Genomic DNA, 55775 nt, shown 5'->3' with positions numbered 1-55775 from the left:
CTTGGTCTATTAAAATGTGTAATGTGAACTGTTTCTAACTAGCTGTACATGAACCTGACTATCATCTTCTCTCCCCAGTCAGACATGCTGGGAATGATCAGCATTTTGGTCTGGTCTTCGAAATGTCTGAAGGATTTTATGGAGGAATGAGACTGTGAGCCTGTCTCTACGAGAAATTCGACCGATTGCGAAGCAGCTGGTTACGGCCTTTGCAGCTCTGAAATCAATGGGTGTGATCCACACAGACCTAAAGCCAGACAATGTAATGCTGGTGGACTGTGTGGACCAGCCATTGAAAGTCAAGCTAATTGACTTTGGTCTGGCCGTCCCCACCTCGGAAGTGAAACCTTGTGAAACCTTTCAGGCGCTTTGCTACAGGTATGTTCTATTGAGAGTTTCGGAGCACTACAAATGAGTAGTTGAGGATCTGTCATTCCTCTGTAGCTACTAGGAAAAATGTTGAATTTGACTGTAATTGACAGTTGGTGTCAATGTTTAGCTGACATAGTGTGGTCCTGTGTCTGGATTGGTACCATGTCAGATGTTGTATTCTTGCTCTTCAAATCTCAGTAACATTTCTTCTGTTTGGCTCTTGTCTTCCACCCTCAGGTCTCCAGAGGTCCTCTTGGGGATCCCAGTCACCGAGGCCATCGACATGTGGGCCCTCGGGTGCGTCGTGGCCTTCATGTTCCTGGGCAATGACCTCTTCAATCCACACAGTGCATATGATGCAGTAAGTAACGTAATATACCTATATTTGATTGCGCAGTTACTCTAAGTTACTTGACTCTGAGCAGGTTATTTTTTTTCCAACAATCCTTTTAAAATTGTTAAAAAAAACTCATGAAGAAGTATCTCATATATATATATTCTGCGTTTCTTTAGAAACCAAAGGAGTTCACCAGCGAAACCAGAATCAAGTCCAGAGACAGCAGGACTCACATGGTGGATGAGCTGTCTGATTTGATACATGTAAGTGGCCCCTGTTTTCTTGTATGAAAAAGAATTAACTAGTAATGGTTCAGTTTTCTTTAGAAAAGGTCAAGAATTCAAAGCAATTGAATGAAAGAAATGGAAAGCTGACATCAAGTTTTATGGCTCCTACAGTTGCTTGGCAATTACTAACGGTGGCTAGGGTACAACTACTAGTACTAGTAGTTGTAGTAGCAGTATTAGCAGTAGTAGTAATAGTAGTAGACTAGTACTCATAGGAGACACAGGGAGACAGGGATAAGGTTAAAAGGTAGTTTATTGTAGATGATGATGAGGGGATGGTGATGAGGGGAATGGTGAGGAGAGGCTGAGCAGGCTTGGATTGTGGGGGGAGCGAGGCTGGGGAACAAGGATTGGCTGAGGCTAGGGAGAGAGGCTGGGTGAACAGGCGAGGACACGATGAGACACGAGGGATCCAAGGGCAGGACTGGAGTCAGTGTGGCAGGCAGAACTGCAGGAACACAGACAGGCAGGTTAGACAGGGAAACGGGTACAAGGAACTGAATAGCAAAGTACAGGAACTAGGAATAGCTGGAAGCGTAGTGCACTGACGGGTAGCAGAGTCTACGATCTGGCGAAGACTGGATGGTGAAGCATGGCTTATGAAGAGGGCTGATTAGGATGCAGAACAGCTGTGGAGACCAGGAGCCTGACTCCAGCACACCTGAATACAATCACTCACTCAAGCACTCACACACACAAACAGGAGAAAACACTTGGAGACAGGTTAGACTGGGGCTGAAGCTGAGGTGGAGGGGACTGAGCCAGGCACCATAACAGTTCATTTCATTCGTTTTGTTTGTTAAGCCTACTAGATACTCATCATATATGTTTAAGTGGAAAAGGTTATGATAAAAAGAAAGCCATGCCTTCACTCAGCATGACCAGGTCAGCATTAACAGTTAAACTCAAGCATTGGAAAATAAACAATGGATAACCGTAGCCTATCTTAAGCACTTATTACTCTGATTACATTCCATTCACTATTATAGCCTAACCCTAACTCTGGTAAAATAAAAAAGGCTATAAAAAAAAGTCTGTGTTTAAGAGGCTTCATCTCACAGTAAAGGCCCATTCACATCTAGAACGATAACTATAAAGATAACTATAGCTATAAAAAGATTTCAATCGTTATAAGTAGTCAATGGAATGTCCGTGTTCACACTACAACTATAATTATAATAAACGACGCTTTTTGACAAAGACCATCGGCTCTAAAAATGTTAGAGTGTTAGTGTATAATCTACATATACGTATGTATAAATATACTTAAAATAAATTCTATTAAAATATTTCTAGGTTTCTGTTGTGACTATGTTCATTAGTATCGCTAGTTCTAATGCAATGTAAAATGAAACATGCTTGCATTCTCAAGTATCTTGTAAAATTTACAATATTCAAATTTATTTCATTTGAAATATAAATAACAGTGATATTACTTCAAAATATGAGAGATTCTAACCATTTTCATTAGACAAATATGCTGCCACAAATTCCAATGGCTGTAATTTTGGAGCATACAATGTAACATACTTGAAAACATCTGTGAACTGCTTTGAGAAGGTACTATTGACTTCTAAAGGTGCACTGTTAAATAAAGGCTAAGAACACGTCTTTTCCCCCAAAAAAGATGACATGCTTCCTCCAATCAAAATCAAGGTCATTTTTCTTTATTTTTTCAAACTGATGGAGAGGAGGGTGAAGCCTGGTGGTAATGGCTGACAGAGAGGAGAGTGGAGCCTGGTGTTACTGGCTGGTGGAAAGGAGAGTGAAGCCTAGTGGTATTGGCTGATGTTGAGGAGAGTGAAGCCTGGTGTTACTGGCTGGTGAAGAGGAGAGTGGAGCCTGGCGTTACTGGCTGATGGAGAGGAGAGTGGAGCCTGGTGTTACTGGCTGGTGGAGAGGAGAGTGGAGCCTAGTGTTACTGACTGATGGAGAGGAGAGTGGAGCCTGGTGTTACTGGCTGGTGAAGAGGAGAATGAAGCCTGGTGTTACTGGCTGGTGGAGAGGAGAGTGGAGCCTGGTGTTACTGGCTGGTGGAGAGGAGAGTGGAGCCTGGTGTTACTGGCTGATGGAGAGGAGAGTGAAGCCTGGTGTTACTGGCTGGTGAAGAGGAGAGTGAAGCCTGGTGTTACTGGCTGGTGAAGAGGAGAGTGGAGCCTGGTGTTACTGGCTGATGGAGAGGAGAGTGGAGCCTGGTGTTATTGGCTGGTGGAGAGGAGAGTGGAGCCTAGTGTTACTGGCTGATGGAGAGGAGAGTGGAGCCTGGTGTTACTGGCTGGTGGAGAGGAGAGTGAAGCCTGGTGGTATTGGCTGATGGAGAGGAGAGTGAAGCCTGGTGTTACTGGCTGGTGGAGAGGAGAGTGAAGCCTGGTGGTATTGGCTGATGGAGAGGAGAGTGAAGCCTGGTGTTACTGGCTGGTGGAGAGGAGAGTGAAGCCTGGTGGTATTGGCTAATGCAGAGGAGAGGACTCCAGCTACCATATCTATATATAATTCCAAAAACGTATTCGAGAATCTAAAATCGTAGGAGGCTGCAGCTGCTGCTCTGAGCTAATAGGACGGCTGGCAGTGCTGGCATGGAACAGCACACTCAGCAGATCAGAAACCGGATTGTATCAACAATTATAGGCTAAAGGGACGGCTGACTCTGCTAGCTTGAGATGGCCCGCTCAGCAGATCAGAAACCGAACTGTATCAACAAACAATTACACCAAGACCTGAGAACAGTGTATCACAACTCAACCCAGCTACCATATCTGCTATGAAATAAAACTTATTTAATGACTTACCTACTTACTTACCATTTACAGTTAATACAGTAGCTGGCTTGAGACAGCCCGCTCAGCAGATCAGAAACCAAATTATATCAACAAACAATCATACCGAGATCTGAGGACAGTGTATCGCCAGCTACCAAATCTCTAAAAACCTGTTTATGTCTAAAACTCTACTATTTACAGTACCTAGAGTCAGAGTCTCAGGTGTCTCTTGGGAGGAGGGGGGCTGCTGCTGCTGTCATCGCTGCTAGCCTTCCTCTTCCTCCGACTCTGACGCATCGGCACGTCTCTGGGCCTGAGGAAGGTACAGAAGGGACAGCTAAAGGGATGGCTGACTCTGCTGGCTTGAGACAGCCCACTCAGCAGATCAGAAACTGAATTGTATCAACAAACAATCAAACCTGGGGAAGGTACAGAAGACGGACAGCAGCATGCGGCCCTCTGGACTGTAGTCAGTCAGCCTCCACCGACCCTTCAGCTCCCCTCTCACACGGCAGCAGACTGGGGAGATGACCCTGATGAAACGGCTGCCCGCCACCTTGGAAATAAGACCACATTGGAAATAAGAGTTTTGTGTAACACTTTCATGTGCCATCCTCTGGGTTCAATGTAAGTCTTTTAACATGTTTGATTATCTTTTTGCCCATAACAAATTCAATCAATCACCTCCATAGGGCAGACGTGGTTCCTGGGGTCTGCCTTCAGGGCTGCTGGCTCGACCTTGTCAGGGTGGCTTGGAGTCACAAGGGAGCGAGCTGAAGACCTGGAGGCTGCTGTGGACATGATCACAGCTGCCGGTGCTTCCATCACAGGACCTAAAGATGGGACAATATATTGAAATTCAATATATTGCAATACAAAAATGTGATAATATGTATCGTGGGCCAGAAAAATTTATCGCAATATCAGCTATATCTTACTCTGCTGTAGTAATCACAAATGAGAAGGCTTGCCCATCACAACTTGTATCGTGTAATAAGCATATCGTCCCATCCCTACCTAGTGGTGTGTTCTCCATGTGGTCCTGGGATGGATAGACGAATGGGGTAGTCAGCAGGTCCGCTTCAAAGGCCCCCTCATGGTGAATCCAAGAATAGTCAGTGGACTGTCCGGTGAGGAGGCGGAAGAGGGTGGGGACCACCTGACCGATGGCAAAGATGTTGTCCCTAGTCAGAGGACGGTTCCTCAGGTTGGTCACATTCATCAGTACCCCGACAACTGTTAGCAGCCCATCTAAATGGAAAACACGAGTCATGAATTACTTTATGTAAATGTAAAATAATGTAAAAATAGGAAATTTCTTTAGTGATTCAGGAAAAATGAAAGATGTGAAAATATATCTAAGCTCAAATATTCAGCACTGTTGAAAAAGAAATCCATGCTCAAGCAACAAAAGGGAGCAATGCAACCGTATCAAACACATGAATAAGTATATGTACAGTACATTGAGTTAGATGCTGGGCTATTTCAGAAATGGTACAAAAATTTCTCTGACAGTGGGACTGAATTGGCAAAGTCTTCCAGAGAAAGCTTAAACAGCTTGCATAAATCTACATACACCTAAATCCACATCTGTCACAACTACAGTTCCATCCACCAGAGGGCGCCAAACTGGACGTCCAACTACCAGCCTGATCTCCACCTGCACACCTGATTCCATTCTTCTTATCAGTCTACACACCTGATCCTCATCACTCCCCTACATATATATACCTGTTGCCCCAGTTAATCAGTGCTTGCAATTTGAGTCTGTCTCGTGTACTTAGCTGTTAGGCTATCTGTTGTTGCCAGTTTATCTGCCTGTCTGTATCCTGTACCTGCCTGCCTGCCTGCTTGCTGGAGTAAATCAGCATTGTTTACTCCTACTTGTAGTCTCCGCTTCTGCTCTTGGGTCCTATTTGCTTGCCTTACAACATCACTCTTTGTGATTATCTGCCCAATAAGCAAATTCTGTCTGGGAAAGGTCTTAATTTTGTTTCAGCCACACATTATAATGCTTTTGAAACATATATTGACTTTGAAATATTTTGTAGAGTAAGACTAGAATTCTTTGGGTCTAATGATGGGTGCCCTAATGAGATACCCACTGAGATGCGCTATACAAATAAAATGTATTATTATGATTCTTTTTTTTTTTTTAACATGCCGAGTTTTCCTGGGATTTGCCTGGACATGCTTTACTAATAAACTGCACTCCAATGTCAATATCTAAGAATTATAGAGGAGTGTCAATTAGAAAATCTTGTTTGATATCAAATTTCTCTATGTAAAACACTTGAACTAAGATCAAGCCTCTATTTAAATTGTAAAGAGGCACAATTACATTATCTAACACCAAAATCCACCCATTTGCTAATGTTCATAACAATAAAATAAATGACTCCCACCGGGAACTGCATGTTTTTACATATCAATTTACTTAGTATGTCCTTTGAGACATGCTTGTAATAAAGGGCTATATAAACAAACAAACTTGATTTGCCTAAACTGGCAACACATAACGCTAGCTAGCCAGCATCCAATTCACAGCCAACGCTAATTGAAAACGGCACATTTTCACTGTTTTTAGAAATCGTTTTTAGCTAACATTACGCTAGCTAAACAGTAACAGCTAGCTAACATCAAACCTAAGCTAACGTTAGCTTGCAGTGGTAATTTTTTTTTTTTTTTTAAATAATTGACCAACCCTTTGGCTGGTAAAATATCGGAGGTTACAACGGTAAAATAAAAAAAACATTAATTGTTTTTCTAAGGCTCATATTTTAACGAATCGTCTCCGTTTTCATCCAAGTTACGGGATGTAAGCTAGCTAACGTTAGGCGAGCTAAAGTTAACTTGGCTAACTTTGACTCGTCTTATTTTGCCTACCATGTTTTGTCATGTTTTTATTTTTTAACCAAACCCACATTTTGAAATTTGGTCATGTTGAATCAATACGCATTTCTCAGCGAGTGTTTCACGTTTAATTGTGTGTCATTTTTGCGGTTAAACAATATGTTTTCCATGTTGGACAAACTTAGCATTAAGCTAGTTTACCGCCGCGACCCGCGGCTGTTAACAGTTTATTACGGCCTGCTGGGTCGCTGGGCGCTAAGTTAGGGCAGTTTAAGTAGGCTACCTGGATGGTCCTGCTCTGAGCGGGGGATGAAACTGGAAATGAACTCGTACTTCTCACGTTGCATTGCACTAGCCATTATTTGGACAGTCTCCGACAAAAGCTGAAGTGCAGAATGATAATTCGGAGTGTTCGGGTCTGCTTTTATACACGTTCCATCGCCCTGGAGACGGAACCTTGGAGACGGAACATGAGCCTTCTGCCTCTATTATGACAGGTGAGGTACACTGAATGTCCAAATATCAGGGACACTAGTGTTTTCATGAAGTACACTGAATAGGTGAATCCAGGTGGAAGCCATTATGCCTTATTGATTTCCCCTATTAAATCGATACTAATCACAATAGAATCTTTGAGCCTATTGCTTGTCCAAAAAGCATCATTTCATTATAGGCTGATATGGTGTAAATCAGTCTCAATTAAGTGCATTCCATACTTTTAGCAGAGCCACAATTTGTACCGAATAATTGCGACAAATTCAAGGCGTTAAGCCGTTAGACTGGGTGTCACAGGGTTATAAAATAATTATGCGTTATGGCTTCGTGGCGCACGGAGCGCATTGGAGACGCCGGGGGCGCACAGCCATCCTCTACAGCCGCACCCACTGTCTGATACCCGGAGTCAGAAAATGAGAATAAAGAACTTTTCCAGTCTGTTCTTAATACATCTGTAATGCTTTTTCCATTCAAATCAAATGAATGTGAAATGTTGAATGCATGGTTAGGTTCACTCTTTCCAAAAAACAAAAGGCACATTTAGGAAACCTGGGCCAGTCGCAGCAGTCTCATCTTCCTCTCCCTCTTTTTCTAACACTACGCAGGGTTTTCCCCGTGATGAAGGTGAGACATCAGTCAGGGGAGAGCTCCGGTGTCCCATCGCGCCGCCAGTGGCACAGGTATTATATGTTCTGATACAAATAACTCGGCAAGACTTACTTGGCTAGAGCCTGATGCTGGTTGTGCAATATCAAGGTACACTGGTTGAGGTGTGCGTAATTGCGCAGCGCTTTGGAAATGCGCACCACATATCGTTCAAATTAGAGGCTGCAGGTGGAACGCACATAACTGCCGAGCCGCCTTTGGATGGATACAGCGATTTCACCAACTGAAATATATCATACAAGCTGTTGGATGACAGATATTGGTAAGAATAACGCCATAATTTACCCCAGTACAGACCACAATTACCTTTTACCGTCATCCATCAATGAGATCTATCCATCGATGGATGACATGAGGATGGATTGATGGAGTGCAGTTAGAGTTATAGTTATAGTCTAGGTGTAAATGGGCCTCAACACCCGCTTGCTCATAAAACAAACTTTTCTGTCATCCTACTGTGATGCTCTTATTAGACAATAACAAAACAAACATCTCTGACTGGTAAAGGCAAATTGAACTCAGAATAGATGAGGAATGAATGGAATGGAATGCTAGTACTAGTAGAAATAGTAGCAGCTGCAGTAGAAGTAGTAACAGTAGTTGTACTAGTAGTATCAGCAGTAGTAGTAGCAGTAGTTGTGGTACTACTATCAGCATAACAACTGTAGTAGTAGTAGCAGTAGTAGTCCAGTGTTTCTGTATGTGTGTGTATGTGAGCAGCACATCAAGGCCAGTATTGATTTGGTATTCATAGTTTAAATGTTACAAGACTTGTAAAGTGCCAAATGAAAAGAAGGAAGGAAGGAAGAAAGGAAGGAAGGAAGAAAGAAAGAAAGGAAAGAAGGAAGAAAAGAAAGAAGGAAGGAAGGAAAGAAAGAAGGAAGGAAGGAAGGACAGACGGATGATGGACAGAGACAGACTAACCCTTTCTTCCTTCCTTTCATTTGGCAAACATGTAAAAAACAGTGGGTTTGAAATAGCAGGTTGGCCATCCATTAGTCAACAGTGAAAAGTATTAGATAAGTGGAACCAAGTAACTTAACATCAGTTTTATGGGAAACAAACACATGAGACACACACATTCAAATGGGATAGATATAAAACTGTGAGTTGATTTTGGTTGGAAAATCAAACACAAAATGAAATCCAAAGTAAAAAGAAAAGAAAAAAAATCGAACCCTAACCCTAGCCTGCCGTCCCACCATAATCATGATATATTAAACATAAGCAGTTATGCTAATGAGGACATTAAGCTAAATACTTTTACGCACCCTTTCATCTTACAAGCCTTACATCACTTTGGTTTTGGTGAAAAGTTTGTTGGTATCATCTGCATGCTATATAAGGATATAAACAGTTGCGTGTCCTGCCTCAAGGTACCTGTTATTTTTGTTTTGGGGAGCGGGGAATAAGACAAGGTTGTGGGATCTCCCCTCTAGTTTTTTTTTTATTGTGGTGGAACTGTTGGCCATTTTACTAAAAAATTATAACATTGATGGCCTAGAGGCCTTGGGCAACAAATTCTTGATAGGTCAACTTGCGGATGATACCACTCTTTAAAAAAAAAAAAAAAAAAAATTCTCAAATTCCTTTGGCCCTTAAGTCAATTGCTTTTTTCACTAAAGCTTCAGGTTTAACACTAAATATAAATAAATGCGAACTTTTGGCTATACAGGATCACCCTTTTTGTATCCCAGTTAAAATTGAAGTTAAATACTTAGGCATTAATGTAAAAACCAAGAATCAAGAGAAGAGATTAATATTCAGAAGATTAATGAAAAATGTAAAGCTATACTAAAGTACTCATTGGCTATCTTGTCAAGAATGATTAAATCTATAAACCAAACTAATTTCAATTTTACTTGGAAGAGCAAGTGTCATTATATCAGGAAAAGTGACCTCTTAAAAAGCTAACCAGTAGATGTCAGTCCAGCCCGAAAAGTAGTCTCTGTGTTTGGTCTCCCTTTAAATGAAATGTCACGGTGTGGCTCAGGCTGGCAAAGCAATGTCTGCCAATGCAACAGACACACACTCAATCATAAATCTAACACCACTAGCCTAACTTCGTATCAATAAATATCATTTGATTTGAGTGGCATAACTGATTGTGTCATATTCCTCGTCATATGCCTCTTAAAAGTTCCATCCTCTACAGCAGTGATTCTCAACCTTTTTCATATCAAGGACCCCTAATTTAGTCCACATTAGGGCCATGGACCCCCATTTGATGAGATTTTGTCTCTCAGTCCCAAATCTGAGAATATTTTAGTTGTTAGATATGATTTTATGCAGAATTCCATGACTATATGTATTGTAGGAGAAATAACAGTGAAACTATGATCAAAATGGTCATTCTTCTACATTCTCTAGTTGTGTTAACGTCTTGTAAATGAAATAATGGTGGAGTTTAACAATTCATCAGTTTGCTGGGGACCCCCTGGAACCCCCTCAAGGACCCCACATTGAGAACCACTGCTCTACAGCACCTCTATCATCTTACTTTTTGGCACAATGAATGTCATTACCAAAATATGCTGTGTCAATTCAAATGTGTGTAAAGCCTGACATCTAAAGGTAAAAAGCATACTGCTACCATTAGATGTCAGGCTTTACACAGATTTGGGTTTGGTGTTTGAAGTGACAATTCGCCACATGAAACATAAACACAAATTCTCCCCAAATATGAAATCACAATGTTAACGCCTTCCTGGGGTTATTTCAAACATGATGGACTTACTGCTAATGTGCCTTCAGGAAGCCATTCGTACAAATAACCCATGCCACACACATCTGAAACATATTCACAGACAGTTTTTTATTTTTGATTGAAATTATTTCACATCATAGTTGTTATTTTTCCTGTTGAAGATCTTTTTGTATTTTTATTACAACAGCCACAGAGCAGCAGCAGCAGCAATAATAACCCAGCAGGAGAAGCAGATCGACGCGGAGAAAGACTGAAAGAGAGAGAAACATGATGGGGCGCCCTTTTTTCCAGCTGCCAAAAAAAAATATTTTACGACAAGGAATCATGGTAAATAGAGATTTTTTTTTTTTTTCCCCCAAAATCGGTCAGGACTGCAGCAGCGGGTGGCGCCACATCCGAAAACCCCCGCCCCCCTTCCGTTAACAACCGTTAAGACTCTCGCGCATGTCGGACGCAAATTTTTTAAATGGTAGAAAGTCTTTACGAATTCAGAGGAAGAAGCCGATCTCGGGCTTCTAATATGAACTTATAGAGAGATAACTGACAGGTGGCATGAGGAGAGAGGGTGGGGGGAATTGGGGGGGGGGGGATTAGGATTTGAATATGAACCAAAAGCAAAGCAACAGTGAGCTCCACAGGATACGGAGATGTGACAAAACAAAAAATCGTTTGTATTTAACTATCACATGTCCTCCAAACAGTATTACAAAACTTTCCCCATGCCATTCATGGCGACATCTGGGGCACAACAAAGCTAGATTCAGACTGATGTCAGTCTGCTGATATGTCAGAGCGATATTGGCCTTTTATTAAAAATCAGATATCGGGCCGGTCAGCGTGATATGATGGAGGTTCCTCCCTGATCACAGCGAGTCAATATGTTTCAATCCAAAAAATACCGGTATTGGTATCAGGCTTCAGAAATCTCTGAACACAGGACACAGTCAGATGGGATCTCTCCGTTTCAGTCCTTAACCTCGGTGAGATAGTGATCGGACCCTTTTCATATTTCAAACCATTTGTAAAACAAATAAGCAAAAAAATTACAAAATAAAAAGACCGGATGATGCAGCAACATGTACATGCAAAAAAAACAAAAACAACTTACCAACAAAAACACAGGAGACGCTTGATTAAAGTGATCAAATCAACCAAGTTGGAAACAAAAATAATTAAAAGACATTACCCATTGAAAACATAATAGATGACAATTTTTTAGATTACAGTGCACTTTGTGGGAAACAAAAATAAAAATAAACATAATAATGACCACACGCACACGTTTGTTAAGATGAAGGCAACGCTAGCCCCGCCCGCGAAGGGAGGGCAAGAGAAAGACAGAGAGGAAGAAGAAGAAGAGAAAAGAGGAATCGAGGGTTGCAAAAATGGGGGCAAAGAGAGTTCAGGGAGGAGACAATTATATACACTTGTATATACATTATACAGGATATGAAAGAGAGCACGAGGTCCTAAAGCCAGACCGAACATGGCCGTACACAATGAAGTCTACAACGCCAGCCAGAAAACTGCCATGGCACCCGATGAATAGGAAACAAAGCGTCAATTCATAACTCATAGCGGACGGCGTTCCAAACTTTGTCTTCTGTTCCACCTTCTGCCTCAACCCAACAAAAATCTGGAGCATTCTGGAAGTCAAAAAAAAAAAGAAAAAAAATGGATGGACGCAGTCAGAAATGGGCTGACTGAAAAAAGGGTAGAAATGTGTGTCGTCTGCGTATTGTGTGAGTGTGTGTGTGTGTGTGTGTGTGTGTTTGTGCAATACCCAAAAGAGGGCCACTGATACAAGACAAACCAACCCAAACCACGTCTAGACAGAGAGAGAAGAGAGAGGCTGCTGACAGACTTGCAGTGTGTCAGGGCCGTTACCACATAACTTGAAATGTTGCCACAATAAACGGGCAACATTTTGAGGGAATGTAGACGGGCAATTTTTGTTGCAGTCCTGATCTTTTGTCCCTTATAGCCCGTTCTGATATATACAACAATTTTGTCCCGTTGGCCAATTCCCATCCCTGCTGAGGACAATAGTATTCATCGATACAGCCTGAAAATGTCACCCGTGTATTACGGCCTATAAATACATCAAAACAATTCAAAACAGGTGGTTTGACAGGTAAAAAGGTAATAGGCAAATATTAACTCGTCCACAGTTTCCCATGTAAACAGAAAAGGCTGTGATTAGAAGGATTTACAGTATGCAACAGATTGTCAGCCCCACTGGAGGCACTTCGACCCTCCGTCCTCGCCCCCGAGCGGGAAGGCAGGGACGCGGCTCCGGACGTCAGTGTCTCTCAAACGGCGGGGGGGGGGGGGGGGGGTCGCCGTCCACGTTTTGGGCCGCGAGACGCTCGGACAGAGTCAAAAGGTTCTATTTCCATTTCACACGCCCCGCACGCCGCTCGGCGCCGACTCGGCCGGCGGCGTCGCTTCGATTAGCGACCGAACGGACGTCGGCCTGAAGAAGTGCACGAAACAAAAGGAAACTGAATGAATGCGTTTGGCAAATGTCCTTTCTCGAAAGCGATCGTTTCCCGGACCCGTCTGTGCAACAGAGCCAAAATAGCAAGAGGATTTGAAAATATACAAACTTTCAGCTGGTGATGTGTCTTGTTTACAGGTCCACTTAGTAAATTACCACAGTCAGCTTTAGGGATCTACGGTACCACCTGCATGGTAGAGAGATCCACGCCCTCTTGGTTGGCTTGATTGTGTCGTGAAAAAAGACAACAGGGCCTCTATACTTCATTATTGTCATGACAAAATCCAGGAGAGACAGAGTAAAGGAGATTTTAAAGACAGAACTTATAAATAGAAGGCAGTCCCAGACCACCGAGCTACTGCTACACAACTGTCCTATTAAATAGTATGGGAGTTCATCATTATGTACACTGATAACAAATTCAAAAGGAAAAAAATGTCGCCATTTAACTGTTTTTTTTTCCTCTACAGAGCAGAGCTCCCGAAATGTCTGCTTCTTGTTTTTCTTTTTTTTTTTTTAAATGTCATCGTTGGGGAATATTTTCATATATATGTTTTATATATAAACACACAATATATGAAAGCACAGATGTCTGGAAAAATATGTTCATTCAAGTTGATAAAAATCAAATTTTTTTTTTTTTTTTAGTGTGTGAACGTGTCGTTATGTGAGGAATAGGCACAGTCTCGCAACTTTTCTTTTCTCAAGAGGTAGCACCTCGTTCCCAATGCAGGACTTGAAAAGGCCAGAATCTGAACCTGAAAAATACAAGCCAAGACCAACGACCAGAATAATGAGTTGAACACGTCTTTTAGAGAGCTACATCGTGGATCGGATCGGAGGCAATATCAAAAAAGTACTGGAATGTGACCTGCTTTGTCCAGCCTTCATCACACAAGGGTATGAGAGAGAGAGAGCGAGAGAGAGAGAGAGAGCAGGAGAGAGAGAGAGAGAGAGACAGGAAGGCTCTGAGGGCAGGAGATCAATTCAGGGTTTCCTCAGTGTCCTCATATGACACGTGAACACACAGAGGAGGGGACGACGGCTGGACAGCTGGATTTTAGCTCGCATACGAAAACGGAGCGACCATGTATGAAAGAAGGGGGGTGAGGGATGAAGACACGGAGATAAAGAAAGGGGTTAGGGTTCGGGTTAGAAAGGGTCCCTCATGTCATAAGGTGGCGGGGTCCTTGCGTGTCCTTTGACGACTTCACTAAAAACAAGGTCCTTGGAATACCGATGACAGAAGAGAGGGAAGTGACAAGGTCCTTAAAGATGTTCTCGTCTAGAAAAAAAGTGATTTTGACGCTGACCGGAGAGTTCCTTCCTGTTGTTGTTGTTGTTGTTGTTGTTGTCGATGACGACCACGTCTGAGGACGATGAAGGCTCCTCGTCCGACTTAACCATGTCCGAGACGACGCTTTCCGGTTGTATGAAGCAATCCTCACGTTAGGATGATGTCAGAGTTCCTGGTCTGATGATGATGATGATGATGACGATGACGATGATGACATCACCACACAATTTCATGTGTGTATCCGAGGGTGTGTACGCATGCGTGTGTGTGCATGTATGAATGTGTGTGTGTAGTTATGCGTGAATATGTGCGAACGTGGTCGATCACCAGGCCTCTGTGTACCGGACGTCAACATCTTTCAGATTGGGCAGTTTGGCCTAAGGGAGAAAAAGAGAGAAAGGGTTTGTTTACACAAACAGCAACGTACAGAGGCTTTGTAACGGAGTCACAAATCTGCCGCAATCTTGGAGGTCCACTGGGGAGTTGGCTGTGTGCAAATAACTAACAGTGAATCATCTGCTAAAGTAGATTTGTTTCCAAATGTAGGTTACTGTGACACAGTAAACTGTCTTGTCTTTAGCTCTAGTCTCTACTGAGTTGTAGCTTGAGAAGACTCAGCTCAGTTAACCTGAAATAACTGTTAGCTAGCTGACTAGCCAGCAGGCTCATTTAGCAAAGCAACCAATATTAGTTAAGAGGTGACTACAAGTCACTAGTAGCTAACTTGATATGTTAGCTAGTGCACAAATCAGATGTGTTAACAAGACAGTGATGGTTAGCTGACCAGGAAGCTAGCTAACAAGCTGACATTATCTAAACATAAAATCAGTCAGATGGTGAAATGATGAGTTCCTAGTCAGAAATAGCACAGGCAAATATTGTACTGGCATTTGACTAAAACTAAAAGATATTGGCCTGTCAGAATTTCATTAGTATGGGTTTCAGTGGAGAGTTTTAGTGTCCCATGATGAGCTAAATGCTGTTTCAGAGGCTTTTCCACCCTGACAAGAATAACATTCCGGAGGGAAGCACTGAGTACACTGGCATCAAAATGGATAAATTTAAAGATATGGACAAACCTCATATGGGTCTAAACCTAGTGGATATGGAATATTTCCAGCCTCCATAACACATTATATTTGGTAGTACTTTGTTAATCCCCGAGGGGAATGTTTCCTCATATGCAGATCCCACAGTGATTAGTTTTTCTATTTTCTAAATGATAATAAGGATAACCTGTATCATGTCCTCCATCACACATTTGGCTGTTGCTCTTGTTAAACAAGTATATGGGCATTTCTGACTGGAACTGGAAAGGACAACCTGTTTCGCAGAGTGTGACTTCACAGGGAAGTTCGTGACATGAGACAAACGTGAGTTGAATGATAGGAAATAGCTGTCAACTTGTTCACCCACTGGTCCTACATTCATGATGACTGTAAAAATCATTGAATGGAAGTGTCTTTTGGCAGTTGGCGTTACCTTGAGGTCCTCATATGTGTCGGCCGTCAGCTTGGTGCTGTTCATGTTCAGACTGCACAGGCTCTTCATGGCTGCAACAGGGAGACAATTACAATTAGCTACAATTAGGGAATCAGCTTTTATCCAGAACGACTTTTCCATGCTTGCTCTGTGGTTGTCATGGCACCCAGGCTTGCTTGGTTACTTAACCCGTTGCCTTTTTGCTATTTTCGCTGGCTTTCTGCTGGGTTTGAAGACATCGCAACTGAGTTCCTGCCTAATGAAACTGTGAATATGGAGTATGCAATCTTAGTTCTCTGAATGGAAGAAGACTAATGACTACAGAACACACCCTGCTGCATTAAATATATGCATAGTGAATGCATGCAAGCAGAATTTACAGCTGAAATTCATGGCTGTGAGATATGACTTGTACTATCAGAGGTTGCTGCTGAGTGGCAGAATTTTACTCAGGACTTTTTTGGGGAAGTGATGAAATTGCAGCCTCATTTTGCAAAAGGTCCATTTAAATGGGCTGCACTGCTTAGAGTAGATATGTAGTGGTTGAGGACTAAATTTAGGATTAGGGAATTAATTTTACCAAAGGTCCTTACATAGGATTACATGGCCCTGATGTAAAATTCCATGACTTCCCATAATGAACTAGGAACGCTTCCATGACCTAAAAATCTCACTCCTTCCTGGTTTGTACATGTTGTTTTTCAGCTCAGAAAAATTCTAATATGGTAAACATTCTGGTTTCTACTCCAGTTGGGCTTGCTGTGGAGATAAACAGCTGATCCATTTGTAAAATTCTCTGACTTCCCCAGATAATTTATCAAATTCTCTTTTTTGGGAACCCTGCTCTATGTGTGTGTGTGTGTGTGCGTGCGCTCTTACAGCTGAGGGCCAGCAAGCCAGCGTCGGTGACGGGCGTCTCGCAGAGGTTCAACACCTGAAGACAGGCCAGATGCTCAGAGAGCAACCGCAACCCTGCGTCCCCAAACTGACCGACGGATGGACAGATGGATGTGAAGGAAAGAAAGAAAGAGAGAAAAAAGATCAACCAGCGAACAGACAGCGATATACGTACAGAAAGGCGTCGAAATCAAGAGACAGAGGGAAGAGAGATTACATACTCATTACACATCTATTAAATCATTATCTGTGTGTGCATGTGTGTTTCTGCGGTGGTTCATAGTTAGTGTTGGTGCTGTTTCCAGTGTGCCTGTACCTGTGTGGACCAGAGGTTGAGCTGTTTGAGTGAAGGCAGCTTGATGAGCTGCTCGGCACAGGCACTGGTGACGTTGGTGAAGGCCAGACTGAGGTTCTCCAAGTTCCCAAAGGAACCCGAACTCAACAGGCGAGCCAGGTCCGCATCCTTCATATGTGTTGGGGGGAGGGGTCAAGAGAACGTCTGATTAGCCGTTTTTAATGTCACAATGTTTAAAAAAAAAACCCACTTATGTATAATGTGGGCCCGGAAATGAAAGGGTTAAAACTGTTTACGATCAAACCGAGCTAAGAGTAACTCCTCACACAGCTGAGTCCTAAAGCAATGAGCGTAAATGTAATCTCACCGTGGACTTTGAGGGAAGAGTCAGGCGGGTGGGGCCTCCTTTTCTTTGCTGAGGAAGAGATAGAGAGAGAGAAAAAAAGATGGCGTCTGAGCACAAGGCCTTGCAGATCCCTTTTAAGACAGTAGATGGTGTCTGTGAGCAGCTACAGACTTGTGCTGCACTCGTGTCACAGCTGGTGAATACTAGTAGAAAACACTGTTCACCTCAGCTTTCAGGTGGTAAATACTACTAGAAAATACAGTTCACTCAGCTTTTACATGGTAAATACTACTAGAAAATACAGTTCACTCAGCTTTTACATGGTAAATACTACTAGAAAATACTGTTCTCTCAGCTTTCAGGTGGTAAATACTACTAGAAAATACTGTTCTCTCAGCTTTCAGGTGGTAAATACTACTAGAAAATACTGTTCACTCAGCTTTCAGGTGGTAAATACTACTAGAAAAATATGTTCACTCAGCTTTCAGGTGGTAAATACTACCAGAAAATACTGTTCACTCAGCTTTCAGGTGGTTAATACGGCTAGAAAAATATGTTCACTCAGATTTCAGATAGTAAATACTACTTAAGAACTTAAGATTTCTCAGAAAATTCTGACATCATCATCAAGGAAATACCTGTAGTCGATGTATTCATTTCATATAACCAGTTCAAACAAGCAAAATGAACAATTTTCAATACATACAGTATGTCATTTTGTACATGTATGCCTCGTGCATGTACGTGTCAACACTTACTGTATATACTTGTTTACGTATCTTCATATGATTTCTATTCTCTATGTGCTATGGTAAGTGTGTATGAGTTGTCTTTGTATATGCGCGAGTTATCTGCGCTATCTATGTTTATGTACAGTATACACTCAGTGGCCACTTCCTTAGCTATACCTCCCCATTTCCTCCAGACAGCGAGTCAAGTGGCTGTGACTCAGTAAATGAGGCACGCAGACAGGGTGGAGAGGCTCAGATACAGTCACTGTCCGACTAAACATTGGGCAAGACGCATCTCAGAACCAGCCGACCTCCTGGGTTTTCTACACTGCGGTGTCTGGAGTTTACCGAGAACGATGAGATAAGCAAAAAAACACCCGGTCTTGGTTGACGACTGAAGACCAGCTAAAGTTACCGGGCCACAGATATGCAAGTAACATCTTGGTACAGCAGTGATGTGCAGAAGGGCATCTCAGAAGGTACAACCAGTCGAAACCTTGAGACAGTTCTAGGAACATGGCAGTAGGTTATCATCAAATCCAAGAACGCCAAGAAAGATACTTGGCGTGAAGAATGTGCTCAAGTTGTCTTGGAGAGAACGCACTTCTCAAGCACAATTGTGTGTTGAATGTGGAAATAACTTGAGGAAACAACTGACTATCGCACTGTTCGGACGTGACGCATCATTCTCGCAATGAATCTTGGGGCTTTTCATTCATTCTTGTTGGCCAAGTTGCCGTCCGACGCATCCTCGGCCGGCAAGTAAACTTCTGGGATCTTGAGTCGTCCTTGGCGCTCCTGAATTGTGCGTACACCGTTCGATATTACGTCAAATGCGTCACGGTGGACCCAAGGACGCGTTTTGAGAAAGACCCACTCCACAGTCCTCAGATCTCAACCCAAGAGAGATCTTTGGAAGAAGGCCAAACAGGATGTTTGTAACATGAATGTACCGTCAACATGGACCAAGATCCCTGTGGAACGTTTAAGCACCTTGGTGAATCCAGGCCTCAAAGAATTCAGGCTGTTCTGGAGGAAAATGAGGTCTTACACGGTACAAGCTAACTATACCTAATAAAGTGGGTACATGGTGTATGTGTGTGTGTGTGTGTGTGTGTGTGTGTGTGTCAGAGCAGTAACTCACCAGTTCTTTGAGCTCTCTCTGTCGGTCACAGAGCTGTTCGTACATGCGCAGGCCCACCTGGGTGCTCTCCAGGGTGGAGATGATCTGCAGCTGGGTGTCCTTGTTCTCTATGATGTTGTACTCCAGCATCAGGCACAGGATCTGGACACACACACACACACACACATACACACACACGCACAGTTTAGCACTTACCTACAAACAGTTTACAAATTGCTTCACATAAAAACAGAATAAATAGCACAACATAACATATTAAAATAGGGACCAAAAGAAATAAGCAATAATAAAAAATGTCCTCACTTTTCCTCAAACGGTTCTCACTCGTGAATTCACAAGTTAAACTGTCACAAGTATTAATAAAGTACAAACACACACACCTCCACCATTGTCTGGTTTCCACGCAAGGCCAGCAGCATGCAGGGACCCAGCTTGTTCTCAGCCAGAGAGAGGAGAAACTTCTTGGTCTTATAGCAGGAGCCCATTAAGATATGAACCTGGAGAGGAGGAGGGGGAGGAGGAGAGGAGAGGAGATCAGATCAGTCTGATCTTATGGCAATTAGTTGTTGCTAATACTTGTATGCAAAGGAAAGGCATGCTGTGACATCTGGAATGGACTGATACTAAATTCCCTGGAACCCCAACCACATATTACTTGGCAATGATTGATAAGGCTTGGCAGTGGGGAACTTTGTTAGTATTTGCACAAGTTGTGCAAATACTAACAAAGCTCCCCACTGCCAAGCTTTATCAATCATGTGTATGTGTGTGTGTGTGTGTGTGTATACTCACCATACTGGCAAATAGCTCTCCATCATCATCACAGGCGACGCCTCCTGGACTATAGAGCTGGAACCAGCCGTCTTTACCCGAACGCACACTGAGTAGGCAGGAATGGACCTGGAAAACACACACACACACACATACAGCCACACACCGTATTAAAAGAATGCAACACATTTTTGAAAGATTGTCTCGCTGGTCAAATTACCCATTAAGTGATGAGAACATAGACCCCAAAATCATCCATATGTCCGGATTACAGCATTTACTCTGGTGCTCCACACTTTAGCATACACTATGTTGAGTGAGAGTAGGCTCCATGCTAACACTTTTGCCTACCTTGGAACACGTGGATGATTTTGGTGTCTGTTAATCACAAGACAATCTCCCCAAAAACTTGGTGTATTCCTTTAAGCACACGACCTGCTACACACAATGTTGAAATAGTGGTAAAACACACACTCACCTCCTGCCTTGGGTCCTCTGCAAACCTCTGAATAACATATTTCAGTTCCCTATTTAGAGAGAGAAACGTTGAGGCACAAATGTCAGGCTGTTTTCAAACTGGAATCCGCCCTGGCTTGTAAAGCTTTTTAGTGCTGTCACATGAAACAGACAGTATTCACAGCACACATCAATTGATTGTCTCATAACAGTTAATAGTGAGTTACTTACTTTGTGAATTTGGCATGTGCAAGGGCCCTAGAGAGAGAGAGAGAAAGAAAAATAAGAGAATAAGAGATCAGATGGTGAGTTTATGCATGTTTTTTTATGTAGCCTACTATAGCTGGGAAGCGATGTTTATAGCATATTCAGGTTTTTTTCTGGCATCGAGTTGTTTTAGTTTTGTTTTCTCTTTGTGGTTCAGCCTTGCAGTAGACCCACTTGTGAACTGACAGACACCGATTATACACTGTGTGCAAATGACAGCAGCAGAAAAATGCCTGGAAAGACGACTGCGGAAGAACTATAAATAAGCTTGACAGTTAAAAGCACATCCGGTGGTAGACTGGTGACACGGTACCATGATGAAACCTTAGCTGGGAGGATACAGCAACGCGCTCGGCGAAGTTGCAGAGGGATTGCACGGCCCGTTGTGCCATTTTGCACACGTGTACGCGAGGAGCGAACATGTGCATTTTCTAGGGATTGTTTGTTAGATTAGATTAGATGAAACTTTAATGGTTCCCGTGGGGGGAAGTTGGGCCGTCGCAGCAGCAAAATAGAAAGATACATCAAAGAACAACACTGAAAAATGGCAACAACTTGGACATGTTAAGTAGAACATGTATGATTGAAAAAGTGACGGGACGTGCAAAAAAAGAAGAAACGCAACAGAACTTACTGAGAAATAAAGGCAAGGGATTTGCACATTAGAAAAAAGCCGCAAAATTATGAAAATTATAAAACATTATTCACATTAATGGGTCTACAGGAGGCCATGTTACAGCTGCTAATGTAATAAGTGTCCATTACCGTAGTACACCATTAACGCAATAAATTTTGCATAGTAGTCCTGCTAACGTTACACATTTCCCATTCACAAAATAAAATAAAAGTTCCCTACCATATTCAGTACTGTGCAAAAGTCTTAGGCATATGTCAAAGAAATCCATAAAGCGAAGATGCTTTCAAAACTAATGAAATGAAAAGTTTCTGAATATCAAAAATTTACAGTAAACAGCAGTCTACTGACACACTAATGCAGAAAACAAATAGCAAATAGACATCTAAGACTTCTAAGAAATGTATATAAAAAAATCTAGGGTGCCTAAGACTTTTGCACAGTACTGTATAGTTTTAAATGTTTTTGTCTCTATATCTGTGCATGTGTGTGTGTGTGCATGCGTATTTGCATGTGCATTGATGCAAGTCATTATATCCTAAGCGACAGGCGCGACTGGGGAGCGTTGTTGCCTTTCTTAATGACGTCTGAAGCCATGGACTAGGCAACAGTGGCGCAGGTGAGCAACAGGTGGGTCCCAGTGTCGCAGGAACAACAAGCCCTCCTTGGGTCGCCGCTAATGAAGCTCTGACCCAGCGAGCACAATTACAAATAAGGCCCGGGGCCGGCTAGACGGTTACAACGGCCTCCCCTGGGAGAGAGGAGAGCCCCCCCCCCTCGCCCGCGTCAGTAGCCGGGCCCTGACGGGACCCTGCTAGAAACATGTCGCCCTCCAGGGACGCAGTGCACATGTGGAGGAAAGAGGACAAGGGAGAGAGGGAGTGAGGAGGAGGAGGTGGAGGAGGAGGAGGGGAGAGGGGTGCTGGGTAGGGTTAGACGGATACAGGTTTTTGAGGGCTGATATTGATACCGAGCCACCTGACTGAAGCCACCGATTGCCATGAGAATTTCAAGTTTTCATTGTTTCCCCACAGAATTGTATTCTTGTCAGGGTGGAAAAGCCTCTGAAACAGCAGTTAGACCACCATGGGACACTAAATCTCTCTCCTTTGCTCTCATTCTTTTTCTTTTCCAAGCATGGTCGTTCTACAAGGGCACTAAGGCCCTGACCTTGCCATTCCTATCTATTGGTTGCTTGTAATGTTTGTGATCTAGATTTCAGTGTTATTAAACTGAAACTTAGTCTACTGCTTCTCTCAAGTCTCTCTGAATAACAGCATCAGCTTAAAGACTAAAATGTACTGTCATTGTAAAGTATAAGGAAAAGAGGGAGAGGAGGACAGGAGGAGGGGGGGATGGGAGCGAAAAGAGGTGTGTGTGTGTGTGTGTACTCACTCTTTGGGGAAGGGGATGGGCTGCAGTAGGCTGGCCAGAGCAGGTCTCCAGTCATCATAGTCAGACCTGAGAGAGAGAGAGAGACAGACAGCGGTTAAAGAGGGACGGAAAATGGAGATGGAGAGAGTTCACATAGAGAGGCGAGTGCAACCTGGATATACGAGGCCAGAGAGCGAAAAGAGAGAGAGAGAGAGGTCCCCTAGTCGAAATGTGAGCCGGGGCCGAGATGACGCAGGACTCCGGCATTGATTTAACAAGACCTAGGAGGAGGCTCGCGTTACTCCCTGTTAAGTAACACTGGCTTTGTTACGGAGGCTACAAACGCACACGCACTATCGCTTTTTAGGTCATCCTGATCGGTTCCCACACAGGCCGGCAATCACTTACACCCCGAGAAAAAAAAAAAAGGACACACACACATACACACGTAATCCTGGCTCCACTTCCACATTGTGTAATCATCGCCAGCGCTTATCATATTAACTCATTTGGTACCGTTTAACCCACTGACACCGATCATAATTTCAGGCATACAAACACCGATATACTGTTACTTCAAAAACGAAGCTGTTTCTTGAGTAGTTAAAATGTTACTTAACTTGTTTCGTTGTCAAATTGCTAATAGCTTCGAGTTAAATTTTAGAGTAGTAAACACCAACACACAGACCTTTATAACGTAACACAAAGCAACTAGAAGACTTTTAAAATCCTAACTGTTTGTGCGTCTCCATTAGCGAGTGTGGGAAATTTAATTCACCCGAACTTGTTAAATGAATGAATACTCAGTATGATATTCTACATGTGAAGTTGTTCGTATCCATGAGGAATGTATGTGCATTTATTATAGATCATTATTGTTTTATCAGCATTAACTAGCTCTGCAGAAAATAATGGTGTCTCCAGATGAAAAGAATGGGCAGCTTGCCCAATGCAGGCATGAGTGGTCATGATGAACTGCAAGGCTAACGATTTGAGGGAGTAGACATCATTATTTTTGATAAATGATAGAAAGACCCAAGAAAGGTAAATAATGGTGTATTGACAAAGATGAAAAGTTTGGAGTAAGATCAGAAGGTGGGACCTTTTAATTAGGTCCACAATGGGATGGGGCAACAGTGTGGCATAAAAGAAGATGTATTGAAGGGCTAGTTTAGTTGCTCCATGGACCAGCTCGGTTTATTGTTCTCTGTGTGACTTTGCAGTAAACCTATATCATATTGAACTCTACTGAATCTGTTTGACATTTTGGCCCAGCTGAAGGTTTTTCTCCCACACTAGCTTTGTCCGTTAGCTAGCTTTGTCTTTTACTTCAAAAACTAGGCTATTTCTTGAGTAGTTAAAATGATACTCAACTTGTTTCGTTGTCAAATTGCTAATAGCTTCGAGTTAAATTTTAGAGTAGTTTTGCCAACACTGCATACGACAAACACCAACACACAGACCTTTATAACGTAACACAAAGCAACTAGAAGACTTTTAAAACCCTAACTCTTTGTGCGTCTCCGTTAGCTAGCTTTGTCTGGTGCGCATGCTAACGCTTTAGCATACAGGATGTTAAGTAATCGTAGGCGACTAGCATAATCCTAAAAGTGAGAAAATGTGGACTTGTAGCTGCTTTAAAGTTGGCTGGTTAGTTAATGTTAATGACCTGAATCTAACCCTGCCAGACATATTTAGGGGAGTAATAAAATAGGAATAAAATTTGACTGCAATGACGACCAGTGAAAGAAGATTTTGTGTAACTTGTTTTGTTTAAACAGCAAGTGAGTGAAGTTAACTAGACAGCTAACTTTTTTGCGCTGTTGATTCATTATGGACTACCAACTCTGGATTGCTAATAGGCTTATCTGCATACTTTGGATTAGGGCTGAACGATTTTGAAAAAATATCTAATTGCGATTATTTTGACAGATATTGCAATTGCGATATGATTTGCGATGTTAGAGGGAATGATCATTTTTACATCATTATTCTCATTTTCATTGATTTCATTTTGCGGGGATCTGTACCAAACAAAGATGTTTTCTTAAGTCTGTAGAATATGATGTGTAGGCCAGGACATCTCTGCAGCACGACGATATTTCATTTAAAATGCTATTTTGACACATTTCACCTTTAACAAATATTGTGCCTCCAGCGATTTGAAAATTGCAGTTTCGATTAATTGTTCAGCCCTACTTTGGATTACGCTAATCGCTAATCGATGTTATTGCAATTCCTACTAGCCGCTGATAGAATTCGATAGAAGTCATAGATTACTTAATAGCCCATTAATAGTGCCTTTTCCTAGAGTTCGCATGCCAACTCACAGCATCTTGAGGATGAGGGCGAAGCAGCCCAGCACCCGGTCGGCCTGCGCCGGCAGCTGGATGGACAGGGCGTTGAGCGTCGGGCTGACCAGCAGGCAGTCGATCAGGTTGGGCTCGCTGTCGCCGCCGGCCGGGCCCGCCTTCCGCCTGGCGTTGGCCGAGTTGTTGTTGCGCTCCAGCTCCACCAGGATCTCGCTGGAGTTGACGATGGACGGGGGAGGGGAGAGGGGCAGGGAGGGCGTCGGGGAGGAGATGGGGATGGACGGGGCCGGGCCGCCGGGGGCCGCGGGGGGCTGCTGGGGAGCGCCGGGGTTGGCCGAGAGGGGGAGCAGGGTGGCGGGCGGCGGGGTCGGCGGCTCGGGGCGCAGCAGGCGCAGGGGCATCGGGGGCTTGCGGTCGTTCTGCTGCTGGCAGCCGTTTCGGATCTCCTTCAGGCTGGGGGAGTTGTCCCGACTGGAGGGAGGGAGAGAGAGAGAGAGAGAGAGAGAGAGAAAGAGAGATAAATTGGGTGAAAAAAGGGATGATGCAATTCCCTAAGGTCGCAAAAGAAAACCCTGAAGCAATGTAGGGACATGACGTATCTATGGACCACAGCAACGTCAATAGGCATTAAAATAGTTTCACTGCAGCGTTGTGACGAAAGTAAGCATCCAGCGGCCTGGTGAGGGAAATGAAAGAATGGAAAGAAAAAGAGAGGGGTGAAGGGATGACGGAGCCGGGAGAGACGGGTACCGGAGCGATGGTTCCCCGGACGCCAAAGGACTCTTGGAAAAAAGAAGCTAACAAGAGTTCCTCTCTGGGGGTCGGGGGGGCTGAGGAGATGTTGCTAATGAGTTATTATAGCCAATGCTTTGCATCTACAGACATCAAAAGGCCTCTATGGAACTGACCAGAGAGACATAGCAGTCCCATTAACTCTCATTTCAATCATCAAAAAGACATAATCTGTCATTTTTATTTGTTAATGTAGAGCATTTGTAGATTCACTCAATTATTTCTGACAGAAAAAAAAATTGGAAAAAACTTTTTAAACTTTTTGAACCTTGAAGAGAACTCATGTATTCACCGAAGTGAAAGTTAATTGTGTCTCTTGATAAAATAGGCTAAAATATAAATAGAAAATTTGTCTAAATGTAAAAATGCAGTGGAAATGGAGACTGGTTGCATTCTGAAGCCTGGGGCTGGTTTTGTTGCATGTAATACTATATCTACTTCCTCTTTAATCCTATATCAGCTCTTTCCTGTCTTAAAGGGAAATTCCACAGACCGATGAGACGAGCCAACTGCCAAGCAAACCAGTGACAACATGAAATATTATATATATGCGCCTTTAAGACATCCCTCTAATAAATCGTTAATCTGAAATATGACAATAAAGATGACATTCTCTTTCTCTGCATGCTCTATAAAAAATGATAGCAGGCTATAAGGACACTGTAAGGTATCCTACTGCTCTGATGGTAATACAGTATCTGATCTGCAAACAGGTTTTCAGATCGACTCATGCAAATGCTGGAAAGCTGGATTTATAGTTGACTGCTAAGTCATTCATTGGAAAACAGACTGCGGTTTTCAACACCTCATACTGTTTCTTCACTAACAGTCCTACAAGATGGGTGAAGTGAGCAATCGCGTGTTTGTCCAGTCAATGGAAAAACGGGCATAGGTCAACAATAGAATGACTCTACCACCACAACCGCTGAATAAACAGCTTGAATACATGTTATAACCATGGTGTGAAATGACCAATCTCGAAAAAACAATGGCTGGTAGAAAAAGAAAATGTGCGCACCATGAATAGTAAAAATGAAACTGGCCAACAAGAACTAGCAAAGGTTCTTCCTTACACCAACAATTTCTCTCCAGACAGAATTTGTCCTTTTTTTATTAGAATTTAAGCAATTGTTGCTTGTGACAAAGAAGTATGTCAGATGCACAATGAAAGGCGGTACCGTCCATTCAGACTCAAGTCTACCTAGATTGATTTGAGTTTTGTTTCGATAATACTTTCATGAAGAATCACTGCACACAGCTGGGATATATCCGATCTCTGGCTACCTCTAGTGATATTGAAGCCGTTCAGACCGATGGCTGAAGGATGAAAGATGACCTAAACAACATGAGTCACATGACATTAAAATGTTTTATAACTGCAAATGTGTGTCAAGTTTCTTCACGCACCTCTGCCGTTGGACCGTTTCACAATCAACTTTGCACTTCTCAGTACTGTGTTTTCCTTTTTTTTCCTACTAGTTTATTTAGATTAATGAAAAAATAAATTATGATAGGCGTCGGCCAATCTGGCAGAGGGCTCAGGGTTGGAGAAAAAAAAACAATATTTTATCCTGCACAGAGTACAGAAAGCATAGGTAGACCTAACAATAGCTAACAATAAGTTAAGGACAAATAGACAACGGCTTTTAGTCATGTTTTACTTTGAATATTTTCTCAGGAATTTAACGTAAAATGAGAGACAAGATGCGCATACATTGACATTAAATCAAAGTGATGTTGTAACTGGTGATTGTCTGTAGCTTGTCTGTAGGTTTCCATGAGGCTGACCTTGATGCTTGATAGATCCAAGCTGCTCCGGTTGTACCACCAGTCAGATGAACAAGATGTCCAGACATGAGTGAAAAGGGAAGTGGAGCAGCAGAAGGAGAGGTGGAGGTGAAAAACTAAGAGGATCAAATGAGGAGGTAGTGGAAGGAGCCAAGGGTTCACCAATTGGATCGTGTGCGGGGGGAAAAGGTGAGAAGTTGTCGGTTGTGTGTATGTGTGACTGACCTGTTGATGAACTCTTCATAACAGGAGTAAATGGCGGCGAGACACACTGCCACTAGGTTGGGTAGCACCCGTGGGTGAGGGCACTGTCCTGTTGGCCCGTGCATGCTGCAATATACATAAGTGCAAGTTAGCTACCATGGTTACAAACAATTTACTGCGGTGTTCACCTGTTGTCACCTTCTACAACGGGTACAACAGGTGGTGACATCACGTGGCACCAAAGACCAGCCAATAGCAGATGGCCAGTTCAGTACCCTACTTTCACCATTAGATGTCAGGCTTCAGGATTTGGGTTTTAGCTGCTCTTTAAAGATATTGTGCATCAGCAGGAAATGTCGTCTATCATCAGCTTCAATCTCCAATATATCAAGTATCAATACTTCTGGGAAATCAACCGTATACACGAGTCTAATTTCACACGACGCATCATGCAGTACGGTCCCTCACCTGTGGATGAACTTCTTGACGACCTCCATTCCGGCGTTGAGCTCGTTGAGGGCCAGGATGTACTCCTGAGTGAAGAGACGCAGTCGAGGGCACTTGCCAAAGTCCTGACAGAAAAGACGAAAGGAAAACAAGGAGTTAGAAAGAGAATAGAGACTTCGAGAGTGCGAGGAGAGAAGAAGGAAATCCACAGAGAGAAAAAATGAGATGATATGAGAGAGAAGGGAAGGAAGAGAGAAAAGATTTCTGACGCTAGTGGTTCTTTGGTTAAGGTGGCTGTTCTATATACAACTGTAATTACTCAAGGAACCCTCTTCTATAGAGCAGTGGTTCTCAACGTGGGGTCCAGGGACCACCAGGGGTCCTTGAGGGGGTTCCAGGAGGTACCCAGCAAACTGATGAACAGTTAAACTCCACTATTACTTCATTTACAAGAAGTTGACACAATTAGAGAATGTAGAAGAATGACTGTTTTGATCATAGTTTCATTGTTATCTCTCTACCTACAATGCAGATAGTCATGGAATTCTAACAATAAAAATATTCTCAGATTTGGGTTTGAGAGAGGAAAATCTCATCAAATGGGGGTCCGTGGCCCTAATGTGGACTAAATCAGGGGTGCTTGATATGAAAAAGGTTGAGAATCACTGCTGTAGAGAACCTTTCTAAAATGGTGCAAGCCTAAAGAACCATTTTCTGGTACTATATAGAACCCTATTTGTTAAGAGAATATATTTTTGGCCGGTAAAAAGTATTCTTATATCTGTTAACGACCGTCTCACCATGTTATGTTTGAGGATTCTCTGGACCACAGGAGTGAACACTTCAATCACGACCATCGACCGCGGCCGCTCCCGACAGTGCTGCGGAACAGATGCACAAACACGGTCAACCGGAAGCACTCTGCATCACTTAAATCCATCCGGATTGCATTACGTCTAAACTGAACTTCCAATGCGAACTACACCATGTCACATTTGGGGGAACACGTTTACGCGTTTCGTCCATTCGTAACACGAAAAGAGGAAACGTAACCCTTCTAATCGTGATGTGTTATGTCCACTGATTGGCTGAGCCGGCAGGATGCCACCCTTCCCATCATTTCCGAACATATTCCTCTACATATTCTAACACTAGCACCTGCTTTACTGGCCTCATTGTTGGCCTATTTGTTGCGAACGTCATCCGCTAAAAAAAAACATGCAATCTACGTTTTGAAAGCTGCGACACGTGAGCTCACCTTGCAGAAGAACTCGCACAGGTCAGGTGGTGGGTGGTTGTTTTCCAGGAGAGGAGCGATGGCCTAAGGAAACGCACACACACACACACACACACAGGGAGACACGGATCAATACAACTATTTTCCATATCCTATCTTTTATTTACCGTGGCCCTGTGCCCAGCGGTAGAGACGGAGGGGGCTGGGCCCGGGCTGTCAGGTTGTAAAGCCTTGTAAAAACACCCCGACGGGGCGAGCTACACAAACATCGCAATCTCGCTCTGCATTCAGCTCTACTGTTTTTTCCCCCAGATACCATGCCATATGGGCGATGGCTGCCACAATCAAAAAGCGTTCGCGAAAGTTAATAAAGAGACAAAACGCGGACAAAGACGTGGAAAGAATCAACCTTTCCCTTCGGGTTTAGAGAAGGAAACGGCGAGAGGGGCTCGTTTATTTAGCTGCTATGACACTTTTAGCGGTAGGTATAGGTAGACTGGTTCCAGGTTGTCACTCATTAACCTCAGCCTGACAACAAATGCAAGATTTATAGTGGGGGAAGTGACATGCACGCTCACCACGATGATGTTCTCATGGTCCTGAGTGCTGAGGTTGGTGTTCTGTGGGGAGGAACAAGAAGAAAAAAAGAGGTAAGGGAAGAGCAAAGAGGATAGCGCTTAGTTCTCTCTGTGTGTGTGTGTGTGTGTGTGCTCCTACCTCGGCCAGCAGGGTGGAGATGATGTGCAGCGGAGCCTGGTGGATGGACTCGTCCTGCAGCGGCGAGGTCAGAGCCATGTCCACCAGCGACCGGATCTCCTTCAGTACCACGTCCCAGCGGCTCGGGTTGTTCAGGACCTTGCGGTACTTGTAGATCTTTTTCTGTGGGGGAACGCAAACGCGACGCCAATAACCGTTAATACAATGGCCCGCACCGACGGAAAACCTGTCCATAGCCGTTTTAGTATGAATTTTTACCCTGCCATAATATCATATTGTGAAAATGAAGCTGAACTCGGCCAACTCCTGCATGTCACCATCAAATGCTCGCTGGGTACGCATTAAAAGACTTGGTGTTTGTGGAGAATCGGGAGCTGTTTGATCTCTACCTTCTCGCTATTTTGATTGTTTACACATAAGAAATGCTTTCTACACAACAATGTTTGATTATTAAGATTATTATTAAGATTTGTGGCTCAGAAATAAACAGAATTCTGGACAGTCACACATTGTTGTCATTGAACTTCTATTTATTACATCGTATTGAAATGCATTGAATTGTGAACCATGTATCACATATCGAATCGCATCGTGAGATAAGCATATCGTCCCATCCCTAATATCTAGGTATCAATTACTCCGATTGGGTGTTTTTGCATGAACAATACGAATTAATAGTGAAACTAGTCTGGGACAAAATCACCTTTATCCAGTTATAACACTGGATAAAGTGAATAAACAAAAAGGGATTCACCACTGCGGTGATATTCACTTTCTTTGCAGGACTTTAACTCGCTCGGATACTTAGCGGCCTCCGATAGGGCCGATGACACAAATCAATTAATAGTTAAAGACAGACAGTAACCTTACCTTCCACTGCAGGGAGTGAAACCACTGGTCCCTCAGGTAGCTGTTCGCAGCCTGTAGCAACACACACAAACACAGACACAGACACAGACGGACAGTTAGGCACACAAGGATCTGAGGTAGCAGAAAGCGAACCCATACACACAAGCAGGCCAGTTCCCTTTCTCTTTGCTAGTGGCCAATGTGTCAACTTCAAATTTGAATGAGACAAAAGGATTTTGGCACCGGCCACGTTCAAATGCGAGCCGCTTTATCGTGCCAAAGATTACCTTTGTCTTAAAAACAAAGAGCCAGGACCAGACTGAAGTCCATGAAGCAATGCCGCTACCCCTATTATCTGCTTTCTGTATGTTTGCCTTTTTTGACTACCTGTCCTAATATTTGTTAACAGTAATATAATTGATCGCCAACAAAACAAAGTGTAATAACTTCAATGTCAGACCAGGCTAGGTGTGGTCCGATGGTGTATTTAGGGCAAGAAATGGTGCATGTTATGGACCGGTTGAAGGAACAGTACGTCTGGTACAGTACAGTATGTACTGTTTTGAATTAGATAGGAGGTACAAGATCTGGAGCAAAGTTGTTTTTTTTTTTTTTTTTTCATGTGCTACCCTGAAGGGGTTTCAACTGTTTTAGGTCGGTTATTTTCCAAGAGATTGAAATTAGGTGAGGATATACTCAATTTCAGAAGGATCTCATCATTCTAGTTTATATGCAGCACAATAAAAAGAAGAAACTCAAAGGTATTGTGATATGGTACTGTATGACGTAGTTATGCTGCGATGAGTATTTAAATACATTACATGGAATGGCTGTGGATCAATTGGAAATCCACAGATACTGCTGACTTAGCTGTTGCTCTCCACAAGTGCGGTTATTGAAATGTGTTACATTTATAAATCGTTACTTTCGCAAGATCAGCCATGGCATTTGCATTGGAAATGACAGACGTGTGAAATGATAACTGAATTTTGAGTCGTTAAAAAGTGATGCACCGTGTCAGAAGGCAATTCAGAAACAGTCACACAATGATGACACACTCATCAAAATGATGCCTACAGGAAACCTGCACTCATGAAAATGATTCCTGTGAAATTGCAGCGAATGAGGTGATAAACTCTGACCACAGTCATGTTTCATCACTGCTTGGTTTTTTATTGCCACCTCGTCTACTGTGAAACGAGTTGCCGTTGAGCAACTGGCTACTATAAGGCAATGTGTTGGCTCATTGGAGTTTTCGAAACATTTCTTAGAGGCAGAGCTGCTCTGGAGGCAGAAAGACTCTCATTGGTTGAGTCAAACCTGAATGGGCGGAGCCAAAGAACCCCCGTTTTTCGAGCTAAGTAACGTTAGACTGAAGCCCAGAGAAAAAGACAAGTGGCAAGAGAGAAGGAAGCTAATAATGTGAAGCCTAGCTAGCTGACCTTCCAATTTCAAACTAGCCACGTTAGCCTATAGCTATCTAGGTAAGCTAATTAGCTAGCTGCTGACCTTCCAACCTTTCATTCATGGTCATGAATGAAAGAAAAAAAGGAGTCTTTGTATTTATATTTTTTATTACTGTTTTGACCAGAGTTCCTTCTTTGCCGTTCATGTTTGCCAGTTAGCTAACTTGAAGTTAGTTAGCTAACTTCCCAAAAACGGTGGTTCTTTGGCTCCGCCCATTGAGGTTTAACTCAACCAATGAGATTATTTCTACCTCCAGAGCAGCTCTGCCTCCGAGAAATGTTTGTAGGACTAAAACTATCATCTGCAATCTCTTGTGCTCTTCTACTCACATAACTCCTGCCAATATTTCCCTTTTTCCGGAGCTCACATTATGAACCATGCTCTCTGTTTTCTCATTTCTTTGGGGTTTTTAAAATTGAGCGTCCCTCGTCCAGATATCGACTCTGACTCTTAAATGTCTGAAACCAAAGCGTCCACTCTTTGGTCTTTTCAGGTCGACTTTCAATCCCTTACCTCTTACCCTCTGCCATCCAGAGATTTTCATGACATTTGATTCGTTTTCTCACTTTCCATGTGCTTTCCATGACTGGAACACTACACCGGCTTTTCCCGTTTTCCAGGACATGTGCGGGATCCCTGACTGATCTTGGCTCGTGGGTAGGAACCAGCGGAGCTTTTCCCCCCAGCGCACAAACTGAATCCATCTGGCAGCACTCCAGACAGCAGAGAGCAGGCATAAGCAAACATAACTGAGGAGGTGGGTATACACTGTTGACCCCCCAGCACCCATTAGGGTTGAATTGTGTATCAAAGGTAATTCGGCTAATGGGTGACTGTACCGAATGTGCTCGTTGAATGGCGAGGGTTAATGTGGAAATGACTCTTTTTCCTGGGAATTCAGAGCCCCCCGGTTCAGCAGGTACCACGTCCAGTGCCAAGCCTAGCCAGGCAAGAACAGGTTCTGGTACTGTGTTAACTTGGTATGGTATTGGGTTTGGCAAGGTGTGAGAGTCACCAAACCATATAGTCTAAGTGAGTCCAATTTAGACCAATATCTGCCCCATACATCAGTCTAATCCTAGCGGGTAAATCATTTCTTTTTAGGACCGTTCTATACATTTGACGAGTGAAACAGGGCAAAGGTGTGGTGAGTTCTTGGATCTGTCCGGTTCCTGGACTCATTACCAGCGCTGTAAGTGTTGAGTAGTACCTGCAGCAGGACGGTGCCGCCGGGGAAGCTGAGCTGGACGCAGTACTTAGGAGCGTTGTCCCATGAAAGGAGCTGCAGGTCCTCTATGGTGCTGTAGGACAACGATGTCTCCATGTAACCGGTGGGCTGGAGAGAAGAGAGAGAGAGGGAGGGAGGCCAAGAGGATATTACTCTCCCATTGTCTAACATTTACAGTACATAGAGTATATTTAAACAAGAGCCGTAGGAGAAAACAGCATTTATTTTCACTGGCAGCCAGCTGGAAAGACAAAAAGAAACATATCCTGAGCCAACCTGCCCTGGGCAAACAGAGGGTCAAATAAAATCTCCAAATACATCAGAATAGCAAACGGCATTATACAGTACACGGAGGTTTCTTTATCAGCCGTGGTGATGTTTGATGTAGTCGTGAAGTAAATAGTCATTGGATGCTGAAACAAAGTGGAAAATCTATTTAGCAATAGCCATTAATCACACAAATACACAAACGCCAGCAACAAAGTCATTGTTCATGTAGCTCGGAGCCAGCACACACACACACACACACACACACACACACAAAACACACCAGTCTCACCATTGTGAGAGCTGGGAGCAGACAAGGCTGAGTAGCAGGCCTCGACCTGTTTGGCGGACTCAAACCGATTACAGAAACACTGACAAATTGCCACAAGTTTCCGGACTGCGCAACAGAAGACTCTTGAGAATGAGAGCAAAACCCCAAAAAAAAAAAATTACACGAACAAATCAATAAAAAAAAAATAAACGAGGCCGAGTGAAAGCCACAAAGGCGACCCAGCCCTGTGTATCTTCGAACCGCCAGGAGAGGTTTTTTTGAAGAGAGATGTTTTCCGCCACAACGCGTCTTGTAACGAGACACGTGCCTGTCAGCAACGCAGCAAATGAATCACCGGTCCGCTTCCCAGGCATTAGCGTCATCGCACTACTTAGTACCAATTACTGTTGATGTGAGATTAACTGTATATCTACACGAATGGGCCTCGCGGACGTCATCCGCAGTGGCTTTGCTGCCCCCCTAATTAGGCAGCATTACTTTCTGGCATACATCAGTATTTTTTCTTTTTACTTTTCCCTTTTCTTTTTTCGACTCCGCTTTTATTTAGAAAAAGGCTCGGGATACTCAGCGAGAGACCGCAGCATGCACTGGCTGCTGGTGAAGACTTTGAAAGCGACATGAATAGAGGAGGGAAGTAAAAATGTTCTCTGCGGCGGACTTGGAGGGTACAACATTTTCAGTGGGACGTCCTGGGACGCGCTTAAGTTCTTGGAAAGCACACTGACAATAGTAATAGAGTCACAATGTCCAGAGCAAACTTAATGCATCAATGGATAAACATGTATTTTCAAAATGTAACGAACAATTCTCAATAGTGAGAGAGTAGAGTGACATGAACAGCAGAGATAATACGTGATATTCAAATAGTGTAAACCAGTGGTTCTACAACGTGGGGTCCGGGGACCACCAGGGGTTCTTGAGGGGGTTCCAGAGGGTCCCCAGCAAATTTCTGAGTTGTTAAACTTCAGCATTATTTCATTTACAAGAAGTTAACACAATTAGAGAATGTAGAAGAATGACTGCTTTGATCATAGTTAGTCAAGGAATTTTGGACAAAATCATATCTGACAATAAAAATATTCTCAGATTTGGGTTCAAGAGACAAAATCCCATCAAATGGGGGTCCGTGGCTCTAATGTGGACTAAATTAGGGGTCCTTGATATGAAAAAGGTTGAGAATCAGTGGTGTAAACAACTACGCATCAGGAACTTCCGGGTTCTTTTTGTGACCGCTAACTTGAAAACAGCAAGTCTACACTGAGGCAAAATGACCAAATAAATATGTTGTGTTTGGGAATGCAGACAGAGGGTTTCGAGGGGGAATTGGATTGGGGTTCTTTTGGTTTCCATTAGGAAAGTCGGAGCAGGCGAAAAAAACAAAGAGAGGACTGGGTGAAGAAATGAAAAGTGAGAAGAAGACCCATAAAGTGCTGCTGCTGTTCTGACAAGTTCGCTGAAGACACAGATTCACGTTGAAACTGGGACTGGCAGCTATCAAATAATAACTGTTTATGGAAGACACTGTGTCACAAGTAAGTAGAGAATTATTTTTCACATAGATTTTGTAGCTAGCTGCAACTTAGCTACGTCTACTTTAGTCACTCTATCGGTGTTAACTTAGCAAGCTAGCATGAAACGTTTTGTGCCATGTTAGTTAAGTTAGCTACGACTCACTTTAGCTACCATGTTACCTGAATGCCACCTAACCTAGCTTCTATTGCTGACTAAACGTATTAATATTTAGCCATCCACCCAGGTTAGATTAAATGCCACTGAGTGTACATGGTAGCTAACGTGAGTCATCAGGCCCTTTGGAAACCTTATCACATACACAACATTTTTTTGCTCCAGTATAGACTTGCAGCGGTTTCACGTTAGCAGTCAACAAGGCAAGACAATTTTCAATTTTTATGTGTGTGTGTGTGTGTGTGTGTTTTCAGAGCTACTTTGTATGACCTGACTTCTGCTACTCTACCTCTGTTATGCTTTGTTAATTCACAAGCCACGAAATACACCTTACCAAAAGTGGGCTTTTTGGATACATGTCGCTTTTCATACGTTAACATTTGTTTTGACGTTGTATTACATGTGAAATTTTCAATTCATCGGTGACAAGTGTTTATTCTCCCCACATTTGAACATTTTTCTGCGTGTTCACCCGCTATTACATATGGTCATATTTGTTTGCACATGTGAAAACTTCATTTCACATGCAAAGAGAAAAAAAATAGATACTTTTCAAATAAAAAAATTCGCAATTTTTATGTTCACATATAAAAAAACATGTGTCCAAGAATTGCACATGCAGGTTTTCACACGTTTTTTTTTTTTTTTTGTAAGGGAAAAGTTAGACTTGCAGGTTCACTCTGCTGCGTTACCACAAAAGCAGGTTGTCAGATCTCATGAGAGAAACAAGCAACCAGACCGGCAAAGGAAGCCAAAATAGCGAACCGCATTTCCTTCTTTTAAAACACACACTTGAACACCTGAACATTGAGGATATTTGTGGCGTGGGGGGGGGGGGTCAGAATCAAACATTTCAAAAAAAGTGATGGGGGGGGACATGTACCCAGTGTAAATGACTTCTGCGAGACGCTACAAAGTGTCAACAGGTTTAGTCGTCCCTCTGCGACAGGAAGGAAACCGCAGGCTGTCGTGTTATCACCGCCATCTCCCTCTACTGTCCACACTCAGTCTTCTCCGATTATTATCGTGATCGTTGCTGCTTATTTTTGAAACCCGAAGTCTGAAGTATGAAATATGAACGTCAAGCTCCGGCCTCTGCCTCCCTGCAACAAGGCCCACCGCAGGCTGTGCCGTTATTGTGGGCGCACCGTCTCCACTCCTCCTCCTCCTCCTTCTTCTTCTCTTCCTCCCCTCCCTCCATCCCATCCCCCCCCCCCCGCAGACAGGTTGTTCTCTTTATTTGCATCCATCTCACTCTCTATAGAACAAACAGGCAGTTCCCGCCCTCCCCGCCGCAGAAGAACAAACACGCTATTCCTTTTATTTACACCTCCCTCTGTGGCTGCTCTCTCTCTCTCTATCTCTCTCTCTCTCTGTGCGTCTCTCTATGCAGCACACACGGACACAAACCCCCTGTTGTGAAATCGCACACACACACACACACACACACACACACACACACACACACACAGGATTTTCATTACAGACGACGCTCCACGGCAAATATTGGTTCTGGGCGAGATGCGTCTCATTTCCTTGGAAGAGCAGTCGTCATCCTCCGTCTGTTTGCTGCCAAACGGTGTTTTTTTTTTGAGGGGGGGGGGGTCAGGTGTGCATGCGCAAAAATATAACAAGGCGACATGCCAAATTAAAAGGCTGCGATATGATTTCTTCGGTAAAGGAGGAGATAAATGTTTTGTTTTTTTCCGAACAGGCAGAGCGAACAGGAGAGTCCACAGGCAAACAGAGAAGGGGCTTCAATTTTCTGATAACATGGGTTACCATAGATACTCCATCCTGCACATGAGCGTGCAGTGATTGCCTCCCTCTCTCTCTCTCTCTCTCTCTCTCTCTCTCTGTCTTTTGTCCTCTCTCCTCCTCTCTCTCTCTCGTCGGTCTGTCTTTCTCTTCTACTCTCTTTCCGTTCCGCTTTTCTTTCCTGGAGGAGGGTTTGGAGGAGGCTACGGCTCCTCTCGTCTCCTCTCTCTCTCCTCCGCCCGCCGCGTTGCCATAGAAACAAGGGGATGGAGACGTATGTGTGTGTATGTGTGTGTGTGTTTTGTTTTTTTTTGTTGTTGTTTCCAGGGAGAAGCGGATAGAGATTTGCAGAAAGAAAGAAAGAAATGGAATGAAAAGACAGTATATCGCTGATTTCGGCTTTGAAGATGTTCGATGTACCGACGCTGATCGTGTCACATCACCGCTCGGGAGGCAATATTCATCGGAACGCCTCGGCTTCAGACCGACACGAACAACTCTTTTGTTTTTATCTTGATGGACTTGCGTTCTGAATTTTCTCAACCCCACAGAGAAGCCCGGAATCCTTCAAATGAAGTTAAAATATGAGAACGGGAAAGGGATTTTTGGAGGTTTACGAGGTTTTCGCATGACAAGATCGCGCATCATTCTAATCAAGTGTTCATCAGTTCAGTATTGAGCAACCTACTATTCATATGCAACTTCCACATTGCATGGAAGGTTAACCAAAAGAAAGGTGTAAATGAATAATCGCATGCTTTTTTTGCAATGTAGAGGAGTGAGCTAGGTAATTAAAGCAGAGATCCAACAGAAATATCTAGTGAAGAGGTAATATATCACCATGCTAAATGCCGAAATAATATTTTTTTTGGGCTTTTTTTAGCCTTCATGGCTGAAATGTGTCGCAACACCGGTCGCTCTCTCTTAGCAGCGTCCTCCAATCGAAAACTGAAAGTGGGTTTTGAAAGCCAGAAATCTCAGCACCTGGCCAAATAATCAGTGAGTCACTGGGTATTGATCAACAACCCTATCAATCCCTGCAGAATGTATTATGCTTATTGCCCCTTTTAATGAGTCAAAGCAGGAAACGCATCGGCGGGCCTGAGAAAGAAAGACAGAAGCAGAAGCAGGCTGAGAGAGAAAGAGAGAGAGAGGAGTGATTCAGTAGAGACTGCAATGGAGTCCAGCAGCAGGTTTGAGGAAGGAGAGATGCGTCCAGGTGTTTTGTTCTAGAGCTCCTGCATGCTGGGTTAGCAGACTGAAAAGGTCAAGCAGCCATTTTAAACTTCAATACGCTACAGGTTGCTATAGTGCATAGTTCATTTTATGGACTAAAATAAAATCTAAGATATCTAAGCATCTAATATCACTTGTCAGCAAAACTTCCAAACCCGCTTATATCCACTAAATGTCTTGGGAGCGATGATGACTCAGAATATATTATTATTTGGTCAGTGTGATAAATGATTAGAATCCGCTTAGAAGGAACTTTGGCCCTGAATGCTCCAGTGACGGGAATATCTTTTTGGATATGGCCTATAAATAGATTTCTGGGGATTACGGCTTGATCTTTCCTCGCAAATATCAAGATTAAAAAACTACTAAGATCGGATGGAGAGTATGGAGAGTGCAACACCGTCGAATATGGAACACGGCGGGCTAATTGCACGCTTTTTCAACACACAGGCCTCCTTGCATTATCTATTTACCCAAAACCGAGCGAGGCGTAACAGATGCGACGCGCTAATAACGCTCACGGACAAAAGCGGCGATAACCGGAAAAAGCCGGATAGTGGACATTTTGTCCCGTTCCCGTTATCATTTCACATTCTGTATCCCCCCCGCCCTCCTCCCCCCGGTTCCATATTTACCAATAACCGCCCCCCCCCCCCCCCCCCCGACAGTGGTTCCCGAACAAAAGAACATTCACTGCTGACCCAGATTTGAAGGTTGGCTGAGGTGACGTTTTTGAAAGAACCCGAGCTGTGACGAACTAGCTAGATTCACCACGGACCAAACGTAAACACCCTTCCCGCACGCCGGGGGTTTTAGTGTTTCAGGAACTTCCGAGCGAACCCGCCGGACTGAGCCTGTGATGTCGTCCCGGGGCTTAACATAACAAAACCGTGTTGTTAAAAGTCACTTCCCTGAATGATAAGGGGCTGTACTTCTCCTCTCTTGTTGAGGAGGAACCATACTGCCGGTCATAAACTTGCAAAAAAACAAGAACTGCACTGGTATGACCTACAGTACACTATCAGCGGAAGAATAGAGAGACGTTTGTCGAAGGTTTGTTTCTTTCAGTGAAGAAGAAGCTGTTCCAAGGCACTCTCCAAGCAAAAATGGCCAAAACACACTCCGGTGTGTTTTGGCCATGCTGTGGCCTTCGTTATGAAGTTGCACAAACAAACTGCGTGAAGAACGAGATGATGTTTAGGGGAAAGGCCATTTCAAAATGTATATCAATAAGTCACATGTCCAGAAACTAATGCAACGTGTATACCACAATGAAAAAAAAAATGCTTGGTACAATACAGAATACAGGAAACACAATACACCATATAGTAGCACAACACCTTCAAAACAAGGCCCCAATCAGTTCATCGCCAGTTTAAGAAGAATTATAAAAAATGAGGGGGGAAATCCACCTCCTTGTTAAATCCCTCTAGCTGGCTGCCTTTGGTTTTTGGATCCAATAGCTTTCACATTGGTTAGGTTTTTTCCCCCCCTCAGTTTCCCTTCCTAATAGGAGGATGACTGTGATCAATACTGTTGGCTTGAAGGGTTGAAAGGTTGAGTACAGCAGACTTTGATTAAATCAAAGAGAGGGCCTTGGATTGTGGACCGAGGGGGAAACGCTGAGCGAGTGTTAACAGTGCCAGCAACAAAAGCGACAGCAACCACAAAGGCAACGACGGTAGCGACAACTGCCGAAACAACAGAATGGCGACAACAAAAACTACGACAAACAACAACCACAGAAACAACAAAAACGAGATCAGCAACAACACAATAACAACGTGAGAAGCAGCAGCAGCAGCAACAACAGCTCAGACCAAAACTAATTTCCTGCCAGCCCCGGTCCACCACTTACAGAGTAAAGTGGGAGTGGAATTGCATTAAAATTTACAGTACTTCTACAGTTAGAGCCAAATATAAACTTATATGCAAACAAAACTATAAATCACATTGTCGAACGGCCGCTGGATGTCAGGGTTCTGATTGTCAAGGAGGGTTATGAGACCGTAAATTGTGACGGTATGGGCCTAATAGAAGTATTCTGTCACATAGAGCATAACGCACGCACAAACACACACACATTGAGTCCTATCAGAAAGTGAATCATTGTAGTGAACCCAGTTGTCCGACAAACCAAATCTTTCCACCACCCGGTTCTAGAAATAGAAAACGTCACCACAGACCAGGACCGAGCCTTCAAATCACCGCTCTGCTTCTGAATATAAGCGAGTAAAAAGTTTATTTCGTTTAGCTTGGAATACCGCAAAACTGGATCTGCACCTATTGCGACTGGGCTGGATATGCAAAAAATATCCCAAAAATCCAAAGGGGAGCTCGCAACAAGAACTTGTCAAAAAAAATGCAAAAATCACTGAGTCGTGTCGTTTTATTGAGATAAATACATCTGTTACACGAGACGGTTTGAATGTGTCGCGGCGTTCCTGTGGTTGAACGCAACTCTATATCATATGAGACTGTGGAGCTGTCTCATATGATGGACCCATGGGGGCAGATCATCCAGTTCCCTTCGTGCCACATGACACCGCAGGCCGACCGTCCTTCTTACTTCTCCCCGTCCGTCTTCTCGTCTTCTCGTCCTCTCCTGCACCTTGTTTTCTTCTTCTCCCCCCCCCTCTCTCTCCTCTGTTCTTCGCTGCCTCTCTCTACCTCGTACCCACTTCACTTCAAAACTCGGAAGACTTTCTGACCTTGGCGACGGCTTGTTGGTGTAGTAAGGTCATCTGTGTAATAAGCAATAAGCTAAAAAACACGACGACCCTGACCGTCATCTGTATATGAAATATCTGTTGCGTAATCTTTGCCTTTCTTACTGTTGTTACTGTGCGCCAAACCATCTCTATTTACTGCCAACATATTTTTAAATTCAATTTTAAATTTATCTTGTAAAGCGTTGTGTAACACTGTTTTGGTAAGTGCACTATAAATAAAAGTCATGGTTATTAAAGGTTATTATTTTAATTTGGGAATGGTGATACTGTTTGGGGGCAAAAACAGGACGCTTTCTGGCAAAAAAATACAATTATATTCATTCATACTTATTGAAAGAATTATTAAATGATGTATAGATATATATTGGTGTCTCTTTCAATTGCTTCTATTGGATAAAAGCTTCACTAATATGACTTAGGTGTTTTTTGACCAGTTGATTCAACCAAGTTACTGTAACATTTGCATACATAGTTTATAGCACATTACATATATACAAAGAAGCACTACTTATACAGCAATTTGAAAGATGCCTGTGTTGTCGTCATAAAAGCTGTGTAAGAAAGACACATAATCTCTATATCTACATATCATTATATAAATCACTATATTGCAGCAGTCGATGCAAAGTAGCTCCCTTTGTGTGACATCGTCGAAGCTCATTTGCATGCAAAGAGCATGATGTAAGATTCAAATCGCAGCTAAGGCGTGAAGACTTCCAGTTAAAGTTACATTTTCATAACAAGAAAAAATTTTGACTTTGTTTTGTTTATTATATGCTGCTCAATTAAGGACACTAAGAGTTTGATTTGTACACATTTGTTTCAAAGCGCCCGGAGGATTAAACTCGTCTCGTTTCCCACTCCCACCCCCCCTCCCCCGGCTGAATTTGGCTTTTTTTTACCATGGTGAAGAAAAAAAAAAAAAAAAAAAAAAAGAAAGAAAATAGGCCACACAGTTTCCCTGAAAGACTATTACTATAAACAGTCACAAACAGAAAATGACCACTGTGGGCCCGCAGTCCACATTCCCTGTCGAGACTTTGCCTCCTTGCCCTCTCTCTTCTGCTTCTCTTGTTTTTCCTTCGCATTATCCGTCGCTCTGACGCTCATAACAAGGGAGAAAGTGGGGGAGGGGGGGGGTTGGGGGTCGGGTGTCCAATTCCGATCTATTCCAAATATAATAAATCAATATGGCAGAAAGCGCTATCATTCCCGGCTAGAACTCAAATCTTTGCTTAATGGCTCGCATTGTTCAAACAAAAACTGGGAGGATCCAGTATTTGAATACGAACATGTGCTGCGTTCTGTCCTGGAAGGCTGCCCGGAGGCTTTCAGAGGCCTTTGTGTGTGTTGTGTTGTGTGTGTGTGTGTGTGTGTGCGCGAGTTCACACTGTGTTGCCACAACTCGTTATTTCCCCGTCTCTTTATTTTGTATTAAAACAACACCTCCGAAACGCTCTGGTACCAAGAGACAGTCGTCGTTTTTCCTCCTTCTACTTCTTCTTCTACTACTATAACAGACGTCTGTTCTACACGAGGCGGCGTGCAATCAGGCGATCAGACGTGCGCTTCATCCGCAACATCCTCTGCTTTTCCTTTTCAGGCTCTCAGCCCTCGTAGTTTGAGGTGCGCCGGGTTTATCGCGCCGAGACCGTTGAGTATAAAAGCGGTGACTTTAGCGATGCGTTTTTTTGATATTTAACGTTAAGCATTTTTTTTAATCATATTTCATCTTTCCTCTAGTTTTGTTCTGTTTCTGTTCTGTTTTGCGCGAGTCGAGAACAGACTCGTAGCCTGCAGGTTTAGCCCGCGGCCTGGCGATGCCCCCCCCCCCCCCGCTTCTGAACAAAGGCACCGGAATGCGCGACATGACCTATTTAGGACGTCTGAAGCCCAGAACTCGGGAGTTTACGAGGAGGACCTGAAGGCGGCGATACCGTCCGCCCGCAAAATGGATGCAGCACTTGCGAGATCAGTTCAAAGAGTTCAAATAAAAGGTTAGGTTTTTTGGCTGACCTGTTATCTAAGGTATTTGATTATTTGCTTACTCACTGCTTACTCATCACACCGGCTTCACACACCAGCTACAGGTATACTACTATTCAAATAAAGCGGTCACCTTGCGATGTGGCCCCTAATGTAAATACCACACACTTGAATCACCGCACACACACACACAGAAGACGCTCTCAAAAAGCTCCTGTCTCTCGCGTATAATGAGGCCCCCCACCCACCCACCCCCTCGAGCTACCGGAGCGGCCGGATTCCTTTTCATCTCGGGGGGGGGGGGGGGGGCCCTTTTGTGAGGAAGGCGTGTGACACAGGAAGCGCTCGCAACTCGCTCTCCCCTCTTACGCAAACGCGATGTTGGGTTCGGTTTCTTGCCACGGGGCCGCGGCAGGCGGGTTTTCTGTCGAAGGAAAAAAGGAGAGTGAGTCACAGCTCGTCCCTATCGCCCACTGCGATCGCGAACACACACACACACACACACACACACACACACACACACAAACACACACGTGCACCTACACGAGAGCGTGGAGGCGTCCTTGCATGTATCCACACATGAAGTACAAGCTTTATGTCTTCCTTTTGTGAATGAATATCAGAAGAAATCGTCCCAATTAGATTTGGGTTATTAGGTTTCATGTGATTATTGGTACTGAAAGTAATGACAACCTCTCAGATTCTGTCCTGGCAGCCATGTTTTAGTTTCTCAAAGCACTTCTCTTTACAATAATCTTAATAATTTGGTGTGTGGGAGGGGGGGATTTTGGTGTTATGAAACGCCAACTGACAGTCAGTGCTCTTTGCTTCCTTGTTAGAAGCCATCTCTTCTGTAACACAGTAGAGCAGAGCGGGTCAGCATTGTTCTTTTGCCCACATAACCACACTGCTAAACACTGAGCACAACAACTACACTCAGCAGATGTACATTCACGCTCAACCCTGAACCCATGAACAAAACCCTCTTCCTCATATTTGCTCATGTTCGTAGAATTTAGAATGACATGTGGACAAGCAACTCCCAGACACATGATCACACCATGTGGGGTGTAACCACACACACACACACACACACACACGCACATTACGACACAAATAATAAAATACAGGTCAAGCATAGTGACTGCTATAGAAAGAGAGATCCTAATACTGACCTAGACAGCAATTCATGCTAACACTTTAGCATACACTATGTTGAGTGATAGTAGGCACTTTAGCATACATTATGTTGAGTGATTGTAGGCTCCATGCTAACACTTCACCATACACTATGTTGAGTGATAGTAGGCTCCATGCTAACGCTTTAGCGTACACTATGTTGAGTGACAGTAGGCTCCATGCTAACACTTTAGCGTACACTATGTTGAGTGACAGTAGGCTCCATGCTAACACTTTAGCGTACACTATGTTGAGTGATAGTAGGCACTTTAGCATACACTATGTTGAGTGATTGTAGGCTCCATGCTAACACTTCACCATACACTATGTTGAGTGATAGCAGGCTCCACGCTAACACTTTAGCGTACACTATGTTGAGTGATAGTAGGCACTGTAGCATACACTATGTTGAGTGATTGTAGGCTCCATGCTAACACTTCACCATACACTATGTTGAGTGATTGTAGGCTCCATGCTAACACTTCACCATACACTATGTTGAGTGATTGTAGGCTCCATGCTAACACTTCACCATACACTATGTTGAGTCATCACTGTTTTTGAATACAATTGTACCCATTGACATGGCACCGATTGGACATTCATAAATGCACATTAGGGAACATGGAAGAGCTATCACACCAGGTTCCACATATATATTTAAATGAGTGTTACATGTTAAGCAGGCAGTATACTGATAGAGAGGGTGTACAGCAGGCTGCACACTTCAGTGTCAAACCTTTTCAAACTAATTTAGAGATCTTACTTGTGTTTTAAATAATGCTGCAATGCTGCATGTGTGGTCACCAGTTGGACACAGCACAATACAGTAAGAATGTAGTGTACATGTGCACACACACACACACACACACACACACACACACACACACACACACACACACACACACACAAATACAGAGCGTTTCTGGGTAAAAAGAAATCCCCCACATGACTTTGTGTCCATACATCATTTAGAAACAACAGAATTAGCTTGAGTGTTATTTCTACCACTGGGCGCTATACTGATACTGTTTTGACAGGCAGACGGTGAGTCAGTTTCCTGCCACATATACAGAGCAGGCTATAGCTTGCTTTGTGATACCACAGAACAGCTGATCATACTTATCTACAACATGTTGGAAGTTTAATAAGCAGTAACATGCACTGAAAACGTGTCAGATTACGCCATACGCAACTACAAATTTTGCTGTTGCATTTAATATTGAAATTAAAATGCTGGTTTTTGTGTAGTCTTACTCCACACTCTTTATTAGATCAGATAAATTCACTGTGTTAGAACACGTCACTTAAGCTAAACACGGAAATGAAAACATCAAGTGTGTAAGTTAAAACTCACTCAGTAGGAACATACTGTACATTGGACTAATTATTTCCGAGTTCTTAATAAAACTAGATTTTGTACCGTGACAAGTCTTTGTTTCTGTCAAATTGCATGGTCAACAGTCTTAAATAAGATTCTATCACCAGTTACAATTCATCAGCCACACGTCAGCTACAGTGTTTAGTCACAACTTGTATCTATAATGCAAACCCTGTTCAAACAGTGGCTGCCTGAGTCTTGGGTTCGTTACCAAGACTGAGAAAGTGTGGGCTTTAATTTAAATATATGTCAACATGCAAAATATATGTAACATGGTATATGATAATGTTAAATATATGATAAATAAAAGAAATATATGACAAAAGTGTACTGCTCAAGGTGTTCCTTTGATGGCCTCAAAATAACACGGTGCATTTTTACCTTACTGATACACAACAACCACCATTGCGATTCCACTCGTCTGTGGGGGATTTTACAAGACAATTTACGAGATGCCACGCAGTCCCAGGTAGCCAGTGCTGTTAGTCAGCTCTTTGTGGTGAGCACCATAAACCACCTACTGCAACCATGTGAGATCTTTGGCGAGGACCTACTTGAAAAGGACCATAAAGCAAGGTGACAAAATGTCACTTTACAGATCTCAGAGAAATACGATGCCTTAGGAAGTGAACTCCTCCGACGTATAGGAATTCATGCGACACACAAAGTCATAATCAAAGGCAAATTCATGTAAATAAATGACTGTTGCGCAACTCTATCTGTTGCTATAACGCAATAGCGATTTGACCTATATCCAGTTGATGAAAGCTTTGTACATTTGCTGTTCTAAACGCCTGGTGTCTGGTAGTGTTCTACGTTTCCGGTTTGTTTGGAATAAGCAGAAGAAGAACCGGGACTGGCTGAACAAAAACATTTGCCTTGTGTAAAGATGATTCCTGGCTGTCTCTACAGAAGCTGACTGGCCAAAGTTCACAGGCTGGCCTCATTTCGCACTACCAACTAGAATCAATAAAGGCTCGCTGATACTCGGTGGTACAAACAGCAAACCCATTTCAAACCAAATCCAGGAAATGTGATCGGAGCACCGCGAAAAAAAAAGGCCTGAAACAATAAGGGATGAACGTGGGAAAGTGCTTATCTTCACGAGAGATGAACTGGAATTGCGCGTCCGTAGAAATGATATTCCCGAAACCATCCGGCAACTTGATAGAAAATATTATCCAAAAAACGGTCATAAAAAGAAGGAAACGGAGAGAGTGGAAATCAGCATGAGAGATTTGGAGTGTTTAAGGTCACGGTGAGCTATCAACTGATAAAACAGATATAGTGGATGATAAAAAATAGAGATACCAAACACTACTTTATCAAAACAAGATACACGCTATATAAACTATCTCTCAATTGTGTCCCTTATTGATAAATTATGAGGTCCAAGCGAAACAAGCAGGCAATAGAACACAACTTACTATAGCAGATATTTCTGTTATTGAGGCATGACCAAGTGTATATGTGTGTGTGAGTGAGACACTTGTTGCTTCTAGGTGCCATGGATAATGCTGTTCCTATGATTAAAAGGAGTATACCAAGTACCCCCTTAACTTACCTGTTAAGTGATGAGAACATAGGCACCAAAATCACCCATGAGTCCCCGGTAGATCATTGGCTCTTGGTGCTCCATGTGTTGAGTGATAGTAAACTCCATGGGGATGATTTTGGTGTCTATGTTCTCATGACTTAACAGGGCAAACTGACCCAAAGGGACAATCTCCCTAAAAACTCAGTGTATTCCTTTAAGGTAAGCAGTGCAGATTCATGAGATAGCATGGTGTGTTTACACTGTAATACACTCGCCAGGAGGAAAGGGACTACTTTGTGCACAGCCTTCATAAGCGAGGTTCATAGATTCATAATAAACATCATTTTCATCAAACGTCATCAGCACTTTCATACACCTTACTATTCATTTACTTCATAAAGATTTAAGATTCTGCCCTGTAATAACAACAGTCTCTCAGCTATTGCAGTGCAGTAAGCAACACCGCACGCTCCTTCAGCATAGGTGTGATAGGCAGACGTCCAAAAAGCCTCTAACAAGGTGTGTTGATAAAACAATGGGCACGGCTTCGCGGAAAATGTCAGAAGTGTTGATAAAAACAGAAGGGGAAATAAAGGCTTTTATTATTTTGGCATTATTCTGCTGAATTACAATAAATCATAATTGATTACTCCGGCGTTACTCTCATATGACATGAGGTGTTTCTAATTGTCCTATGCACCAGGATTTAAAACAAATAAGCTATTGAGTTATATCGGTTATGTTTAACAAATTGCCAGTATAAATCAAGCTAGGGATTTCTAATTATGGTTATAATCAGGGATGTAGTGGAGGGTAAACCCACCTAAACCCAGTTTAACCCCCTTTTTATTTGCATAGAGTTTACCCTCCTTAGATTGACATAAATCTTTGTGAGGTGAATTAATTAATCATACAAAGCAGTGATGTAAGCTAGAAGAAAATAGGGTGGAGAAAGCATAAATGAATGCTTTTTCTGAGAATATAACTGATTTTTGCTTATACTGGCGACTGACTGATCACCAACCTTTTTATTTACCATTACATCACTGGTTAAAACACCCATGCAAAGTGATCCACCGAATTCCCTGATAGGCCTGTAGGCTTATTACAGTGAGTAGGCCCAGCAGTATATCAACAGCAACCTACAGGCCTGAGTTCATACACGGCTTATCCACCAACACAGGAAATATCCTCCAAGCTGAGACTGCCTCTTTCTCTGGCTTCTCAAACCAATACGCTGGAAGAACAGCAGTAATATTCTCAAAGTAAACACATCAGCTATTGAGTCTTGGAGAGCATCCTTCTGGTTATCTTCCCTAGCCTCCGCTCCTTCATCTGGCAAGCGAGGAGCAGATAGGCTGTAAACACCAGTTTGTTATGGGGCTGCTATAGACTAAGGGTTCTCCAATGTTTTCATGCCACAGACAGATAGACACATAGAGGCCGACTGGACCCTATTTAACGAGATTTAGTCCCAGGGACACAAGCTGTTGATTTAGTACTGAACTGTCTACACTGGACATAGGGAAATACATTCTCTAATTGGGCTAATTTATAGTGAAATAAAACTAATTACCCCTTATTTTGCTGGAGACCCGCTGGAATGCCCTTCAAGGACCCCCCCCCCCCCCCCCCTCGGGTGTCCCCCTGACCACCACTGCTACAGCCCCAGAAAGGATGTGGTAAAAAAAAAAAATGAAATGACATGCAAGGCCTCTCTGGTAGAGAGATGTGTAGGTGTTGCAATTGGCACAGGGAGGGGAGGGAAGGGTGAAGGGGGGTTGGGGGGAGGGGGGGGGGGGTGTGATGGGGGATAAGCAGGCCACAGCAACAATGCTGCCGATTATATTATCAGCAAAAAAAGAAAAAAGAAAAAAGAAAAAAAAGGGGGGGACATGAAAGCGATCGCACGCTTGCCTTCTGTTTAAAAAAGAAAACTGCGTCAAATCTCTATGCGCTCCGGTCTTCTCCTGCGTCCATATCCGACTACAACACCACAGGCTGCTTTTTTTTTTTTTTTTTTTTTTTAATGTGAAATATTACATAGACACAACACTTGAAGCTATATGGAAAAAAAAAAAAAAAAAGAGGCGACACTCACCGTGGCCGAGGCCAGGCTGCTGTCCGTCAGGGTGAGGTGGTGCGGCTCCCACCGCCGCAGGAACTTGGAGGTGAGGATCTTGCTGAGGAAGGTCCGCGGGTGCTTGACCACGCACACCTGGATGTCGCCCTCCTGGAGCAGCTTGTAGCGCATGCCGCTGCCGCCGCAGTGGAGCAGCGAGCGCTTGCACGGCCCCGCGCCCAGCTTGGTGTTGTTGTTCCCCTCCGACATCTCCCCGAGCAGCGGCTTGCTCTCCTCGCACGGGTAGAACTGGTTGTTGTGCAGCTCGTTCCCCCCGCCGCCGCCGCCGCCGCCGCCTCCGCCGCCGATCCCTCCGCCGCCGCCGCTACCGCCGTTGAAATCCATAGTTTCGAATATAATCCCAAAAAACAGTTTATTGTTTCCAAAATGTAGCCTGAGGGGGGGTGTTTCGGAGAGGTGGTGGTGGGGGGGGGAGAGGTAGGGGTGGGGTGGAGGGGGGGGGGGGGGTGAACGCGTCGCAAAGGAACACAAGAATCCGTAGCCTACATGTAAAGGCCTATATGTGTAAAAAAAAAAAGAAAATAACAGAAATGGATAAGGTCGGACGGACAGAGCTGGGGGTTGGGGGGGGCAGAGAGAGAGAGACCCAGGCTGCCGCTATAACACAATACGACCTCAATTACTGTAGGAGGAGACACGGCGAACAGAAGCGCAGACAGACGCCATGAACCAAGTCTGTAGACGGCAGATTATCCGGACGGGGAGAAGGTATTTCGGCCACGGCGCGAATAATCCAGCATTTTTTTTCTTCTCCTTCCCCCTCCCCGCAACAATGCCCCGTGAATTGTCTCCACGGGTGCGCGTCTCGCCGCCCCCCCACCGCCGCCGCCGCTGCTGCTGCCGCCGCTACCACCACCGCCGACGGAGCTACTCAATACGTTAGGGCCATGGCCTTATCCATTCCGTCCGCCCCGGTGCCAAACAGCATAATCCACCAGCGAGGAGCGCGCGGAAATAAATAGAAAACACCAAAAATATCCAATGGCGGCGGCTGATGTTCCTCCGTGGGGCTTTTTCTCTTGGTCATTAGAGGCTCATTGGCACGGTTTCCTTTTCTCTCTCTCTCTCTCTCTCTCGGTCTTTCCCCCCCCACTCTCTCTATCTTGGTGTAAAGGAGCCAGGGCTCTCCGACAGGGGCCTGCGCCGATTGGTCCCTGCTTGTTCATGTGATACCGGACTGACGTCAATGGGGAGGCGAGCGGATGAGCCGTGCGTCTTTTGCGCTTGACTGTCTGCCGAGGGCGCACAGGCACAGCCCCCCCCCCCCCTCTCTCCACTCCCCTTCCCTCCCTCCCGCACAGAAAAGAAGTAAAAAAAAAAAAAAAAAAAAAATTAAAAAATGGAGGAGGGCGCAGTGACTTCGAGTGAATCCACCTTCTCTGCCTTTTCTGTTGAAATGATGCAGCCCGAGATCTGCCGGGACACGCGGAGAAGAAGAGAAATTCTCATGGAACGGCATCATCATTAGTTTATGGCGTCGGTTTGGGATGTAGGGTGGAAGAGGGGGATGAAGTGGAGGGTGAGCCCACCTGGAGTCACTTTACTCACCTTTCATTATTATTTGCAGGAGTAGAGTTTGCCCATATTTGAAGGCTGATATGAATCTTTATGACCTAAATTCACAGTATGCATCACAGTAAGTATCAAACGAATGGAAGTTATGCGAAGTTTAAAGGGGAAAAGCACAATTGAATTTAATGCATTCTAAAATATAACTGATTTTTGTGTTTATTGGTGATTGTTTTTAATGGAGTTCATAGTTACTCACTACTCACTTTTTTATTTATAACACTTTTATTACTTTTTTTTTTTTATAGTATAACACTGGAGTCAGTGGTCAATATTAATGTGATGCTTTATTGATCCCTCTAGGAAAGGGTCAGCTCATTAAACCATGCATCTAGTATCATTTGCCATCAAAACATCCAAAAGTACTTCTAATTTCTGGATGATGATGAACTGACCAGATATGATTAATTAGTCAGAGTGATAAATTATTCTATATTATGTAGGTCACCAAAACTAGAGGGCCTCGAATGCTCCTGATAATGTCAATGTGACTTTGAGATATGGCTTCCAAACTTATTGTATTTATGGATTTATGGTGATTTTTGCTCGATCTTTACTCCAAAAACGAAACTTACAAGCTCAAACTAGGCTGAGGTATGGAAAGTTCACCAACACAGGAGTCTACTGTACTACATCAACCCTGCTGCCCATTTCCAACTAACATTACACCTTATGATTCAGCCTTCAAATTCCATTGTTCATATTTCACGGGCCGCATCAAGCTGAGTGCCATTTCCTGTCTATCGGTTTGATCGTTGTGACGTTTTCCCCAGACTGCTGCTTTATACATAGCCTCCTGAGTCACTGACTGACTACCAGTAATCCACCAACTTTTTCAGTCTGCTGCATTCAGTGATGTAGTAGCAAATAAGAAGTGGAGTTAATACCACCAGTATAAACAAAAATCAATGCTTTCTCCCCTCATAAAGTCATATCTTCTTAGAGCTTACATCAGTTTGATACTACTGATAATGATATATACTATCAATTTACATCATTAAGCTTATGTCAGCCTCAAACTGTGGGTGAACTGAGCTTACAATCCACTTTATCCCTGTTTACATTTAAACAACACGCATAATATGCATATTTTTAGACATACAGCCTAACTGCATAACCATAAGTGGGTGATGATTTGATAACTCAGCTGCATCACGTGTTGACTCCCAGTGTGACAAAGTGTCAACCACAGCATTCATGTGGTTTTCGTTCAGCTTTCCTGGAATCATCAGCTGGCTTACCGTCAAGCCCAGTGCTGTCACGTTAAAACGGAAGATGCCTTTAAAGCGGCGCAACTTTTCTCCTTGAAACACCGAGGGTATTGTTAGACCCGCCCTCCTCCCGCCCCAGCACCTGTCAGTCATCTCGATGAGCCGGCACCTAGCCCGAGGCTGAGGTTAACTCAGGTGTTGTCGATCTAAAAAAAAGAATCCGTGCTGATGTTCAGTGTTTTTCAGTCGAGTCTTGTCTGCTGCACGTTTAGTTTCGCTGTACTTTTTCTTGCCGCTTTCTTCCGTTCTTGTCGGTGTGACTTCCCTGTTTTGTCATACCTGGATCCCCATATCTCATCTCACCACTGACCACACCCAGAGGAAACACTATACGCCCCAAAACGTCCCCAACCGCATTGAAAAGGCAAAAGGGGGATCACAGAGACAGACTGATAATATATAATACATCCTATTGATTTTGGGGTATTTTAATGTGGAAAAGGATACATATTGCATCTTTAAAAGATATGATGACGACAGGGCAACATGACATATTCAAAAAGTTGAAGGCGAAGTGGTAGAGAACAGTCTGACCCAATATGTCAGTTGTTGTCGGTCTGTCACAGTTCGCAGTGTTATACCACCAATATCCTGTAATCGGTAGCTTCTTTTCCCCATTGGCAGCGATGAATTTCTGACATTTTCCAATGATTATCCTTGGGTACACTTGGTTAATACTTGGTAACGCTTTACTTGAAGTGCTGCTCATAAGGCATTATCAGCACATTATGAGTAGGGATGGGACGATCTGCTTATCTCACGATACGATTCGATACGACATATTGGGTTCACGATTCAATACAACCACAATACGATGTAATAAATAAAAGTTCAGTGACAACCAAGTCTGACTGTGCAGAATTATGTTCATTTCTGAGCCACAGATCTTTCTAGCAATGGAACCGGCTTTTCTATAATTTTAACAACAATTTAAAAATGTCCTTACAAAGTGCAAATAATTAACTTGGATGGAGAGCTTGTGAAATTGTCGATGGACACGCCGTCTCATTTGTGATTACTGCAGCAGAATAAAATATTGCAAATACGTATCGCCCCACGATACGTCACATTTTTGTATCGCGATATATTGAATTATCGATATATCGTCCCATTCCTAATTATGAATGCATGATAATTATTACACTTAGAGCATGATATAAGGGGGAAAATGTAGGGGGAAGAATATTTTATAGGGCAACTGATTAAATTTGATATCTAAAAGTATGGGTATAAGCCTTTGAAAACCCATTATCGGTCGTACGCTGTATAAATTGGATGAGTCCTGTAGAATACATCCTAGGGCAACTGTACAATGACTATAATGAATATTTGCCTGGTGACTATATTGCAAGAAAAGCTTATCTTTGTTTCTAATGGGCTTATAATCTGTTTGTTATTCAACACAATGCACTTTTAAGTCAAGTCTTGCCAACATTTTGTACATGTAGAGGACAGTATCATCTGTCAATTATAGGTGGAAAAAGGCGGAAAGGGCCCAATCCTGCATGACGACACCATTGCTTTAATGGAAAGGGCCCGAGGGTAAGAGGCTGCCTCTGAAGAAACACAGGGGAGGGGAATTTTATCAGTGGGGCTGATGGGGGAACGGCACCTTCCCATCTCAAGGGTTAACACTTTCTCTTGTACACAACAACAACCGCCTCTTCGAATGCAGTCTCACCTCTGAGGTTTCCATGCGGTCCCGCTGGGATGTCCGGGCAGTTCTCAGAAAGCCTTCTTTTTTTTTTTTTTCCATTCCACCCACGCACTCCCTCCATCAGCCAAGTCCTCCCTCACCGCAACACTGCCCCGGCGCTCCAGCCAGTATTGTTTTCTGGCAGACGGGTTACGCCACACCGAGCGACCCGCCTCGCTCAGACTGATCTGTTATGGTGTCAACAGTCAATGAAAGCAGAGGTGAAAGGAATGAGTGTAGTAAGTGGTATAAAGGGAAGTGAAGGATGTAATATGTGTTAGGGTTAGACCAATATATCGCTTTGCTGATAATAGCCTTTTATTGAAGAAAAATCAGATCTGTTCCACCTCTGATATGATGCGGTTTGATTGATTAGAATTGATCAATGGTACACTGGTTGTCTATGGGAAGACCTTAACCTGAATTGATTCTCATGAGACATTTTGAGTGTTTCAGTGGAGAGCTTTAGTGTCCCATGATGGTCTAAATGCTGTTTCAGAGGCTTTTCCACTCTTGACAAGAACACAATTTGGGGGAAACACTGAATACTTACATTTTATGGCATGAAAATGGTCCAATTCAACGATACTGAAGTTCAGCAGGCCTTCAAAAGCCTACATGGGTTGAATCCTAATATGTATTATAGGAATGAGGGTTACTGAAATATCTAACATATATTAAATATAACATGTTAGACATACGTTTCATCCGATTACCTTGTTTCAAAAGCAAGCAGCATCTGTAGCTACTCCAAAACATAGATCTATGCACACACACACACACACACACACACACACACATTCCTATTCCTAACTACCCCCACCTAAAGTATATACTGTAAAACTGAAACACTGGGACAAGACCGCATGACATGAGGAAGTGTGTGTGTGTGTGTGAGAGAGAATCTAATTATGAGGTCTCATGCCAAAGCAACAGCCAGTCACTTGCGCAAGACTCTGACTGAAATGGGTTTTTCAAGGCTGATACTGATATTTTCAGAGTGAAGCTGCCAATCAGCTGACATTCAATATGTTTAAGTTTGACCACTTTCATACCAAAAAAAAATGACAAGTATTCAGTGTTTCCCCCAGAATGTAATTCTTGTGGAAAAGCCTCTGAAAACAGCATTTAGACCATCACGGGACACTAAAACTCTCCATTGAAACCTAGAAATGTAAACACTCAAATGAATAAAACCTGTTTCTGTGGTTAGGGAGGAACCTCCGTCATACGACTGTGTTGGAGGTGAATAAAAGGTCAGCAGCAGCCCCATATATTGGTCTAATCCTAGTTTGTACCAGACTCCCAAGTCCCAGGTCAAAACAGCCCCC

General features: G+C 43.3%; 1 protein-coding gene across 2 annotated transcripts; it reads right to left on the bottom strand.

The window, feature by feature from the left end:
* Positions 1-10575: 10575 nt before the first annotated feature.
* cmip (c-Maf inducing protein) lies at positions 10576-51001 on the bottom strand. Of its 2 annotated transcripts, XM_071547357.1 has the most exons (22): positions 49867-51001; positions 33694-33819; positions 31038-31088; positions 30168-30329; positions 30029-30070; positions 29472-29534; positions 29014-29094; positions 28235-28338; positions 27788-27892; positions 25308-25453; positions 25001-25211; positions 22692-22757; positions 20627-20653; positions 20418-20466; positions 19961-20068; positions 19549-19665; positions 19169-19309; positions 17315-17362; positions 16969-17115; positions 16635-16740; positions 15756-15826; positions 10576-14650 (listed from the first exon to the last, which is right to left on the bottom strand). In XM_071547357.1, exons 1-22 carry the CDS (start codon positions 50230-50232, stop codon positions 14597-14599), a joined length of 2391 nt encoding a protein of 796 aa, XP_071403458.1. In that variant the 5' UTR covers positions 50233-51001; the 3' UTR covers positions 10576-14596. The 2 variants fall into 2 exon arrangements, with proteins under 2 accessions (XP_071403458.1, XP_071403456.1); XM_071547355.1 differs by having other exon boundaries at positions 25001-25453.
* Between the last annotated feature and the right edge of the window lie 4774 nt (positions 51002-55775).

This window comes from Centroberyx affinis, unplaced genomic scaffold (genome assembly GCF_046629955.1).
Source record: "Centroberyx affinis isolate AG114_WGS23_722 - 3 ecotype Tasmania unplaced genomic scaffold, CSIRO-AGI_Caff_v1 ptg005840l_1, whole genome shotgun sequence".
Lineage (NCBI taxonomy): Eukaryota > Metazoa > Chordata > Actinopteri > Beryciformes > Berycidae > Centroberyx > Centroberyx affinis.
Note: the sequence above shows the minus strand (reverse complement) of the source record. Positions and strands in the feature narration are given on the sequence as shown.

Bases quoted from the DNA above. Each gene is read 5' to 3' on its own strand.
- cmip (XM_071547355.1), bottom strand. From the start codon at position 50,232: ATGGATTTCAACGGCGGTAGCGGCGGCGGCGGAGGGATCGGCGGCGGA. The intron at 29,535-30,028 runs GTGAGCGTGCAT...GCGTTTCCTTAG, and splicing joins ACCATGAGAACATCATCGTG to GCCATCGCTCCTCTCCTGGA. The intron at 15,827-16,634 runs GTAAGAGCGCAC...TCCCTGTTGCAG, and splicing joins TGGCTTGCTGGCCCTCAGCT to CCATGAAGAGCCTGTGCAGT.